At 38.2% G+C, this 70,497-nt stretch overlaps 7 protein-coding genes, 1 long non-coding RNA gene and 2 pseudogenes across 9 annotated transcripts; 5 read left to right on the top strand and 5 right to left on the bottom strand.

Moving 5' to 3' along the window:
• Window positions 1–10,397: 10,397 nt before the first annotated feature.
• On the bottom strand, window positions 10,398–13,836 carry LOC121795546 (LRR receptor-like serine/threonine-protein kinase RGI2). Its single transcript, XM_042194089.1, has 2 exons — window positions 10,863–13,836; window positions 10,398–10,780 (listed from the first exon to the last, which is right to left on the bottom strand). Exons 1-2 carry the CDS (start codon window positions 13,741–13,743, stop codon window positions 10,398–10,400), a joined length of 3,264 nt encoding a protein of 1,087 aa, XP_042050023.1. The 5' UTR covers window positions 13,744–13,836.
• Window positions 13,837–16,454: 2,618 nt separating this feature from the next.
• LOC121793365 lies at window positions 16,455–20,300 on the top strand. Its single transcript, XM_042191362.1, has 4 exons — window positions 16,455–16,690; window positions 18,902–18,963; window positions 19,053–19,157; window positions 19,951–20,300. Exons 1-4 carry the CDS (start codon window positions 16,480–16,482, stop codon window positions 20,083–20,085), a joined length of 513 nt encoding a protein of 170 aa, XP_042047296.1. The 5' UTR covers window positions 16,455–16,479; the 3' UTR covers window positions 20,086–20,300.
• An 8,445-nt stretch (window positions 20,301–28,745) lies between these two features.
• On the top strand, window positions 28,746–31,506 carry LOC121794369 (putative kinase-like protein TMKL1). Its single transcript, XM_042192501.1, has 2 exons — window positions 28,746–30,257; window positions 30,736–31,506. Exons 1-2 carry the CDS (start codon window positions 28,886–28,888, stop codon window positions 31,371–31,373), a joined length of 2,010 nt encoding a protein of 669 aa, XP_042048435.1. The 5' UTR covers window positions 28,746–28,885; the 3' UTR covers window positions 31,374–31,506.
• A 153-nt stretch (window positions 31,507–31,659) lies between these two features.
• LOC121794373 lies at window positions 31,660–36,833 on the bottom strand (annotated as a pseudogene).
• A 1,190-nt stretch (window positions 36,834–38,023) lies between these two features.
• On the top strand, window positions 38,024–40,830 carry LOC121794370 (protein SINE1-like). Of its 2 annotated transcripts, none has more exons than XM_042192504.1 (3): window positions 38,024–38,203; window positions 38,738–40,043; window positions 40,334–40,830. In XM_042192504.1, exons 2-3 carry the CDS (start codon window positions 38,742–38,744, stop codon window positions 40,760–40,762), a joined length of 1,731 nt encoding a protein of 576 aa, XP_042048438.1. In that variant the 5' UTR covers window positions 38,024–38,203; window positions 38,738–38,741; the 3' UTR covers window positions 40,763–40,830. The 2 variants fall into 2 exon arrangements, with proteins under 2 accessions (XP_042048438.1, XP_042048437.1); XM_042192503.1 differs by having other exon boundaries at window positions 40,331–40,830.
• LOC121794372 (protein NDH-DEPENDENT CYCLIC ELECTRON FLOW 5-like) lies at window positions 40,813–42,403 on the bottom strand. The gene is made up of 3 exons (XM_042192506.1): window positions 41,836–42,403; window positions 41,335–41,757; window positions 40,813–41,238 (listed from the first exon to the last, which is right to left on the bottom strand). The coding sequence occupies exons 1-3, from the start codon at window positions 42,241–42,243 to the stop codon at window positions 41,044–41,046; spliced, it is 1,026 nt and encodes a 341-aa protein (XP_042048440.1). The 5' UTR covers window positions 42,244–42,403; the 3' UTR covers window positions 40,813–41,043.
• LOC121794371 (photosynthetic NDH subunit of subcomplex B 2, chloroplastic-like) lies at window positions 42,393–43,779 on the bottom strand. The gene is made up of 3 exons (XM_042192505.1): window positions 43,267–43,779; window positions 42,745–43,185; window positions 42,393–42,673 (listed from the first exon to the last, which is right to left on the bottom strand). Exons 1-3 carry the CDS (start codon window positions 43,654–43,656, stop codon window positions 42,479–42,481), a joined length of 1,026 nt encoding a protein of 341 aa, XP_042048439.1. The 5' UTR covers window positions 43,657–43,779; the 3' UTR covers window positions 42,393–42,478.
• An 897-nt stretch (window positions 43,780–44,676) lies between these two features.
• On the top strand, window positions 44,677–51,196 carry LOC121794374 (annotated as a pseudogene).
• A 1,022-nt stretch (window positions 51,197–52,218) lies between these two features.
• LOC121796436 lies at window positions 52,219–53,939 on the top strand. The gene is made up of 3 exons (XR_006049760.1): window positions 52,219–52,462; window positions 53,660–53,763; window positions 53,843–53,939. It is a non-coding gene; the product is annotated as an uncharacterized LOC121796436 (long non-coding RNA).
• Window positions 53,940–57,745: 3,806 nt separating this feature from the next.
• LOC121797219 (patatin-like protein 3) lies at window positions 57,746–59,230 on the bottom strand. The gene has a single exon (XM_042195975.1). It carries the CDS (start codon window positions 59,117–59,119, stop codon window positions 58,025–58,027), a length of 1,095 nt encoding a protein of 364 aa, XP_042051909.1. The 5' UTR covers window positions 59,120–59,230; the 3' UTR covers window positions 57,746–58,024.
• Between the last annotated feature and the right edge of the window lie 11,267 nt (window positions 59,231–70,497).

The raw sequence follows: 70,497 nt of genomic DNA, 5'->3' as shown, positions 1-70,497 counted from the left end.
ATTGCCCTCACCTACAGGATAATGATCCATCAATTTTACGATTTAGGAGTAACTTATATTTACAAAAATAAATCTGCACATGATCATATGTTTTGGTCACATTTTCGGAGAGGGAAGTCTCTATCAAATTAAGTAGTCAAAGATTTCTTCATATAGCATGCACTATCATCGCAACGTACGTTCTCCAATTTACACAAAACGGGGCTTCGTTTCACGTTTCATCTCTTACTTACTTGTTAATTATCCTTGTACAAAGCCATATCTAATTATACACATTTGCTCAAGAATTGCATATATATGAACGACTATTGAATATAGATGTGGAGAGAGTGAAATTACAGTGCAGAAACAGGCCACCTGTCCCCCTCAACCACTCAACCAACTCAGTAAATTGGATTGGCAGAGAAGATAAGTTGCAAGAGAGAGAAAATCAAATTCAATTCCTACAATAAATCAAGTGCAGATGTTGCAATTCATCCACCACCGTTGGATTTCTATTCTTGTGTGGATCGGACGGCTGCAGTGAATCCATGGCGTCTCCAACCTCAAATTTAACAAGGTTTAATCGCAGTTGTTGTCGAGTATTCTGAATTTCGCTTTTAATGCGTAGAGCCTGCCATCGCTGGAAGTTGGTAAATCTAATTAATTCTCTTCAATTAAAACATACATGCATTTTCATATTGAACATTTTCATTGAACTAGCTACTCCTGTTTGCAATTGAATCAAACATGCAACAACTACTCCATATGATACATAGATCTACCTCATCCATCGGGTCTAATATGTTGTGGAGGTAAGTTTTCATACCCAAATTCAAAATTGATTGGCTGATTTTTAAATTCATTATTTGGGTTGGCGGATTTATTTTTAAAAGGAACCTAAAACCCTTTGATTTAGGTATCTTTAAAACATAAAAAAACCCTTTGATAGTGACCACAGCTATTCAATCCATTTTTTGAATATCATAAATCAATTTAATGCTCTTGTCACTGTTTTTAGTTCAATATTCATATCGCATACACATTGTAATATCATCATGTCTACGGCGGTCAACTTGTGCGGGTTGGGTCGTTATCGTGTCGACCCATTATTGACCCAATCCAACCCGAAATCATCGGGTTCTTATCGTGTCCCAACCCAACGGGTTCGTGTCAGATTCGTGCTTGTTATCGTGTACCCAAAAAAAAAAGTTAACCCTCTATTAATGATAGTCAGTTAACTTGACACGACACGATAATAACTAAAACATGATGTTATTATACGATTTAAACATGATATTACACGATAAAATAAAAAATTAAAATAATTATTTTCTAAATCAAATAATAAAATTAAAGTATAGTAATAGTAAATCTAAATATTAAAATTATATAATTAAAAAAATAATTTTTAATAAAATCCAAGCATAAAATTTTCTTAAAATTCATAAAAAATTATTTAATATTTATTTAATTAATAAAAAATAAAGTAGTAGTACTTTTTAATTAATTAAAAGTATAATATTTTTTAATCAACAAAAATAACTAAAATTAAAGTTTAATAATTTTGTAATTAATAAAAAGTAATTATTTTTTCCTTAATGTTATAACACTAACCCGACCCAAACACGACCCGACCCAACCCGTTAGGCCATCCACAATGGGGCGCCCTAAGGCGCGCCCTAAAGCCCGCCCTATGCACCACCACGTCAGCATTTTATCCTCCCGCCCTTCCACCTGCAGTGGGGCACCCTAAGCATTTTCTTCTATTTGAATATTTAAATAACTATAAAAATTGGGAAAAACCTTCATTTCATTTACAAAATTAATACATTACAATACGGATTACAAAAAAATACGCAAACTCAGTGACGGCGGTTACGGGCCCACACTTCTTCAATCATGTCATTCATGAGCTACGCATGGTCGTGTTGGTTGCGCATTGAGGCCTGTCTAGATAGAACCTCATTGAAGCCCATCGGTAATCCTCGAGCGGGGGGCGCGGTCGCCGTGCTGGAGGAGCTGGATGCAATTTCGTCATCGGTCCAATCGGTGATGCTCCCACCTTCATGTTCGACTATCATGTTGTGCAAGATTATGCACGCATACATGACATCGGCGAGGATTTCCTTGAACCAGAGACGCCCCGGCCCTTTCACTATTGCCCACCGTGATTGGAGCACACCAAATGCCTGCTCCATATCCTTGCGCGCCGCCTCCTGCTTTTGCGCAAAGAAAACTCTCTTATCACCAATTGGGCAGCTGATCGTCTTCAGAAAAACAGGCCACCGTGGGTATATGCCATCGGCCAAGTAGTACCCCATGTGGTATTGGCGCCTATTGGCAGTGAACTCGATGGCAGCGCCGTTGTATTGCTCGGTGAAGAGGGTGGATGAGTTGAGGACGTTGATATCGTTGTTCGACCCGGCTACACCAAAGTAAGCATGCCAGATCCAGAGCCGATAGTCAGCGACGGCTTCGAGGATCATCGTCGGGTGGCTGCCCTTGTATCCACTAGTAAATTGGTCTCTCCACGCAGCCGGACAATTCTTCCACTCCCAATGCATACAGTCGATGCTCCCTAGCATCCCAGGAAAGCCGTGCGCCGTCTCGTGCATTCTCATTAGGCCCTGATAATCTACAGCCGCCGGCTTTCGGAAATATGTGTCGCTGTAGGCCTCGACAACTCCCCTACAAAATCTCTTCAGGCACTCACGGCCTGTTGTATCCCCGACGTGGAGGTACTCGACTAACATGTCAGTGCTGGTGCCGTAGGCCAACTGCCGGAGTGTAACTGTGCACTTTTCCAATGGCGTAAGCCCGAGTCTGCCGATGCCATCTTCCTGATACTGGAAATATTCATCGCGTGACTGCAACGTCTGGACAATGCTGAGAAAAAGGTAACGAGACATTCTAAACCGACGGCGGAAAATAGTCGGGCCCCACCGTGGTTGCTCGGAAAAATAGTCTTCAAAAGACGTTCGTGAGCTGCGGCGTGATCGCGTCGGACAGACTTCCGACGTCGAATAGGCCTGGGGATCTGCTCCGCCGCCGCCGCCTCCTCGCATTGAATTATGGCTAAGCATTCCGCCATTGCGTCGTGCACGGCTGCATTTAAGGCTCGAGTCAAGGTCGGGCTACTGTCCTCCGAGGAACTCTGGTCGTCGTCGTGGTTCATTTTGGCTTGTGAGATTTGGAGAGATGTGAGAGATGAGAGAACTTATGCGAGAAATGTTCGTATGAAAAATGGAATGACAATCGAGGTTTAAATAGACAAATTTCGAATTAAAAATAAAAACAAAAACGTGTTGCATCGTCCGCGCCTCCCACAGTGGGCGGACGATGACGCGGACGATGCCCTATCGTCCGCGGACTAAGCGTCGGGCGCGGACGACGCATCGTCCGTCGTCCGCGGAGCCACAATGGCGGACGATAGCGCGCCCGATGCATCGGGTTCTTATTGGGTCGACACTATAAGGATCCAAATCCTAAACATGCGTTTTCGTGTCATGTTAACTTCGTGCGGATCCGTGTCGTATTATCGTGTCGTATAAAAAATTGTCAGCACTAATCATGTCTTTGAAAAAGGGAAATAAAATAAGTGACGACAAAGCACACTTAAATTGATAAGATGTTTCCCCTTTAATTGATAATTTGGGATAAAAGTCATATGTGCATTTATGTAGATCTAAAAAGTGGGATGTGATAAATGCAAATTATAAATATTGTACAACCTCCAAACTATGATCTGGGTCGTTAGAAAATATCAACAAATAATAAAATAATAGTAGCAACAAAAAATGTCAACACAATGTCAACAGTTGATGTTGTGTTGAAATTGTGTTGACATTTTTTGCTACTGTTATTTTGTAATCGATTGACATTTTTAACGGTCCAGATTATAATTTGAAGTTTGTACAATATTTACCGTTTGCATTTTATCACTACCCTCTAAAAAATAGTATAGTTTTATTCAACCTAGTACACTCACCACACAATGCTATTGAATAATAATGAGATACAAATATGATGTGAATTAAGATGAGATTTGTCTAAAATTAAAATAGTATTGTTTGATTGGTTAGGTTATATTAAGATAATTTTAGTAAAGTGTTTGATAAATAAGAATAATTATGTATATTCAGTTTTATTAAAAAAATGAATTGCATTTAAAACTAGTCAATTCTAATTTCAACTTGTTTATTTTATTATATAATATACTCTTATAGTACTCCCTCCGTCCTATTTTAGATATTTACCTTTCATTTTTAGTTTGTCCTACTCAAAATGTCCACTTTTTATATTTAGAAATAAATCTCTTTTTTCTCTCTTCTCATTAAAATATTCAATTACCATTTTCTCTCTACTTACTCCACTTAACAAATCCTTATAAAATTACGTGTCACTCAAGAGTGTGGACATCTTGAATGAGACGGAGGGAGTAGTATGCAACATGGAGTATAACAATTTTGTTCCATCTCAACTATGAGCGCAATTAAAAATTCTACTATATAAATCATGGTTAAAAAATAAAAAATAAAATAAATACTACTATGTTAGCATACTAACAAATTTATTTTAAAAATGAAATAGGTGACTCCATTACCAAGACTCCACCACCTTCCACTCATTTTCATCGATACAATGCAGTCCCACCACTAATTCTCCATTTTAAATTTCAATAATACAGTACTGTTATACGTACACAGATTCTTCATGAACACATTGGATTCCAAGATCACAACCCTCACCCCATTCTTCCATTTTTTTTTTGTTTGAAATGTCAGTTAGTATTAATTTAGGAGTAAAGGTCAAAAGTGGTCCTGAATATAGTCTCATTTTATGATTTTGGTCTTATATTTTATTTTTTGAATTTTTACATTCTGAACATTTCAACTCGGGTCACAATTGATCCTACACTAACAACTCCTTCAATTTTGAAACGGTTTTAACCCGATTTTGATGGTTTTAACAGTCTCATTCGGGTTAAAACCGTTTAAAAATCGGTCAAAATCAGGTTAAAACCGTTTAAAAATTGACGGAATTGTTAATGTAAGACCAATTGTGATCCGAGTTGAAATGTTCAGGATATAAAAAACTATTCAAATCTATTCAAAAGATAAAGTATAGGATCAAAATTATAAAATGGACATATGTTCAGGACCAATTTTGACATTTACTCTTAATTTAAATACAAAAGCTATTCAATGCGCAAATACTAAGGTGAAATTATGAATGAGTACTCGATTTCTAATCGATTTTTGCCTAATTTGTTCCGAAAATTCTAATTTTCATGAAAATGATTCTGATCTGATCCGAATTATCTGAAAATTCAAAATCTAAACATGAAATCCATAAAAAAAATATACTCCGTGATGCAGTACCAAAAAATCCGAAAATCTGAAAATCCAATACCAAAATCCAAAAATCTCGTACCAAATACCCTTAGAATTGTTTACATTAAAATTTTAAATATGTTTGGTTTACAGTGATATATTTTTATTTTACGTATAATTTATTTCAGATATTAAATATTCGATTCAAACATCCGAATTCTTTAAAAAATTTGATCCAGAACTCCAAAAAATCCGAGTTGAATTTCAAATTTCAGTTTGATTTGGATTTCAGATATTTTGCTAACCCTTAGATGAAATGCGAAAACTATTGTCATGTGACCCTCACTCTTACTTCTCCTTCCCCTTCTCCTAGGCTAGGCGCGCAGTTGCCAACGGAGGGGCAGATCTTGCTGCAACGATTATCAATATATGATGGAGTACGAACTAAACAAGCCCAATAGCAGGGACAGCTCGGCTAGCCCAAAGCCCAAGAAAGAGTTCAGTTCGGCCAAGAGTTCAGTTCGGTACAACCTAAGAGTTCGGCCCTAGCCTATAGCTCGGTAAAAGCCAACTAATCAAGCTCTGCTCTCAGGTCGGCATCAAACTCTACTCTCAGATCGGCAAAACCTGCTCGGCAATAATTCAGTAGTTCGGTCTCGGCATTCGACCGAACTAGGAGTTAGTGGACTCATGAAAGGCCTCCAAGACCTCCACTACACCCACGATCTATTTAGTGGTGTCAAGCAGTCATTAACTCATGCAGGATAGTGGACCCATGCAAGGTCGCCACGATCTCCACGACATCCACCACTTAATAAATGCTGCATGCCACGATCTTGGTTCAAAGTATAAATAGAACCTAGGTCAGATAGATAAAGGATCTTCTGTTAACTTCTGTAAAGCTCTCTAGAGAGAAAATAATTATATAGCAAGTCTGTGTTGTAAGCTGTAATTCGCAGATCAAGCAATACAAACCTGCCCCCATTTCTCCCCGTGGACGTAGATTTACCTCAGTAAATCGAACCACGTAAATCTTTGTGTTGATCTTCCTTTATTTTTACGAGCATTTCATCACCATCAAAAATTCGCCGACTCATCACTGGCGCCGTCTGTGGGAAACAGAGAACCAAATTTGTGATAAAGCGAGTTTTTGATCCTCCTCCACCAAAAAAATGCATTCCAGATCACGTAACACCCATAATTCTGTCCGTGACAACCGTGAGGAAGTAAGTCTAGCTCGCAGGTCTGAAAAACGGCCTCGGGAGACATCTACTTCCAGTTCTCACGAAGGAGCAAGCCACTCCAGGAGTCATCGCACAGAGTCTTCCCAGCAGCCCGATTTAAATGAGGTTGTCAAGCTGTTTTTGGCCGAAAAGCAGGAGGAGTTCTTAGCCTTCCTGCAAAAAAGCCAGCAGCCGGAGAAGAAAACGGGGGATTCTCCCTCTTCCTTCAGACATGAAAGTCACTACCGCAGTAGTGACGTGTCCTCCAGGAGAGAGAATCCTCACCCCCGACATGTTCTTCCTCGCCGAACTCCTTTTGAAAGAATTCAGAGGGCACCGGTACGAAGTAGATTGGGACCACGTCTCAATCCTGCTGAGACGCCACCCGCTCAGTTCGTACCATTGAACAAGTCAAGAGCGGAAATTTTCGAACTACATTCCGAAATGTTCGAAAAACCAAAACGGATGACGAAATCGGCCACACGCCGAAGTCGTGATGCATATTGCTCTTTCCATCAAACCCACGGTCACGATACCGAGGAGTGCCGAAATTTGGCTGCAGGTATTGATGTTCTTGTGAAAACAGGAACGCTAAAAAAATACCAAAGCAAGCAGCCGAAAAACAAAAAAACAAAAAGCAGAGAGGTACGAGCTGCTTTCCTCAGAATCCGAAAAGGCAACAGGATCCCGAAGACGATGACGAGCAACAATATGATGGAGTAATCCTGACCATTGATGCTTTCCCTGCCGGGAAGACTAAATCGTCCCTGAAGCCGTAATTCCGGTTGAGATCGGCATACCCAGTTTCCGAACTCTAAACTTCTTCTCAGCAGAACTGAATGAGGATGGACTGAGAGCCGAGCTAGATCTTGCCGAAGAAAGAATAGAACTGGCCTGCATAAAAGCAGCCAAGTACAAGGAGCAAGTAGCCCGGTATTACAACCAAAGGGTGAAGAAGCTGCAACTTCAAGTGGGAGATCTCATCTTGAGAAACAACGAAGTCAGCCGAGCAGAAAAGCTGGGCAAACTCTAACCCACCATCAAAAATTTCCATATCGGGTGTCAGAAGTCCTCGGCAAAGGGTCTTATAAATTGACTCTCAAGTCAGGAGAATAAACGCCCCGAGCATGGCATATTTCCAACCTCAAAAAGTTCCATTTGTAAGAGACAGTTCAGTCAGTCTTATGTGTTTTCTTTGTTTTTTTTACTTGTTCTTGTCTCTACGTGCGTTGTGTCTGTCTGTGTGAGTGTCGTCTCTTACAAATATAACTGAGGTATCTCGTTCTTCAAAGGCTGATCCCCTTTTTAGAACATACAAGCCAACGATTGTGTGTCAAAGCTTCTAAAGAGGATACAAGACCACAATTCAGCTTAAACAAGCAGTTCGTCCGAAACGAGCTGCAACAAGCCAACGATTGTGCGTCAAAGCTTCTAAAGAGGATACAAGACCACAATTCAGCTTAAACAAGCAGTTCGTCCGAAACGAGCTGCAACAAGCCAACGATTGTGCGTCAAAGCTTCTAAAGAGGATACAAGACCACAATTCAGCTTAAACAAGCAGTTCGTCCGAAACGAGCTGCAACAAGCCAACGATTGTGCGTCAAAGCTTCTAAAGAGGATACAAGACCACAATTCTGCTTAAGAATCAAGCACTTCGTCTGAAACGAACTGCAACAAAAGTCCGATTCTCGCGATAAAACTTGCCTGAATTAGGACAAGGGAAAGTCCAATCCACGCGATAAAACTCGCCGAATTAGGACGACCAAGTTCGGTCAAAGAAGTTTACCTCATAAGACCGAGGACGACCATGTCTAGTCAAAGAGGTTTACTGCATAAGACCACTTCGGTTAACTGGGAAAGTCCGATCCACGCGATAAAACTCGCCGAATTAGGACAAGGGAAAGTTCGATCCCGGCGGCAAAAATCGCCAAATTAGAACACAAACCAAGTCCGGTCAAAGATGTTTATTTCATCAGACCAAAGACGAGTCCGGTCAAAGATGTTTATTTCATCAGACCAAAGACGAGTCCGGTCAAAGATGTTTATTTCATCAGACCAAAGACGAGTCCGGACAAAGATGTTTATTTCATCAGACCAAAGACGAGTCCGGACAAAGATGTTTATTTCATCAGACCAAAAACGAGTCCGGACAAAGATGTTTATTTCATCAGACCAAAAACGAGTCCGGCCAAAGATGTTTATTTCATCAGACCAAAGACGAGTCCGGTCAAAAGATGTTTATTTCATCAGACCAAAGACGAGTCCGGTCAAAGATGTTTATTTCATCAGACCAAAGACGAGTCCGGTCAAAAGATGTTTATTTCATCAGACCAAAGACGAGTCCGGTCAAAGATGTTTATTTCATCAGACCAAAGACGAGTCCGGTCAAAGATGTTTATTTCATCAGACCAAAGACGAGTTCGGTCAAAAATGTTTATTTCATCAGACCAAGGACCTAGTCCGGTCAAAGAAGTTTACTTCAAGGCCATTTTACATAAAGGAAGAAACCAAACTAAGAGAAAGGAGACGAAATCATACTTCGCCAGCTTCGTCTCCACCTTCTCGGTGAGGTTCAGCTTCCTTCTCCTTATCTGCTTCGGCTTCAGCCTCCCCCGTACCCTTATCCAGAATGCCGAAGTGATTCACTTCGCTTTTCGGGGGGGGTAGTGATGGAGTACGAACTAAACAAGCCCAATAGCAGGGACAGCTCGGCTAGCCCAAAGCCCAAGAAAGAGTTCAGTTCGGCCAAGAGTTCAGTTCGGTACAACCTAAGAGTTCGGCCCTAGCCTATAGCTCGGTAAAAGCCAACTAATCAAGCTCTGCTCTCAGGTCGGCATCAAACTCTACTCTCAGATCGGCAAAACCTGCTCGGCAATAATTCAGTAGTTCGGTCTCGGCATTCGACCGAACTAGGAGTTAGTGGACTCATGAAAGGCCTCCAAGACCTCCACTACACCCACGATCTATTTAGTGGTGTCAAGCAGTCATTAACTCATGCAGGATAGTGGACCCATGCAAGGTCGCCACGATCTCCACGACATCCACCACTTAATAAATGCTGCATGCCACGATCTTGGTTCAAAGTATAAATAGAACCTAGGTCAGATAGATAAAGGATCTTCTGTTAACTTCTGTAAAGCTCTCTAGAGAGAAAATAATTATATAGCAAGTCTGTGTTGTAAGCTGTAATTCGCAGATCAAGCAATACAAACCTGCCCCCATTTCTCCCCGTGGACGTAGATTTACCTCAGTAAATCGAACCACGTAAATCTTTGTGTTGATCTTCCTTTATTTTTACGAGCATTTCATCACCATCAAAAATTCGCCGACTCATCAATATACAAATTTAGAACCAGATTATTAATTTTTAATGGTATTGATCACGTCATTTAAGTAATTTTTAAAAGAATATATTCATGGATAGGTCATGAGAGAATAGAAAAGCTAAAATATGAAGACAGGCAGGCCTCGAATGAGCAACGGGCAGAGAAGATTAATTTGAGGGAGAAGACGAGTCGTGCCGAGAAGATGATGAAGGGAACCGCTGAGTCTGCTACAGATGCAGTGGCATGGACTCCAAATGAAGTCATTGTTGTTTAAGTAAATTACATAAAATCTACAAATGATTGGACAAGATGAAGCACAAGGTAATGAATGTCTATACTGATATCAAACAAGTTAAAATGAGAGATATAAAAACTAGTATTCTTATTTTTCTCAAAAGAGAATCAACACTTGAGAAAATCAAACGGTTTAGATGTAAGTAACTACAAATTAAAGAAGTAATGAAGATGCAGAAAAGCTTGAATTGTTGCTCTGCAAATACAAAGTCTGGATAGCTGATGATGAGCCTCCACCATTATTTTCCACCACCATCACTAACTTGTGATCCCCCTTTCCCAGCCTCATTTTTCATGTTCTCCTCTCTCTCTTGTCGTATTTCCTTGAGCATCGCCGCCACATCCTTCATCGTTGGCCGCTCATGAGGTGACGGCTGCACACACAGCATTGCCACTCCTAAGCTCTGCATCATTTCTTGAATCTCCGGTTGTGGCCTCAGGCGCAGCCCCGGGTCTAGAACTTCCTCCTCCACGCCTCTCTTCTGCTTCACCCAGTCCACAATGTGAATCCCATCGGGTATGGTCGGGTCGATGGGCTGTTTCCCAGTGAGGACTTCCAACATAACTACTCCAAAACTATAAACATCGCTCTTCTCACTGATCTTCATACTGAATCCATACTCTGCATATCAAGAAAAATTAGTGTCACATATTCTAATTGTTTATGCGTATTAACAACCAAAAAGCATAGTACTATATTATACCAGGAGCAATATAGCCATATGAGCCAGCAATAGTATTCGAGGAACGGGCGAAGTCTCCATCATCAACGAGCTTAGCCAGGCCGAAATCAGCAATGTAAGGCTGGAAATCCAGGCCGATCAAAATGTTGTTGGCCTTGATGTCCCGGTGCACGATAGGCGGGGCACAGTCATGGTGCAGATACGCGACGCCCTGAGCCGCGCCCAGCAGAATCCGGTACCTCATCTCCCACTCCAAGAAGCCTCCATTATTCTCATGCACAAGGCTTCCCAGGCTTCCATTGGGCATATACTCATACATCAGCAGCCTCGTCTTCTGATTCCAACAGCACCCTAAAAACTTCACTATGTTCTTGTGCCGGATCGATCCCAGCGTCCTCACTTCAGTCGAGAACGAATCGCGAACTCCCCTGTTCAAACCGGCCTGCACCATCACAGGCCACAGCTTCTTCACCGCCACCACTTCACCGTTGTCGAGTTCTGCCTTGTAGACGATTCCCGAGCACCCCTTCCCGATGGCATTGGCCTCGACGAGACACCTGAGGATCTGATCCACTGAGAAATTCAGCTTCTGAAAGGGGGTGAATTTCCACGACCACGACCACAACTCTCCCTCTCCCAACTCCGAATCCGATTCTGCTTTGCTCATTCTCCGCACTTTGAGAAAGGCTAGCACGCCCACAACTGCCAGCGCCACAGTCACGATCACGAGCAATGCGATGGCCATTCTCAGCTTCCACGGCCGCCTCTGCCCGGGAATCCCCATTCCCGGGCCAGAGGTCAGGAAACAGGAGTCGTGGCCATGGGAACACAATCCCGGGTTCCCAGCCAGCTCTTCCGCGGAGAGCTGCCTGAAAACCTTGTTGTCAGGCAAGTAGCCCGAGAATTTGTTGAAGGAGACGTTCAACGACACGAGGTTCACCAATCCTGAAAGAGACTTCAACTCTCCCTGAAGTTCGTTGTGTGAAAGATCCAAGACGGAGAGCTTGTTCAATGCCGCAATCTGAGTTGGAATTTCCCCGCTCAGCAAATTCCAGCTCAAATTCAGCTCGATTTCAAGCGCCTCGATGGTAAATATCTCCACCGGCATGCTCCCTGTCAACAAATTCCTGCTCAAATCGAGCAGCTGAAGCCGCGAGCAACGGCCGAGGCTGGACGGAATGTTCCCGGATAAACCGTTGCTTCCTAAGGAGAGCCTGTTGAGAGATGAGAGTTGCCCCAAAATATCAGGAATGGCGCCGTCGAGCTTGTTCGCCGACACGTCCAGCACCTCTAGCTCGGTGAGCGAAGATAGAGAGGTCGGAAGGTTTCCCGTGATCGAATTTCGCGCCAAATTCAGCATCTGCAGCTCCTTGCAGTTTCCGATTTCTGGGGGAATTGAACCGCTCAAGCGGCAATCGGAGAGATCGAGGAAGGTGAGGCTAGTGAGGGAGCCGATTTCTTTAGGGATTTCTCCACCGATCTTGTTCCCGACCAATCTCAGCCGCACCAGAGAGGTGCAGGCTCCGATCTCCGGCGGAATAGCGCCGGAGATGTCGTTGTAGATGAGGAGAAGCTTGGTGAGATTGGCGATGCGGAAGATGCCGGTGGGAAGGCTGCCGGTGAGCGAATTGCGAGACAAATCGAGCGACTGGAGGCTCTCACAGCCGGAGAGCGCCTCCGGGATGCTTCCCGCCAGCTTGTTGCCCCAGGCTAAGAAGATCTGCAGGTGGTTCAACAGTCCAAGCTCCGGCGGAATCGAGCCGGAAATCTGATTGCTGTCGATTTGGAACTGGACCAGCCTGGTCGCACTGGAGAGAACCGCAGGGATGGAACCGGAGATGTTGTTGCTGCTGAGCATCACTTCTTCGAGATAGGTTAGATTCCCAATTGATTCCGGAATGGTGCCAGATATGTAGTTCAGGGAAATATCAAGGACTCTCAAACTCTTGCAGCTCCCAATTTGATAGGGAATTGAGCCCGCCAAAGTGTTCTGCCACACCATTAAATTCTCCAGCTTCTGCAGATTTCCTATCTCTGGCGGAATCGACCCAGACAGACTGTTCTCATACAAGAACACATCCACGAGCTCCGTGCAGTTTCCGATCTCCGCCGGAATCTCGCCGGATAGCATCGTGGTATAAATCGACAGGGTTTGGAGCTTCTGGAGCCTTCCGATGGTGCGAGGAATCCCGCCGGAAATCTTCGTATCGGCGAGCCCAAGAATCTCGAGATTACGGCAGTTCCCGATTTCGGCGGGAATCTCTCCGTCGATATCTTGGTTTCCGCCGGCGCGGAGAGCTACCAGCTCCGACAGCATTCCGATCTCGGCAGGGATGCTTCCGCTCAGCCTGTTGTCGAACAAGGTAAGGGTCTTGAGCTTCATGCAGCCACCGATTTGGGGCGGGATTGGTCCGGTGAGTTGGTTGGAATTGAGGGTGAGCTCCTCGAGATTCGTGAGGCTGGCGATGGTGGAGGGGATTTCCCCGACGAGGGCGTTGAAGCTGACATCGATATTCCTGAGGGAGGCGCAGCCCCCGACGTCGGAGGGGATGGTTCCAGTGAGGTTGGCGCCAGTGATTGTTAGGGTTTCGAGAAAGGAGAGGGAGGAGAGATTGGAGGGGAAGGGGAGAGCGAGGTGAAGGGATTGTATGTTTATTTGCGTGACAAAGTATTGAGAAGAGCATGTGATGAAGGACCAATTACAAGGATTAGGGTGTGAGGGATTCCAATTGGAGAATGCAGAAGGTGGCGGTGAAGAAGAAGAAGAAGAAGAAGTAATCCAAGAGAATAAAACAGAAACTTCGGAAGCAAGGGAATGTTGTGCGAGTAAGAAGAGGAAGAAGAAAAAGCAGCGGTGGAGGTGAAATGGGGTGGCGTTCAAGAATTGCCTCGGCATCGGCATTTGCAAAACCCTAGATCACCACTCTTCCGGCACTTGCATTGGGTCTCCCTCCCAACTCTCTCTCTCTAAACTATCTTGGTTTGCTGGATTGAGGAGCTTACTCTCCACCAAGCTCTGCACATAAACAAGAAAAGCCAAGACTAATAAAAAAATGGAATATATTATTGTAGTTGAAGGTGACGAAGGATGAAGGTTGGAGTTAATAATTTGTTGAAAAAAATTCGACCTCTTCCACCAATTTTGTCCCTCGGGATTCTGTGTTCCGTGTTTTCTGCTTTATTATTTTTGTTTTGTGAAAATTTGAATTGCCAATTAGTATAGGTTTAGGCAGAGCCAGCATGTGTAATTGCATTGTTTTCCGTAAATATAATCAGTGGTTTTGTTTTGGTAATTGAGCCTATGTAATTATAGTGGGCTTGCACAATTTTAATAAGCAATGTTTATTCATTCTAATCGCTTTTGCACTTGCCAACATGAATACTCAAGCTACTCCATTGGGTGGTGAAATAAAAATTAAAAGTTAAACTAACTGCTTGTTAAATCCGTTTAGATAATAACACGAAGAGCACAATCAAAATATGAACACAAACAACAAATCAATGTGGTTTAAGGTTATTCAAAGAGATAAGATAATTAGAAATGATCATTTCAATATCCATGATTATAGTTTTGATCTTCAATCCAGTGGAAAAATCGAATTCTAATAAAAAAATTATTTCTTTTAACTTTTTTTAAGAATTCAAGATTTCGGATTTCGGATTTCGGATTGGAATTGTGTCCAATCCAATTAAATTCGAAAATCCTAAATTTTATAAAAAAATGAATCTGATCTTGTTTGTCTTGAAATCCAAATCCAAAATTTGAATTATGAAACCTAATATGATCCGGAAAATCTGAAATTGCATAAAATTACATACATAAAAATTTGAAAATCTAATCCCATCTAAAAAGTAAAAAATTCAATACAAAATTTTAAAAAATTGAAAATCCAATACCAAACCAAAAATCTAATATTATCAAATACTGGTATTATAATTTTTCTAACATAAATATTTGTATTTATTAGGTTAAATAAATATATTTTGGATTACTTTGAATTTTATATACGATACGATAAACTGAAAATTCGAACTAAATTTTAAATTAAGATTTAGTTCGGATCGGATTCTTGGAATATTTTGCTCATACCTAAAATAAGGCCATTATCATTACACGTGTGTGAACGAGTCTAAGAGTTTTCAATAATGAAAATTTTATGGTGTCTATCTTAGTCATCTAAATTAGGTCTCACTTTTTAAACCTCTTTTTAAAATAACATCAATTACTCTTTTATTAGTATTTTTAACTATATAACTAGGCCTTACTTTAATTTTAGAATTTCTTTTTCCTTTATATTTTCTGATTTTCCGTTTTACTCACTAATGTGGCCAAATATTCTTTATTTTAGTTCGATACAAAGACTCCTAGATTTACCATAAATGAACGAATGATACCACCAGACTATCGAAACTAATTATATATGTCTTGTTTTTTATTCTAAATTTGACTTGTTCTTTTTTCCTTTGTATCTTTAAAGTGCTTAATTTTGACTTATTAATACTCCTAAGTGAGTCTACTATATTATTACCCCGTCAGCTAAAAATAATGATTTTCGTCAACAAAAAAAGGTTAATTAGCGTTGCTCAAGAATTTCAGATTTTTAGGCACATGCATGATTAACGAAATTCCTTTACAAAGAGGGCCATCTCTAACATTAACTTTTTAAATTCTTGATTCATTTTTTCATATCACCAGACCGACAATTGAAATTTGAAACCAACAACTGTTTCTTTATTTGTTTACTAACCAATTATATTATTTTAAACGTAACAACGAGTAAAATCAGAGAATCGTATAAAATATAATGAGATTGACTACTAGCCCATTAATTAGGATATAAAAAATATACTTACTAGTACTCCACATATGGAATCTGTTAACGTTTAATTTGTTATTTTTTTTTTGTAATTCATTTAAAATATACCGTACTATTTTTCTTATTATAAGTATTGGAATCTATTAACGTTTAATTTGTTATTTTTTTGTAATTATTTAAAATATACTGTAATATTTTTCTTAGTAGTAAGTATTTTGCCAAGTACTCCCTCCATTCCTTGTTAACTGATGTATTTCTTTTCGTTACGGAAATTAATAATAGTGTTTTAAGTGGAAGGTGAATAAAATAAATTAGATGAAATTTTTTAAAAAAATAAAAATGACTCAATTATATTGAATTTTTTTTTTAAAAAATAACCTTATTAATATGGAACGGAAGGACGAAGGAGTATTAGTTTGTTTGGATAGATATGATAGTACTCCCTATTTATTGGGCAGCTCTATTTTTCAGAGTTATGGTTTTTAGTTGGTAGTGTTAGTATTAGTATAGTGTAATTAACTGTGCAACTAATACAAGTTAATAGTATGTGATTTACTGGTTTGAATTAGGTTTTATTAAATCTTGATTAAGAATGTGTTACTCATTTAGATATGAGAAGTTTTGTGTAAAACAAAATGATTCAACATAAAATAAAAAGTGATAGGCCCAACTCGATGAAGTGATAGGCCCAATAAATCACAATCCACCCATTTCATCTTCTCTTTTATTGGATTAATTAATTAATAATAACCGCTAAATTTTTTCATAAAAACATAAATGGATGAAATATAAAGAATTATCAACAGAATAAATATTCAAGTATGGCTTCCATGGATATGGTGTTGTTACACAAGACCTCGCCTAAATTCTGCAAAAATCAGATTTCTTCTCTCAAAACCTCCCAATTTCTTTCCTCGAATTCGCTTTTAGTGCTGAAGAAGAATCAAATCCGACTTCCGTCCGTACACATCAAGCACCTCAAGAATCACAGACTTCCAGTTATATCTGCTGCGCAATCCAATTTGTTCAAAGGTACTCTTCTGATTTTTGGTCCAGGAAGTGAAGGAATGTTTATTCTTCATTGACCAGATTAAGCTTGATGCCTCACTTGTGAATTTGTCTGCTTATATATTTTCTCTATGAAAACAATTCATGGATTTTGGGGCGTCCGTTGCATGAGCTTGAGGTTATTATGTTATGCAATCTTATGTTTATCGTATTTTTGAAGCAAATTTGCGTCTAATTAATTATTTTTTGTAGTAGCTAGTGCTTTGATATGTGTTGGAAATGGGTGCCTAAAATCTAAATTCTGGCTGCTGGAACCAAAACTATCATAATTAGGACGCAAAACTGAAATCTGAACTCAAAACTTTGTAACAATGGGGGAAAACCATGGGCATGTTTAGTTACATCTTGCAATATGCAATAGCGATAGTGGAAATCGTATAATGAGAGATGTTATCTAAGAGAGAAGAGAAATCTTATCACAGTCACAGATGCAGATTCAGATTCAGATTCAGATTCAGAATGTTTATATGTATAGCATTTGTAAACTAATGAGCCAGGCATGTGGATTATCTGTCGAGCTGACTGGTTGGAATAGGTTTCATCCTCTCATAAGTTAGAGCTGGTGAACATTGTTGGTGTGTCCATGTAAAAGCTCGAGAGAGGTGGCTCTTGGCCGAGACATGGAGCGTGGCTGCACGAGTCAGCTGAATGGTGAGGTGTTGAAGAGTGAACGCAATAAACTAGCCGTTGTGAAAGTAGTTAGTTGGTTGAGCTTCCAGCTAAGCTCGTTCATTGTATCACATACACACACACACACTGATACGGAGTGAAAGACGGCCATGATAAGTTATACACACGAACTGAAATATGATAGGAAATAGAAATACAAATTGAAATGAACAACGATAATCCTCTCACGAGGCCAATCCTCTAACGAGGCCCTATGGTAAAATGCCGTCCTTAATCTAAACTTAATATTTCATACTCTCTAAAACCTTAAGGGACCTATATATACTACTAAGGAAATAAAGATAATAATTATTAACTACAATATTAATTGCTATGTAACCACCCATTAACTTCCCATTTACTTCAAATAACTCCCCACTAACTTCAAATAATTACCCACTAATCGTAACCGTGTAACACACACACGCATATTGCTGTTGTAACAAACACACACACACGCGATTGATTGAGGGTTAGCTCTTCTTGAGATTAGTGAGAGCGCTCGATCTGTGAGTCTCTTTCTTGTATGTGCGGTCTGAAATAAAGAGTCTTCTTCTTCTTCCGTGGACGTAGGCATACGTGCCGAACCACGTAATCCGTTTGTGCATCGTCTTCTTCATTTTGCCATTCGTTGATTAAGCCTCAAAACCTAACAAACATCATGAGGTATCAGCAAGCTGAAGCTTCATAGGAATATTTTCACAGAACAAATTGATGGGAGTATGAACTATGAAGAGAAGCCTATTGTAGACCCTTTGGAAATGGAATAGAGTCATCCTGTTAATCCAACACCTTGCAGCAGGTCTAGAATGTATTTTCACTTATTATAAGATAAATCTCTTCTTGGTTGCAAGATATATCTAAGCCTAAAAAAACTTTGCATACCTGAAAGCTTTGACGGTGATTTTGAGTCCAAATAATGTGTGAGATCATTGATGGCTTAAAATAAGGTTCCCTGCTCAAAGTATCATCGACTTATACGTTCTACCAATACATGCTCCTTTGAATTAGACAGTCACCATAAGCTGGCTGAGTAAAAACCCAAAAGCATGTTGCTAACTCTCCATTCAGGATGCCATTCTGGCCAGGGGTGCTTGGCTGCTTGCTTTGACCCATACAGACCTTGTTTATGTCTATAGACCTGCTCTGGCGTGAAAGCATATAAATCACATCTTCTATGAATCCATGAAGAAAGTACTACTCCATTATTTATATCTAGTTTCTATAAATAACAGTCTCATCAGCAAGAGCAGTCAAAACTCTTAATGTGACACCTTTAGGCTTTCGCACTGGGAAAGTAACTATAGGTCTGATGTATGGTATCAATTGGCAATTAGACACATCTTTTTTGTCAACTTAAATTGAGGCCACTGATTGTCCGTGATTCTTGCAATTTTTGCGAGAATATTGATGCCCTACGAATGCATCACTTTCATTGATTCAACTATCCTTAGATGTGATTTACTTAGGCCTTTTGAGTTTTAATTGGAATATATTCTTCTGTAGCCATTCTAACCATATGGAAGGTTGGGAAGGATGGTGTTGAAGCAGGAGCTAGCTTTGTGCCAGTAAGTATTATGATATGGTGTCTTGTTACATTTACATAAATTTTCTTCATTCTTATAGTGATCCCATCTTTTTCCTTCCTTTTTGCAAGGATGCTGTTCCAAGACCATTAGCAAGGATTTCGGTAACAGCTGTTGCTGTCTCGTTGGTACTCTTTGTACTGAAGTCGTTCATCTCTACAGCCGTTTTTGCTCTGGTGCATTTTACCTCCCTATTTATCCTTCAATGCCTGGTGGTAGTGCTTATGTTGGTTTTGAACTTTTAATAATACTATATTCCAGTGTGAATTCCCTTTGCCATCGTAACATTCATGGTCGTTGCTCCACAAAGTTCATGATGTACAACAGAAAGTCGAATCGCTGAATCTCTGAACTTTTTATAAGTAGAAGCGGCTTTCTTATTCAATGAGCATCTTGCAGTTCGTGTTTTTAGTGAATAGCATGCTCTAATTGCGATTCATCCATGTCACACACCCAGAAAGGCTAATTAAAAGATTAGAGTCATTAAAGCAGTCTTGTTTAGAAAAAACATTACAAATGGAAATGAATTGTTTATTTCTCATAGTGCCGGCCATCGTGTTTTAAAACATGGGATATGGAGATGCGAGACCTTATTAATGGGACGGAGGGAGTAATAGCTTATGTGTTACTAATTCATTGCCAAATTTACAGTTATGTCATGACTTTTAACATATTGTAATTATACCACAATCTTTCCGTTTTTTGAATTATAGCATGCCTGTTGATGTAAAGTCCACATACACAGTCCATGTTTCACTAACATGTTGAGTCAAATGACGTCGCATAACAGTGAATATCAACAACTCATCAAATGATGATGTTTTGTGAATTTTACTCGTCTAAACAAACTGGTGTTATAATTGCAAAAAACATGAAAGATTGTGGTGAAATTGCAACATTTTACTAGTCATGTTGTAATTGGGAAATTTGGTGAAATGATGTGTTAAATTTGGCAATGTTAATGTGCAGGCTGTGATGGGGCTGTGTTATTTTACATTTATAGCCTTGAACAAAGATGAAGCCCCAAAAGGAGGTGGAGGAGAAACCACCTCTGTAGACGACAGTCTTGAAGAAGCCAGGAAAATTATGGATAAATACAAATAAATAGGTTCTAATCTTTTTTTATCGTTTTGAGATCATATGTGGATATTGAGACTGACGATATCGTGAAAATTTGAAATGTAAATAGAATTTTCGAATATTTCTTGTTTCTGAACAGTTATTTCAGCAATCCTCTTGAATTAGCTGAAATAAAATTAATTTGATCAGATACCGGTTCTTGGGAATAAATTTTCAGTCGCTTTGATTTGGTGTAGAAATAAGTTATGCATTGAACATGATATTCATATGGTTGTCTGTATTTTGATTAAAAATATTCTCTCTTCTTAAAGTTGAGTTAAGATATCCATTGATTTTATGGTGGTTGGTAATATTTTGAGCACGTAAATTAACTCGGCCATTTTACATCTGATGTTGTGCAAGTAAGAATATAAGCTTGTGTTGCTTGGACACCGTGGTTCACCTATATCACACAAAATATGTACTGTATTAATAAACACAAATATAACTAAGTTGTGGTTCAACTATATCACACATTATCATGATATTTTTAAATCAGATTGTAAATGTATGGGGAGGATTACTTTACGAATGTTGAAAAGACTCGTTTTAAACCGTTTGGTGTGGCACTATTAAGTTATGTAAAGTTTGGGTTGTTGCCTTTTTAATGTGTACCCACAGTAAATTTATGGTATAAGTGATTTACTGCCTTTTTAAATGTTTACCCACCAAGTTTTATTTTGTGTCACTGGCTAGAAGTTGCATAAGACTCAGTGTGTGTTTGAATTCTTAAGTTAATCATTTTAATAATATTTATTTTAGAATAGGTTTTTGTAATATAAGTAGTATCATAATCATTACTTATCTGGGAAAAATTAAAATTTTGCAAATTTATGCAAGTATATTCTACTTTTGAATTTATCAAATCTAATAGTAATATTTTTTTCTAATAAAAGCAACAACAAATTCTAAAAACCTAATTACATTCTAAATTAGTGCAATGAAGTATTGATTAGTACTAAAATTCAATTTAGTACAAGATTCAATAAAATTAGTAAGTCTCTCTCTGTCCCACGTTACTTGAATTGCTTCTCTCGTTTTGAAAAAATTACAATAATTAATTAAATTAGAAGGAGAGTAAATTAAGAAAGAGAATACTATAAATAAGAAGACTCTTCTCTACATTATTCACTCTTTTACTTTACCATCTCTTTACTTTAATTATTTATTAGTATTATTTTTTAAAACGAGTGCAAAAAAGAAATGACTAAAGTAACGTGGGACGGACTAAATTTCAATTAAAAGAATATATGAAAAAAATGAAAATGATACATGTAGTTAAATAAAAAAAATGGACCATCGAATATCATCTAGAGAAAAGTCGTGTATATAATGTTTGGGGATCTTGATGTCCCCTTCTAGTTTAGCATTTTTTTTTTCGAAAAAAGTCGTGTATATAATGTTTGGGGATCTTGATGTCCCCTTCTAGTTTAGCATTTTTTTTTCGAAATCTGTATTAAATGATAAGCTTAATCGTGCAATGGAAAAAAAAAAGACACGGCATGCCTTAATATCAACTATATATGATTCTCGTGTCAGAAATCATATTTAAGAAAAAGAAGGAAAACAGTAAGTGGGAATATCTTTTTATATGTCGTAAAACCGAATCATATCTTCGCATGCTACTTGTTTTAAACTTTTTGCAGCCACATATTTACCATACATACCAAGACAGTACAAACACAATTCTGTTTGTACATGAAAATTATGAATTCCGATTACGAATAGAATGGTAGAGTTGAAAATTTACTCAAACTATGCGATATTTGATTCGATATTAGTCAAAATTCGATTTCGTCGAAAATACTAGTACAATCTTATACTACTAATAGGAGTTAATTATCAATTTGGATTATTAATCTTTCATTCATTAATTCGTATATGACTCTCATAAGATTCACAACAGCAAGCAATGTTGTATTGTAATACTACAATTCACCATTATTGCAAAGAAATATTTTTTTAATAATAATCTTTTCAAAGAATTAAATAATGAGAATTTCTTAATGTCTGCACTAAGGCCATCTCCAACCATTTACACTAAACACAAACCTATTTTTTCAGTTCTGTCATATCAAACAGTAATTCTACTCCAATCATTTACACCAAACTCAAAACTCAAAAGAATATTCCATATTCACCTACTTTTTTTACTTTTTCAATTTTAACTACATATTTATTTAAATTACACATTCACCCCACAACATTTTTATCAATAATTTTCCAAATATAATTAAATAATTTGATACAATTATTTATCATAATATATATATACATATATATATTAAATATATTATGCATTCAATAAAATATACACTAACTTCAAATTATAATAAATCAAACGTACTTATAATAGCATTCAAATATAAACTAAAATACATTCAAAGATAACATGATTATACATAAATTAAAATACATTCAAAGACATCATGTTTATATAAAACATAAGACAACACATAAAAAGTAGCTAAAATTCAAGATTGCGTATTTGAGAAATTTTCCCACAAATGATCAACTAATGCATTTCGAAGTTCTAGATGTGCATTTTTATTTCTTATTGCGGCATACCGAGTCAAGTACTCTTGAAATCGAACATCTTCATTTGTCGTCATCTCAACTTCTGGTTGTGGTGCGTGTCTAGCAACTTCGATTGGAGAACTCAGATCACGTTCATCTTCAACTATCATGTTATGTAAAATTATACATGTAATCATTATGTCACGCAACACTTCTTTATCCTTCGTACTTCGATAATATCCTTCGTTTTGCATATCCTTCGTACTTCGATACTTCGATAATATAGGAGGTTCTGGTTCTGGTTTACCGGATTATTAGATTATGTTTTTCATTTTGTTATTGTAATATGTCGTTTGTTTTTATTTTAGTTCTATATCGTTGTAACATAATTTCCATTTGTAGGACGTGTTATGTAATATGAGTACTTTTATTACTAAATATTGTACTATTATTTAATTTATTATATTATAATATTAAATACTAATATTACAATTCATATTCGATAAAATAACTAATACTTAATAAATTAACTATATTAATTCTACTACACCTAATTTTCCCATCTCGTAATTAACTATATTGATTCTACTAAACCTAATTTTCTCTCATCACCCATTAATTAGCCCATCTCGTAATTAACTATATTAATTCTACTAAACCTAATTTTCTCTCATAGCCGCTACCTTCTTCCATCTTCCCCTTCTCTGTAATTTCCCCTTCTCTCTCCCATCGCCGCTACTCTTCAATCTTCCCCTTCTTCCTTCTCTGTACATTCGATTTCATCTCCACATTCTTCACAAGTTCTTCAACCATCTACAACTCTCTATAATTAGGTAAGTAGTTTCTTCATCTAATTCTTCTTCTCCAATTTTCTGTTTCAGCATCTCTCAGCCCTCGGCCTTCTTCAAATATCATAAAAAAGAAAGGACTCAATTGCAATTTCTGGTAAGTTTTGCGTCGAGCTACAGTTCTACTGCAAACATGGAGTAGTACTGTTCACAAACGCAAAAAAAGGACAGATTTGGATGCGTTTTTTAGTATGGTTGGAGGTTGTTTTCACTGCAAATTTGCGTTTTGCAGTGGCGTTGGAGATGCCCTAAGGGTAGTTCCTATACAAATTCATTCTTGTCAAATGCGTAGGGTCCATTTGGTACATGAAATTGAAATTGAAATTGAAATTGAAATTGAAATTGAAATTGAAATTGAATTGGATTAGAATTCTACGGAATTGAATTGGAATGAATTGAATTATAATTCAATTCTTAACCATTTGTTCGATAAAAATGATATGATCGATATGAACTGTGTGTGTGCAGCGTGTGTAGAGTGTGAAGGTGCCCAATTTTATAATATTTGGAATTCCAATTATATACTTTTGATATGAAGTTCAAAATGTGGAATTTAGAGGAATTGGAATTGGAATTGGAATTGAAATTCAGTTCCAAATTCAAATATTTTACTGTATCAAACATTTGAAATGGAATTGAAGGCTTCAATTCCAATCCCGTAGGCCCAATTCTATGATACCAAACAGAGACTCAGTAAAATAAATGCAAGACCTTTTCGCCTTAGGGCGAGTTATATTCGAACGGTATATTCGCATTTATTAGTAATAAGAACAAATAATAGTACTAAACATGAATATAGATATGAATTTTAGGTGTGTTTATCAGACCAACTAATCAAGTTTCAGGTTAGTTATACTTGGGTTACGGGATAATTGGGTGTGGGCTATGCGAGTTACAATTTTATTGTGTTAGAATTAGAATCCTAATTGTAATCGTTCAGGTTTCGGACTACCTCAATGGACTAATCAAGATAAAACTAAATATTATAGTAATCAATATAAGTATTTTTATTCCTAAGAGTTTTATTTTTGTAATATATAAATAAAGGTACACAAGTTTAGACATTAATCATATGACAAACATAAGAGCACCTGCATCGGTGCTCTATGCACCGAGCAGGCGCCATGCCGCTGGCGCGGCGGAGCTCTACTCGCTACTGTGCTCTTGCCAGCGGCACGACCCTGCTCGATGCATAGAGCACCGCCGTGCCAACGGTAATTCCGTTGGATGAGGAATTCCTTCGGGCACCCACCATCGAAGATTGTCAACGGTTGCTTCATCTTCACGAAACAGTCCACGGATTTTTCGGTATGCTTGGCAGCATTGACTACATGCATTGGAAGTGGAAGAATTGTCCGAACGCTTGGAGGGGGCAACACTTAAGCGGCCACAAAGGCGGCGACCCAACGCTTATCCTTGAAGCAGTCGCCGACTACCGCCTATGGATTTGGCATGCATATTTTGGTGTTGCCGGATCCAACAAAGACTTGAACGTGCTCTATTCTTCACCACTCTTCAATGATGTTTTGAATGGTGTAGCACCGGTGATCGGTGATTGACTTCGCCGTCAACGAAAATCCATACCACATGGGGTACTATCTCGCCAATGGTATCTACACAAGGTGGCCGACTTTTGTGAAGACGTTCAACAATCTGCAAGACCCGAAACGGGTTCTTTATTCGCAGCGTCAAGAGGCTACTCGGAAAGACGTAGAAAGAGCTTTTGGGGTCCTTCAAGCCCGATTCAACATTGTGAAGACCCCGGCTCGGCTGTGGTACACAAAGAATATTGCCGACATCATGTACACATGTATTATCTTGCACAACATGATTATAGCTGACAAAGGACAGAGGGCAGCTAACTTTTACGACGAGGATGAAGCCGGAAGCTCAACCGCAAGGTCTCCTCCACGCCGAGGTGTGTATACGACAGTGCGCGAGATGATCGAAACAAGGCACATAATGCGCGATACCAAAACCCACATTGAGCTACAAGAAGACCTAATCCAACACATTTGAGCGAAATTCAGCCACGAGTAGTGGGTTTTTTTAATTTTATGAATTTAATTATGTAATTTTTAAATTTTTAGGACTTTAATTATGTAATTTTTAATTTTTAACTTTTTAGTCATTTGTAATAGTATTTTGAGGTATTTTTAATGCATTATTATATTGTGAAAATGTTTTTATTTAAATTGAATAATAGAATAGTGGGACCCTTGAGCATGCTCTTGTGAAAGAGCATGGATGTTTGTGTTGTGCTCTTGCCAAATATCAGGAAGTAAAAGTGGGTCCGCTTCCATGCTCTTGCCTAAGAGCATGGATGTGGATGCTCTAAACTCAATACAATTCATATACAAAATTATTAGTATAAAATATGACACCGGATAAGAATAATGTTTGATGAATTTTGAGTCATTAAGGGGGTGTTCGGTTTGCAAGATTGTATTCGGGATTAAATTTGTAGTGTGTTTGGTTCATGAGATTCAACCCCACAACTCAATCTTAGATTGTATCTTGATATTATTTTATCTTGAAAATCGAATATCACCTAAATGTACTATATAAAAATAGATTATATAAAAATAGATTACGACGAATATTCATGTGTAACAACTGTAAAATTAAAATGAAAAACATAAACACATTTTAGTAAATGTCTCAAAAAGACATATATTGATATACCTGAACTAGGTGACATTGTCCGACCACCTAGATACAAAGTTGTTGAAGCTTAAATTTGGTAGTGATTGTTCATTGGCTTCAATGACTTCATATCTATTTAGGTCGGAAAATGACACTTGACTTAAACGTGAATTTTTTAATAAAAATGAAGAAATGAAGTAAGAATTAAAATAAAAATTATGTGAGAGAAAACAGAAGTAGTCTGTGACGGTAAATTATGTGAGAGAAAGCAGAAGTAGTCTGTGACGGTGTGAAGAATGCAGTGATAAAATTGACATATTTAAAATAACAAAATTATAGCATGCTACGTGGTACTATGTGATTGACTCAATGTGTCCGTATGAGTAACGATTATGCATGCTTAGAGCATCTCTTGGGGGAGAAAGGTAAATTGAAAATGTATATTTTTCATTTATCTTCTAAAAAGGTAACTATACCTTCTTAAAAAAATTATGAACTTCAATAGAGGAAGGTCAATTAAAAGACAAATAAAAATAACTTTTTAACTTTTATGTGAAGAAGTGATAAATATGGTAATTATTTCTCTTTACCTTTTAATTTATCCCTCGGAGATAGATACTCTTGGTGCTTACTTGAGTATGGAGTTGTATGCTCTAAGTGGTTGTGGTGATCCATGTATTGAAATTCAACTATCAATTCCACTTAAGTAGTTTTATGAATGCATGAATCTATTTTGTGTATATAAAGAAAGATTAAAGTTGATAAGTTTGGTGATCAATATATTGAAAAAATGAAATTCAACTACCAACTCCACTTATCTAGTTTAATAAATGCATGAATCTATTTTGCGTATCGAAATAAAGATTAAAGTTGATAAGTTTGGTAATCAGTGTATTGAAATTTAAATTTCAATATTCCACGCATCAAGTTGAATAAGAGAAAGGATCTATTTTGTGCACCGAAAGAGATACTACTCCATTAAAGTTGATAGTTTGACTATCAAATAAATTTGAAGATCGATGAAAATAGATTACAAATTTGAACTAAAATAATGTTGTTCAACTTGGTTATATTATTTACAACATGTGCAGAATACTGTTTTTCTGAATCTATAGTAGTAGTAGCTGTTATTATTTGTAGAAGTAGAAAACTCAAAAGGGACCCCTACCACAAAAAGACGCCAAAAACCAAAATTCATGTGGTAAAGGTAAGTTCTAAGGTCATGCTCAAAATTTATTATATGCATAATTTAGTTGTTGTCGAAATTAAAATCGGAGATTCTCCTTATATCTCTAAATTATACTGTACTACTATAACTAATATTGCAACATTTGGTCATGGAAAGAGATTGGTGAAGTAATATTTATAGATTTGGTCATGCATTTCAAATATTAAAACTACAGTAAAGTCTCTTGACGGTACAAACAATACATATTGGACAAAGTAATAATAACCAAAATACTACTCCCTCAGTCTCATAATAAAAGTTTTGTTTTGTCATTTCGGTTCGTCCTACAATAAGAGTCATATTTAACTTTTATCATAAATGTAACGTTCAACCAACTTATTTCACTCATATTATATGTTATAAAACTAATATATACATGAGTGAGACTCATATTCCACCAACTTATTCAACCCACTTTTATTTATATTTCTTAAAACTCGTGTCATAACTAAATAGGACTCTTATTCTGGGACGGAGGGAGTATGATTTTTGTTATTATTTTTTAAAACTGGAGGCATAATAGTTGGTCAATTTCTCATTGCCACCGAGCCGAATGACTAATATTCTTTAATCAAGTCTCCACTGGTGGTTGGTCTTTCTTACTAGTTGGTTTTACTTTCTTGTTTTGATGTCTTACTCATCGGCTTGTTGGTTTTCATGTTGAGTTGGGGTTGTCTTGTGCGTTATTTGTTGTCGGTGTTGGCTTTGTATAGAACTATCCTGCTCACCGCTTGTAAGTAGGCTTTGAGCTTTTTTTTTCTCAATCAAACCAAAAAAATAACTAGAGGCATAATAGAAAGAAGATTCAGTAATGTTGAAACAAAAAGATAGCGGACAATCTGGGATTTGGGAATTCCAAAGGTAAGCGTGCACACATCAAATGTGTAAAGTTATATGCAAATGGACACACCACTTCCACTTTATGTCTCTTCATTTTGCATTTCTTTATCTAATTGTCATTCCGCAAATATTTCCTACAAATTTTTAGATTTTTGCTTCATGTGAATGGCATGTCTCTGTTCAAACTCTTCAAACCAAATATTTTCTACTAGGAGTAACTCTCTAAACAAGTGATGCCCCATGTAAGTGACACGCTGATATTCAAACTTTTAGCATTTTTATAGAAACAAAAAAAATTCCATCAATATTCAAATATTGAAACATGCAAAAACACCAGCAAAATTCCACCTTGAAAAAGAAACAAGTTTGTTTGAAGTTTGAACATTTTGGTCTGCAAATAGTAGATTAATGGGGAGCTCGCAAGGAGTAGTAGTATTAAACGGTGAAAATGAAGCAAAAGCAGAAAAGCAAGAATTGAGGTGGGAGCGCTTTGAAACAAATGATTAAACGGTGCATCATTAAAGATGTCTAATAAGATTGTTTATTTAAAGTAGGAGCAAACAGCAATCAACTCGAAAGCCTACTGTTTGATTCACTCGCAGTCAACACAATGTCAGCTTTCCCCAAAAGAAAAACCTCAAACAACAACCCTCTCTCTCTCCTCTCTCATTCTTGTCCATTTGAACTTTGAACTCTCTTCTCACCCATGGCGGCTCCAAACCTCCTCCCTCTCCTCTCTCTCTGCATTCTTCTCCTTCTCTCTCCAGCCAACTCCGCTTCAGACGTCGAGCTGCTCCTTCAGAAGATCAAGCCTTCATTGCAAGGAACCTCAGAGAACTTGCTGCTACTCACATGGAACACCACCGTTCCACTCTGTCAATGGAGAGGCCTCAAATGGGCCTTCACCAATGGCTCCGCGCTCCTCTGCACTGATCTCTCCTCGCCGCAGTGGACCTCCGTTTCTCTCCATAAAGATCCCTTTTTGCTGCTCATCTCACTTCAGCTCCCATCTGCGAATCTTTCCGGCACTCTTCCGAGGGAGATTGGGCAGCTTACCAATCTCCGCAGCCTGTATTTGAGCACCAATGCTTTGTCCGGCCCGATTCCTCTGGAGCTCGGATACAGCACTTCTCTCTCTGATTTGGATTTGAGTCACAATTTGCTCAAGGGTTCGTTGCCAGCTTCTGTTTGGAACCTCTGCGACCGCCTCGTCTCGCTCCGCCTCCACGGTAATGCTCTTTCCGGTTCCATACCTGATCCGGCATTGCCTGATGCTACTTGCAAGAATTTGCAGTTTCTTGATTTTGGAGAAAATGTGTTTTCTGGGAGTTTTCCTGAGTTTGTACTTGAGTTTCATGCGCTAAAGCAGCTCGATCTTGGTGATAATGAGTTTTCTGGTCCCATTCCAGAGGCCATAACCGGATTAAAATTGGAAAAACTGAATCTTTCTCATAATAACTTTACTGGGGTTTTGCCGAAATTTGGTGAATCCAAGTTTGGTGTGGAGGTCTTCGAAGGGAACAATCCGGGCCTTTGCGGGCCGCCTCTCCGGGCCTGCGGTGGCGGCAGCTCTGGATTGAGTTCTGGTGCCATAGCTGGGCTTGTTATTGGTTTTATGACTGGGACAGTGGTGTTGGTCTCATTGATGATTGGGTATTACCAAGGGAAGAGGAAGAAGAGTGCGGAGGAAGATGAGGAGGATGAGTTTGAGGAGGAATATGATGAGGAGGCAGGCATTGGTGGTGGTGGTGGTGGTGATGGGAAACTGGTTTTGTTTCAAGGAGGTGAGCATTTGAGCTCAGAAGATGTTTTGAATGCGACTGGGCAGGTTCTGGAGAAGACTAGTTATGGGACTGTGTATAAGGCGAAGCTAGCTGATGGAGGTACAATTGCGTTGAGGTTATTGAGAGAAGGTTCTTGCAAAGATAGGAACTCATGTTTGCCTGTCATCAAGCAGTTGGGGCGCATTCGACATGAGAATTTGATCCCATTGAGAGCTTTCTATCAAGGGAAGAGAGGAGAGAAGCTTCTCATCTATGACTATCTACCTAACAAGACCTTACATGATATCTTACATGGTAATAATCCCTTTTTCTCTGCCTAGATGAATAAATTAAGCTTTTCTGTTGCGGTGATGTTCTGTTATGTTTTACACAGATTATGTTTGTTTTCTTGTAGCTAGTAAGATAGTTCTTGGAAAGCAAAGAAGAACCTATATGTTGCACTAGAAAAACTCACAGGTTAAGAGATGGAACCAAACCTTGAAGTTAGTATTAGGGTGATCGCGCTAATATCATGAGACATAGGTTCAGGTGGCAATATATAACATATGTTTACTACCTCTGTTTTCAATCAATTTGATGATAAAATGACTGTATGCATTAACTCGGTCCTTAAGAAGGTAAAGGGCTGCATTTATTTGATAAGAAGCTATGAGTTAGTTTTGTGTTTGTATGAGCTTTCCATGTCTTAAATGTATGAGCTTGAAGTGGATATATGATATGGATGGATATGCCTAATGCAATAACTGTTTCTCTGTGTCATGTTTGTGCACAGAATCAAGAGTGGGAAAGCCGGTGCTGAGTTGGGCAAGGAGACACAAGATCGCTTTAGGCATTGCAAGAGGACTAGCATATCTCCATGGTCTTGAAACACCAATAACACACGGGAACGTGAGGTCGAAGACTGTTCTCGTAGACGACTTCTTTGTGGCAAGGCTCAACGAGTTTGGACTGGACAAGATAATGGTCGAAGCTGTGGCAGATGAGATAGTAGCTCTTGCTAAATCTGACGGCTACAAAGCACCGGAGCTTCAGAAGATGAAGAAAGTCAGTTCGAGGACTGATGTTTATGCGTTTGGGATAGTATTGCTGGAGATTCTGTTAGGGAAAAAACCAACAAAATCTGGAAGAAACGGTGAGTTTGTCGACCTGCCTTCGTTGGTGAAGGTGGCCGTCCTGGAGGAAACAACAATGGAGGTCTTTGATGTGGAGATTTTGAAAGGTATAAGAAATCCCATGGAAGAAGGGCTAGTTCAGGCACTGAAGCTTGCAATGGGATGCTGCGCCCCGGTGGCATCAGTTAGGCCTACGATGGACGAGGTTGTGAGGCAGTTGGAGGAGAATAGGCCAAGGAATAGGTCTGCTTTGTATAGCCCAGCTGAAACTAGGAGTGGAAGTGTTACTCCCTTTTGAGGATTATTTTCTTGGTCAATTGTGAATCATAATCTTGGTAAGTTGTTTTGTTTTAATTTCTTGAGGAGGTAGATTGCAATGACTTTCTTATCTTGGTTTTTATATGTTGGTTTTAGCTCTTGTTTCTAGTTAATGGAAGTGGTATCTGTTATCTTTAAGTGTTACCATATAGGCCATCAGTATTCAATTTGGATAATTTATAGTGCAAAATGGTTAGTTAACTGAAATGGCTTGCATGTAGAAAATGTATTTGATGTAATGAATTTTTATTGTGAAATATTGATGGATTTAACAACTTTTGGAAAGTTGAGTGAAATTGGAAAGGATCATAGATTTTGGGGCCTCTCTAGATTTTAGCTGATGATTGACAATCATACTGCCCTCAATCTTAATATTAAAACCAGCAGTAGTTGCAATCATTATTGGGATGCATGGTGAAAATGAAATGAAGATTGAAGAAGATGCTTTCAGGGTATCCTATGCTCCTCTCATTTAATTTAACAATGGAAATAAATTTTCAATCTCCATCACTAATGCATTAAATAGCCTCCATTGTGTTGCGTGATACATGCTGCACTAGAGAAAGAGGATCACAGTAGCAGGGACAAAATATGATATACAAACTCAATTATACATAAATATGAAGCATAATTATTACACTGGTGATGCAATATTTTTTGAAATATTTATTCTTCTTTCTGCCTGAAACGTGTATATAACAAGATTCAGAAGAGTGTGTGATCAACACATTTCACACTGAAAATGGCGAGAAACAACGCTGCTTCTGCAAAAATACCTCGAAACATACCAAAGTTGAAGAAACGGGCCGGAGCAGTGGTTGGTTGATCATCAGATTTTGGAAGATACGCTTAGCGCAAGAGATGTATGGTAAGGTTTCGAAGAGGGAGAGGAAGAGAGGGATAAGCTATAGCTCATATATTATACTACTTATTACCAGAAGAAATTAATTTCATTTCATTTGGATGGAGATGTGTCGTTATGTGGGAACTGTTCAATTTCCAAATGAGCAAAATGGGCACACATATCAGCACGCCATGCCCCTCCGACAGCGAAGTGCACCGGCCGTGGAGGTCAGTGTGGCAACCAGGGACGACGACTTGGCCTGAAAGCCCTGGCGTAGCTGGCTGCAGCACCACGCCCGGAAGGTCTGAAATATGCTCCGTTGAGCATGAGATCGCCCTCGGATCTCCAGTTCCAATGCCTCCATCTGTTGCTTCCTAAGTTGTTCACTCTCTTGGTGAGCTGCATGATGATGCATCACCAGTTGTTGCTCTCAAGATAGAATGCTATATGATCGATGTTGTAGTGAGTGTGAGCGAGAAATGAGCCTCTTTGGCAAACTAAATATCTGTAGCCCTGGCTGTTGATGGTGGGATCAGCACTCCCACCTATCGCATACATCATCTCCCAAGATGTGTAGTCATTGTTCACAACATGGAAATACCTATGTCTGCACCTGAAGGATACATCAACAATCATGTCACATCAGTTGCTATACAACCCCACACACTTCATCCCATTTTTTTGATTTCCCACTGGTGTGCATCAGTTAGATTATCCATCAGTTAGTAACTATTAAATTTGTAATTTGGTAACTAGCATGGTTTTTACCTGGGCATCCTCTGGATGAGGCCGATTCCGAAGTGGTTGTAGGCAATGGTCACCTGCATAACTCTATCTCGAACATACGAATCGCTATGGCCTAACAACATCACCTGCTCAAAAATCCCACAAAATCAGCTCAACAAATTTAGCAAAGAACAAAAGGGAGTTGAGGGAAAAAACCTCACTATGATGAGTGAAATAGTTGTTGGAAATGGTGATGGCAGTGGATCCCATGATGGCATCAATGAGGCCATCAGAGCAGCTACACAAGGAATTATGATCGATCCAAAAATGGAGATGCCATCGCCGTCGGCCATGGTCCGCCAGCCGTAATGGGTGGGCGAGTTGCGGACCATGGCGTTACCGGCGCGCTTGCAGTAGCGCTCGCCGCACCCGCCCACTGCGTTGCAGCGAAACCCGATGGACCAGTCGGCCAGGCGGCGGCGGCTGCGCATCCAGTTGCGGTAGCACCGCCAGCAGTCATCCATCGGGTTACCCGTTGCGCACCAGAAGAATCCTAGCTTCCTTCGCTCGGTGCTGTTTCGGGTAGCCCTACAATAATTACATCTTTAGTTACAGGGGTATTCAGGAAAACAGAGCCATGCAAAATTTCTCTCTAGTCACAGACCTGAAAATCTTGTAAGTCTACTAGTACTACATTGCATGACGCATGTGTACAAAGTAATGTTTCAAATAATCTGTAAGCACATTTATTTATGTGAATTCAATCTAAAATCTAAGTCACACGGGGATGATCAACAGAAGGCTCTTTTCAATAAGTCTATCATTTTAGGTTTAATAAAAAAGTATAGTCTCGCATTTCATGAAGAAATCATACAATCCAAAAAAATCCATTAGTCAATCTTTTTCGTAAGTAGGATTAGTTTAACTATTATAGAGATGTACTAGTACTTTAGTAGTAAGTTTTGAAATACTTTAGCTAATTTGATACTAAAAGGTAAAAATCATTTAGAAAAAATTCTTAAATTATGATAAGTTTATTTATTTTAATATAAATATATACACAAATATTGTTAAATTTTTACATATTTATGCATGGAACGTGCCAACTGACTAGTTTACATAAAAATGTGCAGACGCTTACAATTGCTCCAATCAGAGGCAGTGGCAGTGGCAGAGGCCAGAGGGCATTGAGAGATTTTTGAAGCAGTGGGAGAGTAGGTTAATTTATAGAGGGGACTAAAGTTACATTTTTTCTGTAATTTAAAAGTAAAGGTAAACATTGTAGTAGTCTAATTCTCAATAATTTTCTGTATAGAATTTCATTGAAATGGTAAATCACGATATCTGTTATACACTATACAAGGTGCTTATTTACTCCATTACTATTGTATACTATGTGTTATACACTGTACCATATGCTTATTATCTATAATTGAATTTTTATTATTATTATTATTAGTAGTAGTAGTAGTATTTCTTGACTTCGACAGACTACCCTGTTCTGATACCTAGAAGTCGATTACCACACATGTTGATCAGATAGAATGAAGATCATGGATTTATGAGTTAAATAGTACAGGCCTGAAAATGGACAGTGTTTAGGAATAGAGAAATGGCTGCAGAATGAGGCATGAGCTCTGACTTGCTAATTGTTGCCTGCATTTCTCTCCTAAAACTTCACTATTAGAGGTAATCATATTGAGAAAAAGGAGGGAACTGAGTAGGATCTTCTCTAACAACTTTTCTACTACACTAGATTATTAGTACTTTTAAAAAGGAAGGCAGCAGAAAAACCAAATGATCTTATTTACAAAACTGGGAAAGATGGATAGATATCTCATTATAAATAATGGGAAATGCAATCCATAATAGAACAAACAACGTATGTGACATTTAAAGAGGAAAAAGACATAAAAACAGATAAAAATACACACATACATAGATCTCACAACATGCGCGTGCTTGAACTGCCAACCCAAATGTTAGCCAAATTCCAACTCCATGAAAATTCCCTCCAAAAATAAAACAAAATAGGCAGGATATACATATAAATACATCTTTATATTTTCGCTTTGACAGAGTTAACGTTGCATCATTTATAATTAGCTTCGTCACCTTTGATAGCATGAGTTTTAAGAAAAGTTGTTAGGCAATAAATATTCCAGTGTATACACTCTGTTAATTGTATCAGTATAGTGTTGTATTGATGCGCCATAAATGTTAGTATTGTGAATAAATTGATAAAATAATGATAAGAGGTAAAGGATTGGTGGTGTAAAAAAATGAATAATGAGGATTATTTATGAAACTTATCAAAATGACAAAAAATGAAGTTTTCATGTTTTTAGATGGAGAGGGGTAGTACATAGGTATGTGGCAACATATATTTACTTATCATAACAGTAGATGAAAAATACGGAAAGAGACATATGAGAAAGTGAAGCTGAAAGTAATTAAGGTGATCAACTGAGCTTTTACTCGTAAATTTGGGGTTGGTGGGAATTGCGAGATTCACAATAAAGACTGCCGTACGGATCATGTGACACCTCTCACTCTGTCTCTCAGGAGTCATGAAAGATAATTTAGGTGATAATTTAACAGAAAAGAATGAACCTCATTTATTAGAGATTCTAATGTCTGGTCTCCATTATAATTAAATCATGCTTTAATTCAAGTCATATATGCTGTAGAATTGTTGAGGAAATACGGACTTACATATTAACCATGGCCGCGACAGCTTCTGGATCGTCTACAGCGTCGTCGTGCTTAAATTCCTCCAACCTGCAATTTCCACCAATTGCCAAACATTAAGTTAAATTCTGTTTAATCACGTGATCTCAATAAAATCCATCATTTTTAGGCCAAATAAAAAATAATACTATTTCATTAAAATAACGACACATAAGATGCAAATACTTTATCATAACAGGACAATTCTTATGAACGAAGATCTCTAATTTTATTATATGCTCTTGCATCAATCCAATTTAATTGAATTTATCATTGGAAACACTCTGACGAATTGCAATAATTAAATTTTATGGCTAGGAGTGAAGCAATGAGAAAGAGTAACATCAACAGATTTAAAATCCCAGATTTTTTAGATCCAGTGATAATAGTATGTACATAATTGCTTGGATACCCCCTTCATTGCTGCTAATATCATGCGCATTAGTACTATCTACGGTTTAGAGCAATTCTGGATGCACTAAAACTGCAAAAGTTGAAGTACTGAATAGAGAAAGCAGGAGTCAAACCTTTCCGCCATTGTTGAGTTTCTGATGCTTTTCAGCTTCCGAATTTCTTCAACGCTATAAATAAATCCACAAAAAACACAGATTACGCAATCTAAATTGAGAAATGGTGAGATTATCCCTAGTGTTCGAGTAACAGAGCATAAAATCGGCAATCGATGCGAAATCAAGTGAAATCGATCAAAACTGCAAAATTAAAATGTGAAATCGATCGAAATGGAGAGAACGAAATTGAACCTATCTGCGTGGGCAATTGCATTGGCAAGCAACAGCAGAGTGAGAAATGCTGAAAGCTCGATGATTTTCAGAGAAATCGCCGTTGATGCGATTTGGAGAAAAATATCGTGTAGTTTATTCTCTAATGCAAATTCGTTGGCAACTCTATGAGAAGAATGTGTGTGCGTGTGTATAGAGGTATATGCATGTACATATCACAGTTTATGTGTGTGTGTGTGTGTGTGTGTGTGAGTGTAGAGAATATGGAAATCATGAGTATGGATATTGGATTGGTGAAATGCGTGAGTGGTTTTATAATGGAAGGAAAGAGGGAGAAAATACGAATAAGCGCGAAAAGCCAAATTACGTATGGAAATGATTGTGGTCTCTATATTTCATATTGCCAAACCACGTTACGCTTTGGTGTTGAACCTAAAATTTTGTTGCTGCGTGGAGTATTAATCATGGGAAATGAGCATTCGCCTTTTCTTGAAAAATCATAAATATCGTATTCGTATTAATTGAGAATTTATCATTTATAAATTTCAATTTAGGGATTGTAAACTCTATTAACCCGCAAGCCGCAACCTGGCCCAATCCGATAGATTATGTCTTGTTCAACAATTGATTCGATATTTTTATGTTGATTTTGATAAAATAAATAGTCAAATATAAATAAAATAAACAAATCACTAATATGTATTCAAATATTGGATTTTTTTTTATTTTAATACAATAATAATAGTAATAAATAAGATTATAAAATACTATTTGAATTTACTAAACTTAAATATTCCGACATATGGTTAAAAATTTATTGAAATATGGAGTAATATTTTATTTTAATTTTAAAAAAATAATTTAGGTCTTTTAGCGTGTCAATATCAATCATAACTTATAGTAGTACTCATGTATGCTAAGTACTCAAGATATATCAAATGCCATAATTTATTTTTAATGGAAAAATAAATAAAAATTGAAAACCCATATCATGATAGTGAACTCGAATCCAAAACTCTTGGCTTTGGACATTAATCACATTACCACTAGGTCAATTCACATAGAAAAGAGGTTGTATCATTTTTCTTATTTTCACTCTAGTACTAGTATTTAATCGTGTTCGAGTTGAAGTATATATTTCAAAATTCTCCCGATTAAATATTTTATAATATATTTGGCAGTGCAGTGGGATGTCCTTGGTGTTCTTATGACGTGGCAGTGTAGTGGGATGTCCTTATGACGTGGCAGGAGGTGTTTTTTGGTGTCTGCCGGGACATCCGTCCCATTGCTGATGCTCTAACACCATTTTCTTTCCACCCTCTTTTATTTTACCAATTTTCATAAAACCCGTGCCGTTTTAAAAAATTTTATTTTTTGAAGACGGAGGGAGTATTAGAGAAATAAAAATATCAGGAAACCAACTCGGGTTAGACCGTATCCAATTTTTTTTTGTTTGAAAAAACACAGCCCAAAGTCGACCGCAATCAACTTCAATTGGGCCGAGCTGAAGGGAAGGCCCATAAGAGTAAGAAAATGTAGGGCGAAAGCGGGGGAAATAGAGTGATTTCAATTCAAATGTAAAGTTTTCAGACAAGTGCGCACAAAAAGCGTATACTAGCTGAGCCGCTGTCTCAAAAATCTCCCCTCATTCTATTCAAATTGAATTGAATCAATTTTTGCCCGAATCATCCTTCTGCAGTCATAGCTCAACATAGGATTCTTGAAGCTCCAAAAGGAAGAAGTAGCGGCTGGGTTCTGGCTCATATCAAGGTATCGTTTTTATGGGGAAACGCAATTAATTCCATATAAAATATTCAATTTCAGCTTCGCTTCGTGTTCTATTTTCTAAACTGAAGAAGAAAGATCGACACCGTCAGTAAATCCCTTCTTGTTTAGTTTTTTAAGCTAGGAAAGATTTGGGATTTCATGGATCTAATTGATATAGTCTGAAAATCTACTGTTAAAATTGCTGACACTTTTTGTTTTTTCGTGATGTGTACATGTACCGCTTAATTACTTGAACTTCTCAAACATTTAATTGAAGTCTTTATGGGAATTTCGGATAACAGATTTCTATGGTGGTTGTTTTCCCTTTTCTTTGTTGAGTGCTGTATGGTGGGGGCGTATAACTCACTAGTCTTTCTTTCAGAGTATATGTTAATCTCGCAATCATTTGGCTTAATAAGTAATATTTAGGCAACAATACCATATTTTTAGACAGTTACACAGATATGAGATATCAGCTTGTAGGGTTAAATGGAATGCAAACTAACTTTTAAATCTATTTTGTGTCTTACCTTGTAGTAATATGGGAAGAAGTCTAAGCCCAGTACTGCGCCGGGAGTTGGAGAATCTTGACAAGGATGCTGATAGCAGAAAATCGGCTATGAAAGCATTGAAATTGTATGTCAAAGACTTGGATTCCAAGGCCATCCCCATCTTTCTAGCTCAAGTTTCTGAAACCAAAGAAACTGGCATGTCATCAGGGGAGCACACAATTTCTCTATACGAGGTTCTTGCTCGAGTCCATGGACCAAAAATTGTGCCGCAGATTGATAACATCATGAACACCATTGTCAAAACCCTGTCATTGAGTGCAGGAGCTTTTGCTCTTCATCAGGCTTGCTCAAAGGTGGTTCCAGCCATAGCAAGGTATGCAATCGACCCGACAACAATAGAGGAAAGGAAGAGACACGTTATTCATTCTCTTTGTAAGCCTCTTTCTGATTGTCTCTTGGGTAGCTTGGAGAATTTGTCTTCTGGAGCTGCACTTTGTCTTCAATCACTTATTGAATCTGATAATTGGCGGTTTGCCTCAAATGAAATGATAAATGAGGTCTGTCAGAGAGTTGCTGGGGCATTAGAGAAGCATTCACAGACCAATTCACATATGGCCTTAGTTACGGCTTTGGCTAAACATAACAGCCTCGTTGTTGAAGCCTATGGCAGGTTGTTGGTACAGTCTGGACTGCGAATTCTTGAAGCCGGTTTTGTGGAAGAAAATTCTCAGAAACGAAAGTCAGCCATACATATGGTGAGCTCTCTATTGAGATATTTGGATCCGAAAAGTATAGCACCTGAACTGGAGTTGGTAATCAAGGAAATGGAGAATTGCCAGTATGACAGAATGCCATTTGTTAGTGGTGCTGCTTTTGAAGTACTACAAAATGCAAAGAAAATATGCAATGAGAGATGCTCAAAATCAGAGAGGGAATTTGGTTCAGCTACTGGTTCAAACTTTGGCAGAAGAGAGAACATGAGAATGAGGAGAGTTTATAGTTCTGAAGCCTTAACTGCATCACCTGAATCACAAACTGTTGATTCATTTGTCGGGTATGATTATTTGATGGAATCACCAAACTCAATAAATCATGGCCCTCAAGATCAGGACTATAGTTCTAAGGGTGTGAATCGTAGACTTTGGAGAAGATGTGAGAATGGTTTCTTGGATGTATCTCTTAAAGATGGCATATTCTCAGATATAGCTCGAGAAGAATCTGTGTATGATGAGATTTCTGGCAACCATGGAGAGTATTGTGAAAATTTTGCAGCTTTTGTTCGAGAAAGTGCAAAAGAGGAAGTTATAGAAAGCAATGCCCCTAGTCCCCAGGTAAGTCTTCGTCGCATATCCTTTGTGTTTGTTTGAATATTTTCTTGGAGAGGTCTTTTGCAAAAATATGTATTTTAATGTTGGCTAAGTTCTTCTAGGAGCTTGTCAATTTCCACTTGGATTGATTTCAGTTTTTGTTATGTTTTATTTGCAAATCTGACAAGTATCTAGCAGGAGATATACAGAACTACTCCTAGTATTCATGACACATGGCTAATCTCATTGAGGAGCTTTGATTAAATCCAAGACAACATTTCACTAATTGGACCCCTATCTGTGTTTTTCAGCAGTCGAAGGCTCACATTAAGGTTGATGATGTGAAGATTTTCAGTACCCCGAGAAGGCTCATTCGCTCGCTTCAGGATCTTGACAATTCTGATGTAGGCTTATCAGAGAAACAACCCAGAAGGTTCAGAAGCCCAATGAGACCAGTCTCATTGCTTGGACAACTTGGTCTTCCTAACGGCATGGACTGTGAGAACAAAGATGAATTAGCATCTGGAGATGAACAATTTCTTGCAAATGCAGAATCAGTTTCCTCCACAGAAGACGTGCCTAATCTTGCTGAAATGATTCCAGTAGATAAACCTCAAGTAAAGAAGCATCACAACTCAGCTAAAAAAGTTGTTTTTGCTTTTTTTGTTGGTTTATTTGCAGTACTTGTATTCTTGTTGGTGATAGGTGATCAAGATAATCATCATGTTATGGTCCCAACCTAGCACTCGATTTATGTATGCCACACTGTGGCGTTGTTTGACCTTTAGAAATATTTGACTGTTTCGATGTAGCTGTCTAGTGCAGACTTGGATGTTTTGGTTGGATCATCTACAAGAATGTGAGATAGGAGTAGCAAGTAAATCGAAGGTATCTCTCGATAGCTAGCTAGGACTTGACAACGAGAGAACCAGTTATGTTCTATGTTTCGATTATCTTCGGACTGCCTTCCATCACCTTGATATTATCTTGATACACAATAAAGAACAACACGTGAAATCCCAATTTAGTAATTAGGATTGAACAATTGCACCCCTCCACTCCATTCGCTTTGAGAGTCTATGATTAATGGTTCAAGCTGTGCAGCATGGCCGATGCAGATGTATGAGTACTTGCTATACCACTCGTGTTCTGATCCAGGGCTCATTATGTACACTTCTTTAAAACCTTGTCTTCTCACTGTCACCGAATTTCTCCTTCCCTGTTCACACGAGATGACACTATGGTTAACTTTTTCAAGGCAAATACTCCAGCTACCAAGTTGAGATAGTGATTATATAGATAGCAGATGACTTACACGGTCCATGATGGTCAAACTTCGAGGTGTGCTGGTATAAATCCTGCTTAATGTTTCTGCCAAGTGCTTGCAGTCATCGTCTTCTTCACCTGACTCTGCCTGTCTGTTTATATTTTCCTCCCCTTTGGGAAATAGTTTGTTGAATGGCCAGAACTTATTAGGCGACTTGTTAATCGTTGGAGGGACAATGCTGAAATTCCCCTGAAACGGTGGCATATCAAAGTAATCGGAGCCTTGTAGTCCTATTGCATAAGCTGCATCGGGAGTGCTCACTGCTAGATGGCACACGGTTGATCCAGCTAGACGGATAGTTGAAGTGGATGAGTTAGAGACTACAATCTCTGAGTTGAAGCTATCTTGTTCAAGAGTTATAATATGCTTTATACCAACATTGCCTTGCTCACTCGTGCTCGACAACTCCACCTGCATATATAATATGTATGCAGTTGAGTGTATGAGACAAATGTGTAGAAGATGACTAGATGAAGCAACAATACTAACCCGAATAGATTCTCGAGGAGTTCCAGTGACTTGATGAAGATCCCAGGCACGTGGAGACCATGAAACTCCGGCATCATTCTGGCAGGCGAGGGCTAACGACAATCCTCCTCGAATGAGAGCAGCACCATTTTCGCTCTGAGAGACAGAGGTTTGCAGCAACTCCATTGTGCCTCCATGCCACATCTGAGGCTTGTATGAAGTGACCAAACCAGTCGGGAGCATCACCTTGGCAGCGGTTCCATTCCCGAGTTCCATCTTTACCACACAGTCATCGCCAATACCTGTAAAGCTCACGCCACATCTCTCCAGATAGTCGGAGTCTGGAAATGTTTTGACGGAGGAGGAGCATGAAGCGGGCGGAGAGATGTTCCTCAGAAAAGGGAGAGCGCTGTTAAAAAGGGTGGCCATATTGTAAAATGGTCCCTATCCCATTTTCTTTGAGAAGATGATGGTTTGTATCTTAATATTGGTTGGTTGTCATTAAAAGTTGAGAGATAACGTCAAGTTATCTTCATCTCATCACTCCAGTCCATACAAGATAATAATGTCAGAATGTATAATCAAAACGAAGCACTGCATTTATATTTCCATTCTCAATCTGTATGATTACAAGTAAAGATTAGCAAAAAAAAAATGCCTCAAATCACAAATTATCATGCTCTATGACCTGCGCCCCTCTCCATTCTTCACCGGGGTTCACCGTGACCGGAACCAACATTGAAGTGGGGCCTGTACATATAAAGTAGCCATTGCCATACTTGTCCGCAAATGAGCCCGGACTGGACAGATATATTTCCTCGAATCCCATTCGTATCACTCGGAAGAAAAGCTCACGCCCCTACACATGTACTAGTGTTAGTTATAGTAATAAGCTAATTGAGTGATACGGATACGGATATGGATATGCACCTGGTCGATGGTCTCGTACTTGGAGGGGGCGGTGGTGTGGAAAGGGTCGGAGCGTTGCGGTGGTGGAGCAGCGTACACTCTACTGAGCTTATGTCTCAAGACGGTAATGGGGGCATCCTGCACACTCCACACCCCGGCCTTGTTTTCGGGCTCCCATCCGAACGAGAAGAAGCCTGGATCCTCGGTCTTGGTAGCTTCGGAGGGGGATAAGATTTGGAAAGGAGAAGAAAGAGGAGGGTGCGTGCAGTAAGAGCAGCCTTTCAATCCTTGCACACCACTCCCACCTCTCTTCTTCACCTTCAAATGACTCAAAATAGCAGTGGCTAAATCTACCGGCTTTCGCCCCGTGTTCTTGACTATCACAGCAGCCGCCATGCTGAGAGGATAGAGTGATACAACGTACCTTATATCCAAACAGCCACGAACACAACCCAACTCAACCTGTTAAGAGGTACACACCACGTTACGATTGATCAACAAACACTAGCTATATATATACATACAACGAATGTGTGTAAGTACCTGCACAGCGTCGATGGAGTCGGAATCAGCATCCATCACAGTCCATTCAGCAGCAGCAGTAGTAGCCTTGGGATTTGATGGAGAGGAGAGGTCGTCCACCACCAAAGCGATGCCGCCTCTGGAGGAAGAAGAGGAAGATGAAGGTGGAAGAGTATGAAGCACCTCCTCATAGCCATCATCCTTCCAGTAAACCTTGGGCTTGTATGAAGTAATGTGGCCGTTTGCAATCTCAAGCTTCACCGAGCTACCATTTCTCACGCTCAGCTCTACCGTCCCCGACTCCGAAAATTTGATGCCTTTGCGTCCAAATTTCTGGTCGAGACTCTCTGTCGTAGTAGCTGCACAAGCTTTAGCAGATTTGAGGGGAGAGAAGGATAGGAGAGAAACCATTCTCACTCAAATCTAAGGAACACTCTCCACCAGCAAATATTTACAACTTTCCATCCCCTCAATTTTTGGATAGACCCACCTTCGCCTCTTCCACTACTACATATTACTACTAGCTAAATATTGTTTTTGTTTTGATTGATACCCCCAAAACTTCACCTTTGAATTTTATATCTTAATTATATTCTTTATAACAAGTATACTAAATTTTGTATAAATTTAAAAATGATGTAAAAAACCCCCCAACCAAACAGTAAATTTATACTTGGGATCTGAGAAAAGACATCAAGATCAAATTTGGCAAAAACGACCCCTTGAGGCAATAACCACCACCTTCTTGAATATAAAAACAAGTTGGAGTTGATGATTTCCAAGAAACAGCTATTTTTGATTTTGCGCTTCCTGATATTGGTCAAGACTTGCTTTTTATGGTTTCCTACAAACTTGGTATTATTGCAGTATTGGCTAAGCGGTCACATGATTTTGAAATCTTGGTATCTAGCGATGCCTTTAGAAACTTAAAATTACCGGAGATAGAAGGAGAAGTATTCTTAACTTTCAAGAAAGAATCTCTACTTATCTTTCCCCTTACCACAGTGATTTGCTTACTAATCTAAAACATTCATCTTCCATAAACCATTTGTGGTAGTCCATTAAAGCAAATGCATTATCAATGTCGAACCAACTTTTCCAATCACACAACAAAAAATTCACTCAATCAAATAGAACAACTTCAAAAACAAAGATTTCACACCTGATCTTCACCCATCCCTGCATGTGAGTGAGTCCCTCTTCGGACCACGATCCTGTAGATACAAAGTAGAGGTCATAGCATTAGAGATTGCAAGAGGAACAAAACAATATAAATGAATAGTAAGATTGAACATCACACATAGCCCATTGAGATAACCCCACCCAAATGTTGAAAGTCCTGGAAAGAATACTAGTGTTCAGCTTCTTCAATTCACAATTAATGCTTACGCCATAAACTAACAAGCTTAATGGGAGGAGTATATACCCTTATTTGCCACATGAGTCGCGCAATTAAGCCTAGGTGCTGTTGCTTGGTAGCGGTCTGCCCCGACTCCCTACTGTCTTTCTTGAGCAGGGATGAGAGCCTCAGCACACCTCCACTTTTTTCCATACTACCATCAACAGATTCCTCTCTCGGGTGTATTGTCAAGGGTACAAACAAATAATTAGAGATGATCTAATGTATTCTGTCTGTATATTTTCCATAATTATCCAGAATACACAATCTTTCTTTAGTCTTGTTTAAATTTTAGCAATCTAGAATAAGCAATTAAGTGGTCGATTTCCAAAGCCCAAAGACTTATCTATTCGTTGTCTACCATGGCACAGTTTTATCAGTAAATCAAGTAAACTATGGGATAGACTTGAAAGATATCCATATTGCTAAAATAGAGTTTGTGTGACAAATTCAAGAATAAAAGTAAACAATAACTAGACTTGTGGATGCATCTTTGATCAAGCAATGAGCAATAAACAAGCTATTTCCAGAAAAGCACAGCCAATTCCTTTTCAACTTTGATAGATACCATAGATATGCAGCAAGTAGACAAAATTGAAGCACTCAACACTGACCTCAGCGTTTTGCACTCGAATACCCTACACAACTCACACCATATATATATACATATATATATTGAGAGAGAGAGAGAGAGAGAGAGAAGAGGAGGCTGACAAGCAGTAGATGTTGTGTGTAGGGAGAGAGATAAGCTGGACAGGACAGCCATAGAAAATCTATACACCGATACATTACAATACACAACGATTTTCCCTAATTTTTCTTTCTTCGATATCCACGCCCATCCTTCACTCTTTAATTCTTCAGATTCTTAACAATACATCTATATCTTCTTCTTTTTTTCATTTGAAAAGGATAATTACTTTGTAGCCAAAACATACGACCTGGGTATTTCTGCTGAAGATCTGGTTTTAATCGTTTAATAAATTGATTTTGTAGTCGATTTCCCGTATTTTATCTCCGATCCTCCAGTTTTTGCTGGTTCTGAGGTACATCTGTGCCTGCTTTTATTACTGATTATATTTATTTTCATTTCAATGTACGATGATAGCGAACTGTTTAATATTCCTTCATTATCGTTAACTTGCGGTGATATGACTGATTTGGTGTTTTTCTCTCTCTCCGAATATTATGGTTTCCTTAAGCTTAGTTGATAATCCTGGGATTACTTGGCTATTTATGTCTCTGTTGTTGTTTTAGAACGTTTTTGCACCATGATTTTTACTTGCTCCGTCGCCAAAAGGTATAAATAATGTTCAGTATCTATGGATTGGATGCCTACTTTCTCTGTTTCCTATCCTATCTATGCGATGATTGAGCTGCATTTTGCTTCTACTATGGGGAACTCCTGAATCCATACAAACAAGTTCCACTGGCTATTGTGCGGATATATAACTTTAAATAGTTCTAAAAAAGTAGGATCTATTATTCAGCTATAGGGGAAAATTTTCTGTCGTTTAGAATTTTTGCTCATTTTGATTATAACTTGGAATTCCAGTCATGATATGTTGGCTAAAGACTTGGCCTTTTACCTCTCTGAAGGTTGCACGGAAGGTGGGAAGTGAGCAGGAGCTGATTTGCATGGGTGACGATGCCAGAATTGCGTAGCAGAGCACGGAGATCAAAACGGCTTGGTGATCTCCAGCCTGCCTCTCAACCTGCTAATCAAGAAGAAAATTTTCTTGCTCCTGCTCAGAATAGAACCAGAAGGAGGGGAAGAGGGAATGCAGCTGGTGTAGCTAGAGGCAGAGGGGTTAGGTTGATAGATTTGGACCCAAATCCACCTCGTGAGATTCTTCCTCAAGCTGGTGTTGGGGCAGGGGATCTGGCTTGTAATAAAATAGAGGGTGTGGCAAATAAGGAAATCCCCATGGAAGGTGGAAGTGCTGATAAAGTAATGGGAGTTGAAGAAGAACCAAGTTCCACTCCAGTCCCTGACAGGGTAATTCCTTGCCTATTCTTCTCATTTCTGCATTTCCTCTGGGAATATTGGGGGCTCATTCAACTTATTGAGATTGCAGGCACCATTCACATTGCATCTCAACCATTTTCGAATTGCATTTTATTTTCTGGTTAGTTAGTCCAATGTTATTTGATGCAGGTCCAAGTTGGCAACTCACCAATGTATAGGACAGAAAGAAAATTAGGTAAGGGTGGATTCGGCCAAGTTTATGTTGGTCGAAGGGTAACTGGTGGCAGTGAAAGAATGGGACCTGATGCTATTGAGGTATCATCTAGCACGGACAATAGCTAAAACTTATTACCAAATCGATGTTGACGCTGTCTAATAATTTTTTTTTCTTTCTGTAGGTAGCATTGAAGTTTGAACACCGAAATAGCAAGGGTTGCAATTACGGCCCTCCTTATGAATGGCAGGTCTACAAGTAAGTTTTTTATTCCTACTTTGAAATGTTCGCCAAATCTCTTTCTTGCTCTCTCTTTTTTTTTCTTTCCTTCTTTTTATGGATGTTCATTTTTCATAATTGCTGTGTAATTTTTCTGTAAGCTCCCTGAATGGATGTTATGGGGTTCCATTGGTTCACTACAAGGGCCGCCAAGGAGATTTCTACATTCTGGTGGGTTTTGATATTATTCATTCGGCTTCAAAATTTCTATCTTGTTTCTAATGAATATTGTTTCAGGTCATGGACATACTTGGGCCTAGTCTTTGGGATGTTTGGAATTCTTTGGGCCAGTCGTAAGATCATCTCTCTCTCTCTCTTTCTCTGTGATCTATGCTCCATTTAATCCTATATTATGTTCACGTTGCCTTTGACCTTGAGCACCTGAAACAGGATGTCGCCAAGTATGGCAGCGAGCATAGCAGTTGAGGCTATATCAATTCTTGAAAAGCTCCACATGAAGGGGTAAAACCTACCAAACACTTCCAAATTATTTCTTCGTTTTCTGACCACCATTGTCTAGAAAATGGAGGTGTTTGTTTTTTAATTTCTTCTATTGACTAAAATACTGCCATTAATTCAATCTCCATTATTTCTGCCGGTAATCTAGATTTGTGCATGGTGATGTGAAGCCAGAGAACTTTTTACTCGGTCAGCCTGGAACAGCAGAGGAGAAAAAGTTGTATCTTATTGATCTTGGTTTGGGTATGATAAATTCATGATCTGTTTGTTGTATGTTCCTTTGCTACCTTATACTCCCTCTGTCCCACTCTAAGTGATACATTTTCCCTTTTTGGGATATCCCACTCTAAATGACCCATTTCTTAAAATAGAAACATCACTCTTTCTACTTTATTCTCTCTCCACTTAACTCATAAAACAACATTGCATAAAATCTCGTGTTGAATAAGAAATGCTCCACTTAGAGTGGGACGGAGGGAGTATTAATTAGTTGATAGCATGAAACATTGAATGAATACACACCATTTCTTGTTTGTCCTTAGTATTTATGTTCTTGCTGCTATTTTTCCCACTTCCAAGTTCCACCTTCTTGTACAATATCTTCTGTTATTCTGAACAAATTTGTCTTGCAGCTTCCAGGTGGAAAGATGCTTCATCTGGTCAGCATGTTGAGTATGATCTGAGGCTGGATATATTTAGGTCAGTGGAGTTTATGTGAATTTGTTGCTATACTGGCTTGGTTCAGACCAATAAACTCTAGTTATCTATCCACAGGGGCACTATAAGGTATGCAAGTGTGCATGCACACTTGGGCCGTACAGGAAGTAGGAGGGATGATCTTGAGTCACAGGCATACACCCTGATATTTCTTATAAAGGGAAGGTTGCCATGGCAAGGGTATCAGGTGACTGACACTAACACTTAGTTAACTCTGACGATTTTCTTATCAGATTTGGCTGACCCTACCCCTTATTTGATGGTGATGTGGCAGGGTGATAAGTAGAGTTTCCTAGTCTCTAAAAAGAAAATGGCGACCTCTCCAGAACTGATGTGTTGCTTCTGCCCTGCTCCATTTAAACAGTTCCTTTAGGCTGTTACTAATATGAAGTTTGATGAAGAGCCAAATTATTCCAAGCTGATCTCCCTTTTTGATAGTCTGATTGAACCATGCACATCGTTGAGACCGATAAGGATAGATGGAGCTCTTAAGGTAGCATGACAAATCAGTTTGTTTGACCAAGTTTAGTGTGCTGAAATATAACATGTTAATTGACTTATTTTGAAATTGGAACCATCGCATAATGAATGATGCTGCCTTGAAGACTCTCACTTCTCATTAAGCACAAAAGATTCCCGCTAGACGAACTTAACATTTTTGTTATGAATACACATTTTAGTTTGCTATGGATATACATATTTTAGTTTGCTATGTATCTATTTATCTTTATTATTATGTCGTTCGCACAGGTTGGGCAAAAGTGTGGCAGGTTACTCATTAACTTGGAAGAGGATGAGCAACCAAAGAAGAAAGTACGACTGGGTAGTCCTGCCACTCAGTGGATCTCAGTGTACAATGCACGACACCCAATGTAACAGAGGTGACTGCTGATATTGAATATTTATTTGGGCAATTGGTGCTTGCATTTTAAATTCTCCAATATTTATTTGTAAATACAGTACATTCTACTCTAGGCTTGTTGTATGTCATACAAATGCACATATGCAGATAGGTATATTTGTGATTGTGCTGGTGTTCTTTACTCTTTACTGTGTTCAGCATGGATAAACCTGCAATTATGACTCAATATTTTGATAATTTATTTTTGAATACTATGATAACTTATTGTGAATTTGTTGAATTTTCTCTCTGTAAATAATGAATTCATCATGCATCGTTTCAATTGACATGGATTGTGTTTCAAATTTTATTGCACATACCTCTCACTATAGTTTTTGTGAAATTATCCTTCGTGTAGATACCACTACAATGTTGCGGATTCAAGACTCCATCAACATGTAGAGAAGGGTAATGAAGATGGCTTATATATTAGCTGTGTGGCTTCAGCATCAAGTCTGTGGGCCTTGATCATGGATGCTGCAACAGGGTTTACTTCACAGGTATATGAGCTTTCAGAAGTTTTTCTTCATAAGGTAGAAAACCTCATTATTGTGTTTTATTTTATTGATGTTTCTCCATTCTAGCTAGTCGTACATGCCCATGCAATAATATTTTCTTTGTTCTCTGCAGGATTGGATCATGGAACAATGGGAAAAAAACTATTACATCAGTTCTATATCTGGTGCAGCTAATGGAAGTTCTCTGGTGGTTATGTCAAAAGGTAAGCTCTTATCTGGCTGTTGTATCATGTATATCTCTCAATTTCACAGTTCACCACCCCCTTGTGTTTTCCTTCATTGTTAAATTTTTTACGAATTCTCTGAAAATTTTACTTATGGTGAGGTTCTATCTTCATCATATCCTTAGCTAAGATTGATCTTATTCCTCTTAACTCGTCTATCCTTCAGGAACACCTTATACCCAACAATCATATAAAGTTAGTGAATCCTTTCCATTCAAGTGGATCAATAAGAAGTGGAAAGAAGGATTCCATGTCACGTCTATGACAACTACTGGCAGCCGCTGGGGTGTCGTGATGTCCAGAAATTCTGGGTATTCTGAACAGGTAAAAGCATCTTTCCATTTTCACTATAAGCTAACTTAATATTTTGTTTAAAATTTATTCAGAATTCCAATGCTCTATTTATAGTAAGGGTGCTATAATTCGTTCGAACACTTCTATCGTTAATTCGCATCTACAAACTATCTTATTCTTTGCATCCAACTATTACGACAATGTCATTTTTTAAGGTAGTGGGAATAGGTATAAAATGAACTTTACCTCCCCCAACCCCTCCCTGTGAATTGTGATGAATTTGTAAGCCCTGGACCATATGGGCAATTTCCTACCTTTTGATTTATGCACATTACTGTGGATGAATAACTCATCTTTATCAATCATTTCCACACAATAAGCCAATACAACCCTAGCTGAAATATCAGAAAATGGATGTTTGGTTGTTACGTGACATAAATACTAATGGCTGATTTGTTCTCTGGTGGTTGAACTTGATTTTCTTTATCCGAGTGAAGGAATACAACCCAGACGCAAAATGATGGACGAGACTCATCGTACATCTGCATTCCCAAGCACCCATGTAAAGGTACTAACTTTATCTTAGAATTGGATTAAGCTTGGTTTAATGAAGGGTATGAACTGACTTGCATTTTGATTTACAGGAGAAGTGGTCGAAGAATCTCTACATTGCGTCGATATGTTATGGCCGTACAGTTTGCTAAAGCTGTTGTATAATATGTACTTATAGGGATGAGGAGGGCAACCTAAAAATACGACATGCTGAGTTTCTGAGTAATGGAAAGACAGCCGCCATTGACCCAAATAACACAAACTGTGCTGAAAGTAATCTATGCTATCTTATTAACTAAATTATAGTAGTATTTTTGCTACAACTTGACATTCGTTTAATTTATAGAATGAATGTAACAATTGAATCATAGTAAATGATAAGGCAGGATTGATTATAAAGGAAGCTTAGTTTTTTTTTCCTTCTATTTTTTGCATTTTAATAACTATTTAATCATACATTATACACAAATTTGAGTAATCATATGATTGGATTTCAGTTTATCATACTATTAATTTTATCTCTCTAGTATATTATACACATAAAGACTGCATTATATCAACAAAATTTATTTTTCTTTGAATTAAAATTTGTTCGTATCCCACTTAATTCTCCTCTTCATTCGAGATTACCTCAAATGCTTTTTTGGCCTTCGCAGTTATATTTCTTGTGTCACTCTATCTCACGTAATTTATATATATATATATATATATATATATATATATAGGGAGATGATCAAAATAAGTATGTGTTTAAATCCAGAAATGCAGCCCAAATCTCAGCCCTAGGATTAGATGATCTAATGGTCAATAATTAACCAAAAACACGGAAGGTCATAATTAAGCAGTTTTAGGTCATATTAGAATATTTGAGTTTAATGTCATGTTAAGATCATTTTAGGTCATACTTGGTTAATATGACCTAAAAATACACTAACCATGACCTAAAAACTGCTTAATTATGATATTGTTCTGCGTTTCTGTATTTAAATCTAGTTTTCATAGATCAAAACCCTATATATATATATATATATATATATATATATATAGGGTCATGCTAATGTCCTTTTGTATCATTAGATTTAAGTTCCAATTCGATTAGGGTCATTGGATTAAGGAGATGAACGACCAGGATTTGAGTAGTAATTAAGCACCCCGAAGTTCATTATTTAGACTATTTCGTTCATTACGGGGGTGAATTAGTAATTGTATAGTATGACATTTTGGAGAACACGAGGGGTCGCGAATTTAGCGGGATACACCCGCTGATTACAATCTGCCGCCTCATTCTTCACAAACCGCATTTACTCCACTAATCTCTCCACTATCCATCTCAAAATCCATCGGACTTGCAAAACCCTAGCCGCCGTGGACTTTTTTGGCGACGATTACACAGGTTTTTCAGTGGATTTGTATTCTCGTGGTCGGTTCCGAACATTACTCCGCCGCGTTCTAAGTAGAGGTAGGGTTTTTCCGATTGGTATTCAACTGCTTCGGCATTTTCGAGTTTCAATAACCCTTTCTCCAATAATCTATAGGAACACAACACCCACACCACAATTAACCCGATTACCACCATTCGACCGGATTTGATATTACAATCTAAATCCCTGTTGTTTGGTTGTATTCAGACGCAGATCTTATAATGCCGAAAAGAGGACGGCCAAGCAATTCGCAGCAAACCCAGCAAGATGGTGAGCTTTTGTGTTTCGCGTTCAACTGTAATTGCCTTGGATGTTTGGATTGTAAAATCAGTCAATGTTGGCTTGTTCCAGCATTACTCGATATTAAATCTGCATTATTTGACAAAATAATTACATTATTTTAGCATGTGAATGCAGTTTGGGCATATGTGATTTCAATTGGCAGATAACGAAAGCATGTTTGTATATTCATTTATTCACATGGTCTATGCATTGTTTTAGTATGTGGGTGCATTTTGTTTCCTATATGAGTACATTGTTAATGTTGTTGCTGTGGTCTTAGATTGTGATTAATTAAATTGAAAGTGTGTTTGTTCATTGCAAGATAGGATCTCTTCATTATTTGTAAAATATGCCTACATTATTTGAATATGTGAGTGCATTATTGTGGTTGGTTAGGTGGTTACATGTATATACATATCATGTATGTCGCAGCATGCTTTTGTTATAACTGCATTATTCACCTATATGAGTGCATTATTTGCTGATGTGTTTGAATTATTTGAAAATGTGATTGCTTTATGTTGGTGCCTGTTTTAAATCTGTTTTTGCATTACTTGTTATAATAGCTTCATTATTTTATTATGTCAATGCATTATTTGGATGGTTAATTGGTACATGTATATATATATCTTGTATGCTGCAGCATGCTTGTGTTGTAAGTGAATTATTACACTATGTGATTGCATTATTTGATGATGTGATTGAATTATGTGAAAATGTGATTGCATTTTGTTGGTTCCTGTCGTAAATCTGTTTTTGCATTACTTGTTATAATAGCTTCATTATTTGTTTATGTGAATGCATTATTTGGATGGTTAATAGGTACATGTATATATATCTTGTATGCTACAGGATGCTTGTGTTGTGAGTGAATTATTACATTATGTGATTGCATTATTTGCTGATGGGAATCCATTATTTGAAAATGTAATTGCATTATGTTGTATCCGTTGTAAATGTGTTTTTTTCATTACTTGTTATAATATCTTCATTATTTGATAATGTCATTGCATTAATTGGATGGTTAAGTGGTTACATGTATTCATATCTTGTATGCTACAGCATGCTTGTGTTGTCATTGTTAATGTTGTTCCTATAACTTTATGTAGGAAAGAGCTTTATATGAACATCATACTTGTAATTTTAATGAGGTGATCATCTTTGAATTGTGAGTTTATATTACAGAAAATTCAGTCGTGGGTTCAGCTTCCTGATGGTAACTGGGAGCTGGGGACAGTTCTTCAGGCTACTGGTAATGATTCAGTGATAACATCGCCTGAGGGAAAAGGGTGCAAAATTTTGGTTTCCATTATTGTTTTTTCTTGAACTGTTACCTTGTGGCTTTCATTAACAATTTTCCTTGTGTAGGTACTGAAAGTGAGTTCAGAAACTCCGATACCAGCAAATCCTGATATTCTTGATGGTGTATATGATCTCATGGAATTAAGTTACCTGAATGAATCATCAGTATTGTACAATCGCCAGTATAGCTATGATCGTGATTTGATTTATGTAATTTTGTATGTTAGTGATGAAATTTAAATGAGATTTCCTGGTTTTCTAGCTCAAGTTACGGTTCTCACCTTTTTGGAAATCTGTATTGGGTTTTGTAAATTGGTGGATGGGTGAATGTAATATTCTTTTGTGCATTATTTGATTGTTTGTGTACATTATTAATTAATGATTACACATTATTTATCATGTATTATCCATTATTTGACTGCGTGTGTACATGAGTGATTGAGTGAATGCAATATTCATCTGAGCATTATTTGATTGAATCTGTACATTATTTATCTAATAGTATACATTATTCATCATATATTAGGCATTATTGAACTGCTTGTGTTATGTACACTATTTATTAAGTATTATACATTATTTATCAAGTATAAGGCATTATGTGAATTTTGTGTACAAGGGTGAATAGGTGCCAACCAGAACTCCTCAATTTGCATGTATAATATTGTTTTGTGCATTATTTGAATGAATCTATACATTATTAAACTAGTACTATCTATTATGTATCAAATATTATGCTTTTTTTTACTGTTGTGCACATAGGTGAATGGGTGAATGTAATATTGTTTTGTGCATTATTTGATTATTTGTGTACATTATTTATCAAGGATTATACAATATTTATCATGCATTATGCATTATTTGACTGCTTGTGTACATAGGTGGATGAGTGAATGCAATATTCCTTTGTGCATTATTTGACTGCTTGTGTGCATTATTTCATTACTTCTGTACACTATTTATCAAGTATTATACATTATTTACTAAGTATTATGCATTAATTGACTGCTTGTGTACATGGGTACAACCACCACTGTATAAAATCACAAAAAAACGTCTCAGCTAACATTTACATTATATATCATAAATGGTCCATTACATAAACTAAAATAATCATTATAGAGTAATATATGTACATTATGTGTATCAGTAAAAACTACTTCCCTACCAGAGATGATATATAAACCCTAGATGAATTATTGAAACACGTGGACTTTGGCGATTGTTTTGTAACTTAATACATACTACACCCTGGCCCCTAGGATTGCTAAACCCTCGGGTAATACATGAAACGTGCTAAGCAAACATTTACATTACAGATCATAAATCCTCCATTACTGAAAAAGTAATATATGTACATTATGTGTATCGGTAAAAACTACTCCCTAGCCGAGATGATATCTGAACCCTAGATGAATGAGTGAAACTCGTGCATTCAATTGGTCATCCTCGTTCGACTTCTTCTTGCCTTCACTATTGCATACAACATAACCACTTTACAAAAACGAAAATAAAAACGGCTCAGCAAACATATATATTACAGCTCATGTCTCGACCATTACTGAACCTAAAACATCCATTATTTAGTATAATATGTACATTATGTATATCAGTCAAAACTACTCCCTAGCCGCGATGATATCTAAACCCTTGTTTAATAACTGAAACTCGTGGACTTTGGTAATGATTTTGTCAATTAGTACATACTACATCTAGCCCCAAGGATTGCTAAACTCTTTGGGAAAACAAGAAACGTGCGGCGAACAATAAAACATGGCAAAACTTAAATTAAACTGGTCATGAAAAATGTACATTATAGATCACAATTGATGCATTATAGAACCTAAAACAACCATTATATTACAAAATATGTACATTATGTGTATTCTCTGATACTCTATAACCTCTCCATCTAAATCCACAAAACTGGAATATAACAGTAGCCTGAAACAAATCGACGGGTAGGATTGGACCAAAATAAGGACCCCAAGCCCACGCACGTAAATAAAGCTAAGTAGCTAACAAATTCGGCATTATTATAGAATCATCAACACAACATAGCACACAAAGAAAGCAATACCAGAATAACATGATAATATGAAAAACAAGCATCTTTGGACTCTTTATCACCTCTAATCCAAATCCACAAAACTACTCAAATCTAACACAATTAGAAAAGGGAATAACCGCGAAATACAGACGAAAAAAATTCCTAAATAGCCATAAACGCACTGAGAAGAAGTCATCGGTACAAAAACAAATCTACAATTTTGAGTAAGAAAAAGAACATGCACACTAACTTCTCACACGAAACCGTCTTCACCTAAAATTGTCAGAACCAAATTCTTCAAAAAGAAAACTTACAATTGAAAACTAAACATTCAAGATTGAAACAACTCATACAACAAACTGCTGAGGCGTGGAATTTTAATTTGCAAAGAAAGGACCACTTTCAGATAAATAGAAGCTAAAAAAGCACACCGAAACCTATCAGATAACATATGAAATTGGCAAATCTAAGATTAACAAAACACAACTAATTTAACCCGGACTAATGGAAGAAGAATTCAGCGAAATTTGCATAAAATATTAGGATAAACTGCACAAATCCTCCCCGGCTGAAATCATGGAGCATTCCATAACTAACTCCAATTTTTAATCACTATTATGCCCTTTACATGTTAAAAATTAAGGAAATTAAATAATTTCAGCAAAAGATTTAAACCATTAGATCACTACAAATCCACGGATGAGATTAAGAAGGAGATTGGATTTAATAGGTGAAAAGGATTTGAACACAATCCTATATATATATATATATATATATCTTTTTTACAGCTTTATTGTTGACGTAATTAATAATCACTTCAACTTCTAATGCTCCTAATTCTTTCGACATTGGTGCTGCATCCAACAACCCAAAGGATTGACGTATATATCTCTAGTTTCTATTACTCATCCTCTATTTTTTTCCTCACAATTCCCATAAATCTCTTTATTGTAGTCTTTTTTACCTCCAATACCAACAATTGCTTCCAACAATAGCAATACTAAGAGCTCCTCTATTTTTTTCCTCACAATTCCCATAAATCTCTTTATTGTAGTCTTTTTTACCTCCAATACCAACAATTGCTTCCAACAATAGCAATACTAAGAGCATCTCAAAGGAGGAAATGTATATAGAAATGGTATATCATGTATTTATTTTTTTAAAAAGGTGAAATATACCTTCTAAAAAGTAACACATTCCAAAGAGAAAATGTGTATAAAAAGGTAAATTATTTTTTAAAAAAATAATATAATAGTACAAAATGCATTCTAAAACATAAAAGTGTATACCTTGTCAAATACTTCCTCTTTTGAGAATGGTTTTTCATGAAAAGAAGACAAATATGATAGTTAGAAGATTTTACTTTTAAAATGAGAAAATGTATAATACATTCCTAAATACCTCTCCCTTAGAAAAGAAAGGTAAATTCCCGTTGGAGATGCTCTAATAAATACCCTGTTAACATTGGCTGAGCAAGACTTTCTAGTTTGGCCTCAACCAAGCTTCGCCAATCCAAAGAATGAGAGAATATTAGTTTAAAAAGACGATTGGTGTTGCGGAAACACGACCACTGCCGTTAGAGAAAGTAAAAGGTTGTGTTTCTGCTTTTGTCAAGGTCAACCTCATATACTCATATGCCGGTTGTTCCAAGCTCTTCTCAACGAGTCAATGGGGTGTATGAAACCGTTGATGAAAGGATATTTACAACAACTACAAGTTACATGTTTTGGATTTTGAAGCTCAATCCCAGGAGAGCAGCACCACTTTTGCTTGGGTGGGTGTTGGTGTCATTTCAAACATACAATGTCTAAATACTCTTCTGCTTGATTAATATGGACCGAAATCAAGGTGATGCATATATTTATGATTGTAGAGAATAATATTACATGTAGTTGGAAGGTCTATTCAAAGACGAGAAGTGAATTCAACCAGCAGAATTATATATATATTTCTTCCAGGATCAATTGATCAAGTGATACTGATACACAGATATAGCTAGTGAAGAAGAGTCAGCAGAGACACAGCCACACACACGACACGAGAGATACCTACATATACAGATGTGGACATAAATCAAACACTCGGCGATGGGACCCACCTCTGCACGAACTCGGATGTCTACCGACTGGCAGTCTCTACGTACAAACAAACACTTGTCCAAGCCAAAAAAAAAAAAAGAATAATGGAGTAATAATAATCTAATTGGATGATAGTGTAGAAGCCGATGAAGATCTTGGCGAACTGAGCAGCACCGTCGGCAAAATAGCATTCTTCCTCCTCTCCTGCTCTTTAATCAGCTCCCCTCCCAACATCTCCATCCTCTCCATATTCGTCGCCTCCACCATTTTCTTCCCTTTAAACAACACCGACTCCACATTCTTCTCCCCCAAAATCCTCTCCGCCACCGCCCTCTTCTTCTCCCCATTCACCACTCCCTGAATCCTCACATAATTACTCCTCCTCTCCTCCCCAAACGCCATCGACACCGCCTGATCCACCATCTCGGAAAACCCCTGCGCCGCCACGTCAGCCGCCCCGCCCAGCGACACCACCAGCAGATCCTGGATGGAGGCGCAGAGCGGGAACTCGTGCTTATTGTTGAGCACGTGCGTGATCGCCGCCGCCGTCGGATTGCTCATCCCGACCCTCCCCCCCACCGCCGCTATCCTGCTCCTCCCGTCCACCGACTTCAGCTCCACCGCCGCGTCCGCCAGCGTGGCCTCGCACAGCCCCGCGATCCGGAAATCGCAGCCGTCCATCTCCAGCGCGTCCGCGCGCGAGAACAGGAACGGCGCCCCGCTCTTCAGGTCGTAGCAGGGGATCAGCACCCCTTTTCTTAGCGTGTCCTTCAGAGTCAAATCGCCGAACACCTTCTTCAGCAGCTTGGAGGCGCTCCTCCGCCCGAATAGCTGGCGGCGGCGGGGGGTGAAGGTGCGGTGGTGGTCGAGGAGGAAGGTGAGGGACTGGTCGGCGGTCATGAGGGGGGCGCCGTCCTTGCCGCGGGTGAAGAGGAGCGCCGCCAGGACTCCGCCGGCGCCGGAGCCGGCCACGACGTCGAAGAAGTCGGCAATGTGGGCGGAGGGGTTGCCGGATTTGGCGCGGAGGATGGACTGGAGATGGACAAGGGCGTTCGCAGCGAGGATCGCGTCGCCGGCGTCCATGCTCAGAATCCTCACCTTTCCGTTGTCGTTGTTAGTGAAAGTGTTGGTGCCGAAGAGGAATTTGTTCTCCAGAATGGAGAATATTTCGTTGGTGAGTTTGTCTTGGAGCATGTTTGGGTATACTGCTGCCATAATTGATGTCAATGTACAATACGAATATTGATTTAATATAATAAGATTGGAATGGAGGATATTGAACTAAGAAGTGAGTGAATTGAATGCGAAGAGAGGATTAATATATAGTAAGTACTATATGAATATAAAATATATGGAAGGAGGGAAGGAAAGAGGAGTGGGGACATATACATATAATAACATTGTATAATATTAAATTTTGTGGATGGAAGGGACATAATGTTTACTTTTAATATTATGTTATAAAGTTTGTTACAGTAGGTTGGAATATAATAGTAGGCCGCAGAGGAGAAGGACCACCATTCATATTTCAATATTTCATAGTCGCGCCGCGCGGGTAAATATTTCAACTTATAACTAAGTGTATCAAAACTCAATACTTTTGTATTCTTTAAAAATTGAAAAAAGTTGAGGTGGTTGTGGTGGCGGTGGCAAACCAATTTATCAACACTAGTAATTTACTTTACGCTTTAGCGTAGGGGAATAATCAATCAATCAATCCCACAGTACAAGTGCAAATGCAACACTAACTGCGGGGAATTAGTAGCACTAATTACTATTTGTGCCAATTACGCATGCCAAACTAACTAACTAATTATCCCACATTAAGCACTGCTACTTAATTATGAACACAACGATATATAACTATATTTTTTAATCATCACTTATCATCATTCCAGTTCAAATAAAAATCATTTGTTTACTAGTGAATAGTGATTTGGTAAAACCTTTACTTTACCTAAAGCATACTAACTACTGTACTAATTACACCCTTTATTTGGGTCAAATAATAGTCTCTTCATAGAATAAGTAGAAATTTGAAAGTGGTAGTATTACAAATAAATTTAAACGTTAATGAGATTATTAATTTTAATTAAAATTTACAAAAATTACCTTTTACGGCTAGCCACAATGTAATAATTAGTGAGTTTGAGTGGGGGCAATTAGTTTAATTGATGGTGAAAGTAAAAGTGGTCAATTGAAAATCCAAGTAGGGCCGAAGTTGCAAGATCATGCATGGCCCGTCCGATAAGATCGATGCGATGATGCTTTGCCTACCCTCTCTCACTCTGCCGACTTTCAATTTCATTCTATACCTTCTTTTTGCATATAAACAAACATCAATATTTGGATGATTATATCATGTCTTCTATACCAAAAACATTTCAAAATATAGAATCCACAAAAGCTACCACGTCTACTTAAAGATTGTGCTTTTGATTTTGTGATGGAGGTCATTCAAATTAAAGATGTGTATACGGTTAATTTCTTCTGTTAAAGTCCATCTTCCCTCTATATATCTACTTGTACATAACGCATAGTGTTTCTGTGAAAATGACAACACCTTTTAAAGTGACATTGTGACACTACGTATCCAACAATATTATAAACGCTACACAACAATAGTATAAACCCTAGATAGCAATATATAGATTGTTGTCTAGCGTATTGGATATTGCTGGACGAGAAAAAATTGTTGTCTAGCGTATTGGATATTGCTGGCCGAGAAAATTTACTCTTGAGCATTTTTTTATGATTGCCACATGACAGCTGATTATTCGTCCACGTGTACAAATGATTGGCTAGGAATGGTGGTATGTTGTTACTTTAAGAGGTGTTGTTATTTTAACGCACCCCTAACACATAGTACTAGATTAATCATTGTGGGTCTATCTATAAATAAAAGACGGTTATTTACCGACGACATTACTAATTGAACATTGCAATCTCTATGTGATTACCAACGGAATAATGATGTCGATAATTTTACCGACATGCAAAGTTGATGTAGTATTTTGTAGTGTTAACCATTAAATTAATCGTTTTGGATTTATCATTAAATAAAAGAGTGAACTATGCAAATAGTCCCTCAACTATGTGTTTTGCACGCAAATGGTGCCTAAACTTTAAAAATATCATGGGTAGTCTCTAAACTAAGGTGTAATCACATTTTTTTATACTTTTTCACTATTCATCATAATTTTGCACCTAAAATGCCCCCAAAGGCATGAAGAGCATATTTGGACTTTCATGTCTAGGTATTGGATTTTATATTTTCTTTATCTTTCTCTGAGTACTAAATATGATATGTTCTTATAGTTTGAGTACCTAAAATGATATTATTTACTTCACTTTTTCAATCACTTTATGTCATATCTTCTTTCTCTCTCTTTCTCTAAAAATTTTAGGAAGTAAAAATAAAAATAAAAAAATACACTATGAAGTAAATTGAATTATCAAAATAAATTTTAGCTAAATTTAATTTGATTCCGATTCAAATTTTTTTTAATATTAAATATTATGATTAATTAAAAAATAAAGAATTTAGTTTTAATTAAAAAAATTAACATTTAATATTAAAAAATTAATCAAATCACAATCAAAATTAAATTTTGCAAAAATTTATTTTTATAATTAAATTTATAATTTTAATTTTTATAACTAATATATTTAAGAATTCTACACTATTTTTTATTTTAATTTTTTACTTCCTAAAATTTTTAAAGAGAGAGAGAAAGAAGATATGACATAAAGTGATTGAAAAAATGAAAGGTACTCAAACTATAAGAATATATCATATTTAGTACTAGAGAGAAAGATAAAGAAAATATCAAATCCAATACCTAGATATGAAAGTTCAAAAATGTCCTTTATGTCTTGGGGGTATTTTTGGTGCAAAATTGTGATGAATAGTGAAAAAGTATCAAAAATGTGATTACACCTTAGTTCATAGACTATCTACAATATTTTTAAAGTTTAGGTATCATTTGCGTGCAAAACACATAGTTCATGGATCATTTGTGTAATTCTCTAAATAAAATAAGAGGGAAAAAATAGAGGAATCGTGGCACAATATTAATCTACATGCCTTAAATGCCTTGACTGGATCTGGATATTTTTGCAGTACTTACCCAACCGGCCAACCCTGTTGGCTCTGGATCGGACGTCTAGCATTTGGGAAGGGGAGGGGACTCCCACAAGCTTTAATTTTACTAGACCCACTTCTTTAATTCAATTTTTTTATAATTTATTCATAAGTCTATTCCAATTTACAAATACATATGGCCTATTCTCCACACGTAAGGATCATCTTCTCCATATCATCATAAAATCTATTGCTTTGTGGTTGTACCAAATACATATATTAAAATCAATAATTTATACTACTACATGTTTAATCTATTTCCATTTAGAATGATCCCTACTAAATTATTTTTTTTATTGTACTAATATAGACATCCATCTCATTTTTAACAAAATATTATACTACTAGTATAAAAATATTCGGACCGAGAGTTGCGCACGAGGCCCCCCACCACCATAGCTTGGCTTCGTCGCATGCAATAATTCATTTCACATCACATTATTGATTGTGTTTTTTTTAGGATCATAAATAATATCATTAATTATAGTAATTAATATGGCTGATGGGGTACGTACTAAACAAGCCCAATAGCAGTGACGGCCCATCAGCCCAAAGCCCAAAGAAGAGTATCAGTTCGGCATTACCAAAGAGTTCGGCCCCAGCCTACAGCTCGGTAAAAGCCGACCAATCAAGCTCTACTCTCAGATTGGCAAAAGCTGCTCGGCAATAGCTCAGCAGTTCGGTCCCCAAGGAAGAGTATCAGTTCGGCATTACCAAAGAGTTCGGCCCCAGCCTACAGCTCGGTAAAAGCCGACCAATCAAGCTCTACTCTCAGATTGGCAAAAGCTGCTCGGCAATAGTTCAGCAGTTCGGTCTCATTATTCGACCGAACTGGGAGATAGTGGTGTCAACTCATACAGGATCTCATGCAGGATAGCGGACCAAACAAAGAGATAGTGGACCCATGCAGGATCTCACGACCTCCACGACATCCACGACCTAATTACTGATGATGTAAGCCACGACCTACTTAGTGGTGATGTAAGCCACGACCTAGTTAGTGGTGATGCAAGCCACGATCTTAGTTCAATGTATAAATAGAACTTAGATCAGATAGAAGATGGGGGAGCTCTCTAGACATCAAATATCATATAGCAAGTCTGTATTTGTAAGCTGGAAAACCAGATCAAGCAATACAATCTTGCCCTCCTTTCTTCCCGTGGACGTAGATTTACCTCAGTAAATCGAACCACGTAATTCCTTGTGTCGTGATCTATATTCATTATCTGCATTTACTACCATCAAAAATTCGCCCAACCATCACTGGGATAGTGGTGTCAACTCATACAGGATCTCATGCAGGATAGCGGACCAAACAAAGAGATAGTGGACCCATGCAGGATCTCACGACCTCCACGACATCCACGACCTAATTACTGATGATGTAAGCCACGACCTACTTAGTGGTGATGTAAGCCACGACCTAGTTAGTGGTGATGCAAGCCACGATCTTAGTTCAATGTATAAATAGAACTTAGATCAGATAGACTAAAAGGGAGAGCTCTCTAGACATCAAATATCATATAGCAAGTCTGTATTTGTAAGCTGTAAACCAGATCAAGCAATACAATCTTGCCCTCCTTTCTTCCCGTGGATGTAGATTTACCTCAGTAAATCGAACCACGTAATTCCTTGTGTCGTGATCTATATTTTCTTTTACCTGCATTTACTACCATCAAAAATTCGCCCAACCATCACTGGCGCCGTCTGTGGGAAACAGAGAACCAAATCTGTGATAAAAGCGAGTTTTTGATCCTCTTCCACCAAAAAAATGCATACCAGATCACATAATACCCGTGCTTCCGTCCGTGATAACCATGAGGAAGCTAGTCCAGCCCGCAGGTCTGGAAAACAGCCTCGGGAGAAATCTACTTCCAGTTCTCACGGAGAAGGAACAAACCGCTCAAAGACTCATCGCACCGAGTCTTCCCAGCAGCCCGATTTGAACGAGGCTGTCAAGTTGTTTTTGGCCGAGAAGCAGGAAGAGTTCTTAATTTTCCTGCAAAAGGGCCAAAAGCCGGAGACGAAAACGGTGGATTCTCCCTCCTCATCCAGACATGAAAGTCACTACCGCAGTAGTGCCGTGTCTTCCAGGAAGAAGAATCCTCAACCCCGACATGTTCCTGTTCCTCCTCGGTACCGGAATCACAGGAGAACTCCATCTCCTCCATACCGAAGAGATGTCGGGTTCGCCATGTACGGAGCATTGAAGACTCCGTTCTCGGACGATATCACCCGAACTCCCTTGCCACAGAACTACCGAACTCCGTCGATGACTTATGACGGGTTAGTGAATCCTCATGACTTCCTGGGACGCTATCAGTATAACATGGCGAACCAAGGTCTCAATGAGGTCCATATGTGCAAGCTGTTTCCCGAGCTGCTTATCGGGAACGCAAGAAGGTGGTTCGATAGCCTCCCCCAAGGCAGCATTAGATCTTACCGAGATCTAATGGATGCTTTCCACAGGAGGTTCTTTCAGAAAGCGGAAGCCCGAATCACTTCGGCTCAGCTGCTTTCTATACGTCAAAGTCGCGACGAAAAGATCAGCGACTTTATGACGAGATTCCACAAGGAATGCCTACAAGTAGATGATCTCAATGATCTACTTGTCATTTCGGCATTCCAAAATGGAATCCTACCCGGAGCTCTCTACAGAAAGCTCGTGGAATGCAGTCCGCAAACAGCTCAAGAGATGTGGGACATTGCGGACCAGTTCTCCCGTGCCGATGAGGCAGACCGTCGCAAACGGTCTTTAGACAGCTCATCCCGAGGAGACAGGAGGAAGCCCGATCATAGCGATCAGGGACATCCTCGCCGAACTCCTTTTGGCGATCAGAGACATCCTCGCCGAACTCCTTTTGGCGATCAGGGACATCCTCGCCGAACTCCTTTTGGCGATCAGGGACATCCTCGCCGAACTCCTTTTGAAAGGATTCAAAGGACTCCGGTGCAAGACCGATTGGGGCCACGTCTCAATCCTGAGAAGCCGCCCGCCCGCCGTGATTCCGGTTGAGATCGGCGTACCCAGTCCCCGAACTCTAAATTTCTCCTCAGAAATGAATGGTGACGGACTGAGAGCCGAACTAGATCTTGCCGAAGAAAGAAGAGAATTGGCCTGCATAAAAGCAGCCAAGTACAAGGAGCAAGTAGCCCGGTATTATAACCAAAGGGTGAAAAAGCTGCAATTTCAAGTGGGAGATCTCGTCTTGAGAAACAACGAAGTAAGCCGAGCAGAAAAGCTGGGCAAACTCGAACCCACATGGGAAGGTCCATATCGGGTGTCAGAAGTCCTCGGCAAAGGGTCTTACAAATTGACTCACATGTCAGGAGAACAAGTACCCCGAACATGGCACATTTCCAACCTCAAGAAGTTCCATTTGTAAGAGACAGTCCGGTCAGTCAGTCTTGTGTCTAGTTCGGTCCTAGGGGTATGTGCTTTCTTTGCTTTTTACTTGTTTTTCATGTTTGTCTATGTGCGTTTTGTTTGTCTATGTGCGTTTTGTCTGTCTATGTGCGTGTCGTCTCTTACAAATGTTACTGAGGTATCTTGTTCTTCGAAGGCTGATCCCCTTTTTAGAACATATATAAGCCAACGATTGTGAGTCCAAGCTTCTAAGGAGGATACAAGACCACAATTCAGCTTAAGAAACAAGCAGTTCGTCTGAAACGAACTGCAACAAAGGGAAAGTCCGATCCACGCGATAAAATTCGCCGAATTAGGACAAGGGAAAGTCCGATCCACGCGCTAAAACTCGCCGAATTAGGACAAGGGAAAGTCCGATCCCCAAATTAGGACAAGGGAAAGTCCGATCCGAGCGATAAAACTCGCCAAATTAGGACACAAGCTTAGTCCGGTCAAAGAAATTTACTTCATAAGACCAAAGACGAGTCCGGTCAAAGAAGTTTACTTCATAAGACCAAAGACGAGTCCGGTCAAAGAAGTTTATTTCATAAGACCGAGGACCAAGTCCGGTCAAAGAAGTTTACTTCATAAGACCAAAGACGAGTCCGGTCAAAGAAGTTTATTTCATAAGACCGAGGACCAAGTCCGGTCAAAGAAGTTTACTTCATAAGACCAAATATTGATGTGAATCAAATTGTACATTTTTATTCCTCTAACTTTACATGATTTATATAGTTTGATGCTCGCAAAAGTATGTTTTGTGGTGTAGGAAGAGGAATAAATGGTGAAACAAAGAATGAAGCTCGGATGGTGAAAAGGTTGTGCGAAAATTCCAGCAAGTCCTAGAAATTGGCCACCCGGCCGGGTGATTTTTCAGTTGTAAAATTCTACCCGGCCGGGTAGTTCATTGATTCTAACTGCAATATTGCAGTTTTGTGGCAGAAGAAAAGAATGGAGAGAAATAGTGGATGGGACGGTTTTGGAAAAAGGTGGGAAGAGAGAGAGTGTGATGTGACATTATTATGGGGGGAGCAGGTGAGAAAAAAGGGAGGGGAGAGACGGCTGGTGACATGAGGGAAAAGAAAGAAAAAGAGGAGGGTGACGTGAAGGGGGTAGGGGCAATTAATGATTGAGGAAAATTGAGGAAAAGTGGTTGACTGAGGTGGCGGCGAATTCAGAGTTTCTGTCATCATTCCGACGCTCCGTTTCAGAACCCGAATTCCACTCAACGAGAGCAAGCTTCCTACGGTTTTCATTGCATATTTCACCATGTTTCTAGGCTAAGCTCTCTATGTTGCTCCGAGTTGTAATCTAGGCTTGTATGGATGTTTTTACACCATTAATTTCATATGTTTGTGTCCAACAATGTGCTTAATTTTATTCACTATGTTTTTGGCTATGGATGTAGTGATGTTAATTCCTTTGCTTTCGTCTCTTTAACATAGTTTAGGATTGATCGTTTGTTGGTATGCTATCGATTTAGAACTGTTCAGGGGATAAATTGATAGTGGATTAGGTAAGTGATTATAGTAGACGACGTTCGTTCCCGCGCATCCGCAGGAATTAAATGTCGTTGAAAGTTGGTTCATGGAACAAGTGTTCAGCTGACTGTGAACTATACGTTGTAGACATGTTCAGTGCACGCGATTAGGTTGATTAGTTAATCCCAAATATGTGCTTTTAATATCGGTGTAGAATAATACAAGCCTCGTGAGCAACTTGGAGTGACGTCTTTTTCCTGTTTGAAAAGTCTTCCTTAGTTAACTTGCAGTAGTATTTTGTCATCAACTTTTAGAAATCAAAATCTACAAAACAAATCATCTTTTAGTATGTCTTTTCTTTGTTTTAGAATTAAATAATCAATTCCTTCCCTGTGGATCGACACTCGAAATATTACAATCGACACTGTATTCTTGTAGTATTGCTGTAATATTAGAGTTAATTAATTAAACTTGTGTGATTATACACTTGATAATTGAACTCGATTTTTACACATCAAGTTTTGGCGCCGTTGCCGGGGAGGCAACTGGTTATTTAATTTAGGATTCTTTTTGTTTTTTTATTTTTGTATAGTTTTCTAACATTTTATTTCTTTGTTTCAGAGTTGTAGTTAGAAGACTAAGTCGAGCCAACGACTTTAAACAAAGGCGCTAGTTGGGAGGCAACCCAATGAGTTTTTAGTTTTTTTATTTTCTCTTAATAAATCGAGGGTTTTGTTCGCTCAATTCTTTCCTTCGATGTATTTTTATGAATTGAGTATTTTGTTTTCTTTTTGTTGTTTTTTTTTTTTTTCTTTTTGTAGGAGCAACGTGGAGATAGGATTCACATTCGAGCTTATGAGGAAGCACACCTACAAAGGAAAATACACCCACCCACCCACCCGAATGCACTATGGATATCACGCCAAGTTTGGGGGAGTCTTCTTTCCCTTTACTTTATATGTTCTTCTTTGCATACATTGAGGACAATGTAGCATTCAAGTGTGGGGGGATTGTGAATGATTTTTATGCATTATGCATGTTTTTGGGGTGTATTGCATGCTAAAGTGTTGTGAATCATGTAATTGACGGGTGTATGCTTTATCTTCGGCTTTCTAGTTGGGAAATCTTATTTGATCTTACTTGATCTTTGAAGCCTAGGATGGATGGAATTTGTGCATGAATCTATTTGAAAAAGCATGTCGTGATTACATCCGATTTCTTGAGTTGAGGAGAGTATGATAGTCACATGTCTTGTGGAAATTATTTTGGATTGATTTGCTTTACCGAGTTGCGTGTTTGCATTCATTGGTGTTATTGATATGGGAAGATAAGGCACTAGGATGAACTCTATGGCCAAATGATCACATGCCTAGTCCATCAAATGATCCCCTAGAAGCCACCTTGAGCTTAATTCCCTATTCTTTGTGTAAACACTTAGCCGATCACTTAGCTACTTAAATAAGCCTAATTTTAGCCTCATCAATAGACCTTGCTACTATTTGGGTGCTAAATGCAAGTTGAGCTTTGTGTTTTGAGTTGGTGTGTTGGGTGGTGAATTGTAAGAGAGTAGACACTTTCTAGACTTGATGTAATGTGAAAAGAATGAAGTTCTTAGAAAAGAAAAAGACGACCTCCAAATTTGTAAAAGTCGAGGTCTTTTCAAAAAAAAAAAAAAAAAGGTTTGATGAAATAAAGATAGAGCTTCTATATTTGTATGTTGTAATCTTGTCTAGAATAGATCTCAAGTTTGGGGGAGAGAGAGTTTGGTTGTAAAATCTTGTTGTTTGATCTTTGGAAGGAAGTTGTAGGAGGGAAGAATTTGGCACTCAAATGTGTAGCCTTTGAGCTCACTATCCATATCTATCCTACCTCGTCCCTAGCCCTATTACAACCTTGAAATAAGACCTTGGACCTTATCGTTGATGCTTGTGGATGTTTTGTAAACAGCTTGGTAGAGTTAAAGAAATTTGATTTGAAATCTGCGAGTCTATGTGATAAGTAATGCTTGACGAGTCGATGATGACGGTTTGAGTTGTATGATCACATGTTTGGACTTACTTTGAAATGCACCATGACTTGAAGTTCTAGGTTGATAAGTGATGGTTCATGAGAGTGGGAATTCTTGATTGGAATTGTTGGAGGTTTAGATTTTGTCATTCATGTCTCTATGTGATTCACTCTTATGAAAACTTTTGTGAGCTGAGCTTTAAAGTTTTGTGTTTATTGTGATCTTGCTCGAGGACGAGCAAGCAAATAAGTTTGGGGGTATTTGATGTGAATCAAATTGTACATTTTTATTCCTCTAACTTTACATGATTTATATAGTTTGATGCTCGCAAAAGTATGTTTTGTGGTGTAGGAAGAGGAATAAATGGTGAAACAAAGAATGAAGCTCGGATGGTGAAAAGGTTGTGCGAAAATTCCAGCAAGTCCTAGAAATTGGCCACCCGGCCGGGTGATTTTTCAGTTGTAAAATTCTACCCGGCCGGGTAGTTCATTGATTCTAACTGCAATATTGCAGTTTTGTGGCAGAAGAAAAGAATGGAGAGAAATAGTGGATGGGACGGTTTTGGAAAAAGGTGGAAAGAGAGAGAGTGTGATGTGACATTATTATGGGGGGAGCAGGTGAGAAAAAAGGGAGGGGAGAGACGGCTGGTGACATGAGGGAAAAGAAAGAAAAAGAGGAGGGTGACGTGAAGGGGGTAGGGGCAATTAATGATTGAGGAAAATTGAGGAAAAGTGGTTGACTGAGGTGGCGGCGAATTCAGAGTTTCTGTCATCATTCCGACGCTCCGTTTCAGAACCCGAATTCCACTCAACGAGAGCAAGCTTCCTACGGTTTTCATTGCATATTTCACCATGTTTCTAGGCTAAGCTCTCTATGTTGCTCCGAGTTGTAATCTAGGCTTGTATGGATGTTTTTACACCATTAATTTCATATGTTTGTGTCCAACAATGTGCTTAATTTTATTCACTATGTTTTTGGCTATGGATGTAGTGATGTTAATTCCTTTGCTTTCGTCTCTTTAACATAGTTTAGGATTGATCGTTTGTTGGTATGCTATCGATTTAGAACTGTTCAGGGGATAAATTGATAGTGGATTAGGTAAGTGATTATAGTAGACGACGTTCGTTCCCGCGCATCCGCAGGAATTAAATGTCGTTGAAAGTTGGTTCATGGAACAAGTGTTCAGCTGACTGTGAACTATACGTTGTAGACATGTTCAGTGCACGCGATTAGGTTGATTAGTTAATCCCAAATATGTGCTTTTAATATCGGTGTAGAATAATACAAGCCTCGTGAGCAACTTGGAGTGACGTCTTTTTCCTGTTTGAAAAGTCTTCCTTAGTTAACTTGCAGTAGTATTTTGTCATCAACTTTTAGAAATCAAAATCTACAAAACAAATAATCTTTTAGTATGTCTTTTCTTTGTTTTAGAATTAAATAATCAATTCCTTCCCTGTGGATCGACACTCGAAATATTACAATCGACACTGTATTCTTGTAGTATTGCTGTAATATTAGAGTTAATTAATTAAACTTGTGTGATTATACACTTGA

This window comes from Salvia splendens, chromosome 3 (genome assembly GCF_004379255.2).
Source record: "Salvia splendens isolate huo1 chromosome 3, SspV2, whole genome shotgun sequence".
Lineage (NCBI taxonomy): Eukaryota > Viridiplantae > Streptophyta > Magnoliopsida > Lamiales > Lamiaceae > Salvia > Salvia splendens.
This window is presented reverse-complemented; position numbering and strand designations above follow the sequence as displayed.

Excerpts from the sequence above, each read along its gene's own strand:
- LOC121795546 (XM_042194089.1), bottom strand. The coding sequence starts at position 13,743 with ATGCCGATGCCGAGGCAATTCTTGAACGCCACCCCATTTCACCTCCAC. Across the intron at positions 10,781-10,862 it reads ATATGGCTATATTGCTCCTG|AGTATGGATTCAGTATGAAG; the intron begins GTATAATATAGT and ends CTTGATATGCAG.
- LOC121793365 (XM_042191362.1), top strand. The coding sequence starts at position 16,480 with ATGGCTTCCATGGATATGGTGTTGTTACACAAGACCTCGCCTAAATTC. Across the intron at positions 18,964-19,052 it reads CAGGAGCTAGCTTTGTGCCA|GATGCTGTTCCAAGACCATT; the intron begins GTAAGTATTATG and ends CCTTTTTGCAAG. Across the intron at positions 19,158-19,950 it reads CTACAGCCGTTTTTGCTCTG|GCTGTGATGGGGCTGTGTTA; the intron begins GTGCATTTTACC and ends GTTAATGTGCAG.
- LOC121794369 (XM_042192501.1), top strand. The coding sequence starts at position 28,886 with ATGGCGGCTCCAAACCTCCTCCCTCTCCTCTCTCTCTGCATTCTTCTC. Across the intron at positions 30,258-30,735 it reads CTTACATGATATCTTACATG|AATCAAGAGTGGGAAAGCCG; the intron begins GTAATAATCCCT and ends GTTTGTGCACAG.
- LOC121794370 (XM_042192503.1), top strand. The coding sequence starts at position 38,742 with ATGGGAAGAAGTCTAAGCCCAGTACTGCGCCGGGAGTTGGAGAATCTT. Across the intron at positions 40,044-40,330 it reads GCAATGCCCCTAGTCCCCAG|CAGTCGAAGGCTCACATTAA; the intron begins GTAAGTCTTCGT and ends TGTGTTTTTCAG.
- LOC121794372 (XM_042192506.1), bottom strand. The coding sequence starts at position 42,243 with ATGGCCACCCTTTTTAACAGCGCTCTCCCTTTTCTGAGGAACATCTCT. Across the intron at positions 41,758-41,835 it reads CTCCTCGAGAATCTATTCGG|GTGGAGTTGTCGAGCACGAG; the intron begins GTTAGTATTGTT and ends TTATATATGCAG. Across the intron at positions 41,239-41,334 it reads GTTTGACCATCATGGACCGT|GGAAGGAGAAATTCGGTGAC; the intron begins GTAAGTCATCTG and ends TCGTGTGAACAG.
- LOC121794371 (XM_042192505.1), bottom strand. The coding sequence starts at position 43,656 with ATGGTTTCTCTCCTATCCTTCTCTCCCCTCAAATCTGCTAAAGCTTGT. Across the intron at positions 43,186-43,266 it reads ACTCCATCGACGCTGTGCAG|GTTGAGTTGGGTTGTGTTCG; the intron begins GTACTTACACAC and ends ACCTCTTAACAG. Across the intron at positions 42,674-42,744 it reads AGTACGAGACCATCGACCAG|GGGCGTGAGCTTTTCTTCCG; the intron begins GTGCATATCCAT and ends GTACATGTGTAG.
- LOC121797219 (XM_042195975.1), bottom strand. The coding sequence starts at position 59,119 with ATGGCAGCAGTATACCCAAACATGCTCCAAGACAAACTCACCAACGAA.